Source organism: Melitaea cinxia, chromosome 8 (assembly GCF_905220565.1).
Source record: "Melitaea cinxia chromosome 8, ilMelCinx1.1, whole genome shotgun sequence".
NCBI classification, from domain to species: domain Eukaryota; kingdom Metazoa; phylum Arthropoda; class Insecta; order Lepidoptera; family Nymphalidae; genus Melitaea; species Melitaea cinxia.
The window spans coordinates 17,231,326-17,292,273 of record NC_059401.1 but is presented as its reverse complement, the minus strand read 5'-3'; the positions used below and the strand labels follow the sequence as shown (position 1 = coordinate 17,292,273).

At 34.8% G+C, this 60,948-nt stretch overlaps 1 protein-coding gene and 1 long non-coding RNA gene across 2 annotated transcripts; one reads left to right on the top strand and one right to left on the bottom strand.

Annotated features, from left to right (window-relative positions):
* Nucleotides 1-16,332: 16,332 nt before the first annotated feature.
* Nucleotides 16,333-16,543, bottom strand: LOC123655774. The gene is made up of 2 exons (XR_006743455.1): nt 16,508-16,543; nt 16,333-16,475 (listed from the first exon to the last, which is right to left on the bottom strand). It is a non-coding gene; the product is annotated as an uncharacterized LOC123655774 (long non-coding RNA).
* A 28,992-nt stretch (nt 16,544-45,535) lies between these two features.
* On the top strand, nt 45,536-46,390 carry LOC123656086. The gene has a single exon (XM_045591809.1). The coding sequence runs from the start codon at nt 45,536-45,538 to the stop codon at nt 46,388-46,390; it is 855 nt and encodes a 284-aa protein (XP_045447765.1).
* The last annotated feature ends 14,558 nt before the right edge of the window (nt 46,391-60,948 follow it).

Genomic DNA, 60,948 nt, shown 5'->3' with positions numbered 1-60,948 from the left:
TTCGTTCTCTCGCAGATAGTCTCATTTCTAATCCTATCTTTGAGGGAAACCCCAAGCATAGCCCGTTCCATTGCACGTTGAGCGACTTTGAACTTGTGGACCAGTCCCTTCGTCAGTGTCTACGTCTCGACTCCGTATGCTAACACAGGCAGAACGCATTGCTCGAAGACTTTTGTCTTCATGCATTGCGGAATCTTCGAAGTGAAGACTCGATGAAGTCTGCCAAACGCCGCCCATCCCAACCGATTCCTCCTATCGGCCTCCTTCTCGAAGTTGTTGCGGCCTAGTTGAATAGTATGGCCTAGGTAAATATAATCCTGAACAACTTCGAGAAGGGTACCATCGATCGATACCGGTATCGGTATGACTTGGTTGTTAAACATAACTTTCGTCTTATCCAAGTTCATACAAAGAGCGACACGTCGGGAGAACTTGTTTAGGCTGGCCAGAGTTTGGCCTAACTCATCCAGCGTCTCCGCAAAGATGACAATATCGTCGGCGAAACGAAGGTGAGATATGAATTCACCGTTGACATTGATGCCTCGTTCCCCCCAACCCAAGTTCTTAAAACATCCTCTAGCGCAGTGGTAAAAAGTTTCGGTGATATTACACCCCCCTGTCTTACTCCACGTCGGAGGGAAATAGGTCTTGTTCTTTGGTCATTGACATGAACGGACATCATCGCCGCGTCGTACATAGATTTCAGTACCTCGATATATCGCCAGTCGATATGACACCTCTGCAGAGAGTCCGGGACAGCCCAGGTCTCGATAGAGTCGAAGGCTTTCTCGTAGTCCACAAATGCCATACACAGCGGTTTTTTTCTTCCGTCCACATTCTTCCGTGTTTTGAATAATCTACCGAACAATATGGATTTCGAAATGGCACACCGTAGCCATTTCGAAACCCAGCCTGCTCCGGTGGTTGGAATTCGTCGAATCTTCTGGCGAGATGGGTTTGTAATTGTTCAACAGAGACTTATCGCCTCTCTTAAAGAACAGCACCACCACACTCCTGTATCACGCCTCCGTCGTGGTATCTCGGTGGATGACGGCGTTAAACAGTCTTGCCAAGGCTTTCAGGACAGGTCGCCCTGCGGCTTTAAGGAGTTTAGTGGTAACTCCGTCATCCCCCGGGGCCCTTCCGTTTTTAAGCTGCCCGAGCGCTGCACCAATCTCATCCTCTAAGGATGAGATTAATATAATTATATGATTCAAATTATTGCTCGCGTGGACAAAAAGGTTCTACATAACACTGATTATACTATCAATCAAACACTAACAAAACTTTAAGTAAATGACTATTCATTGAATTTATTTGGGTTATTAATTTGTTCTCGCCTGCAATAATTTGAAGTATATAATTATATAACTTCTTTAGTATGATACCCCACTTGTTATATTTAGTAAAAAAAATTTTTCTATTTTTGATTTTTTTATGTATCTTGTGTCACTAGGGCCATCGAGACAAATCTAACGACGTTACATTAAAATCCTTCAAGCCGTTTATGCTGTAGTGGAAAAGATAGAAGTCTACACAAATACCCCTCCACCTGCAGTCAGATAAAAGTATGTCTTTCAAAAGAGTCACTAGGTGAATTTGAGACTTGGTTAAATGAAAACAAAATAACTACCTAATAATTCGTTAGTAGCTCAATTACAACACGGTAGAAACACTGTTATTCGAGATGCTTTGTCTCGACACTCATAAACAATACGGGACCGAGGCGCGCCAACTTCGATAATTCAGTTAGAGAATAACGGTGTTCGGAAAATCGAGTTAAAGTGTATAATAAGATATTTCAGTAGCAAGCCGAATAAAGGATACGGACTAAAAGCTGGATAACAACGGCTCGAATAGTCGCATTAACTTTGTAACTCGATATTCGTTTTATCTCTCGAATGATGAATTGTGCGAAGCGGATGTTGCACAAGATTTAAAGCGCGACTTACGATGAGAAATTAGTCAATTTACTGGACATCATAATGTTTCATTGTTTTTTTTTTAATCTATAAAGTTATGTCCACAGGCTTATAGTGCCCGTGCTTTTGTTATTCCGATTTTTAGTTTTATTACTGATCGTTTACTTGTTACACTACTGCAGCTTACATTAAGAGAACTAATTATTCTATCTTAGTATCCCTAATGCAGACGTGAGTCCACTGACCAAAATTATGCTAAACTTAATTGATATCTTACATGCAAAAAGACATAGAATCATATTGCGCCCTACTTTAATTATCGTTGTACTTATTATCATTATTATCTATGTTTATATATACCACTTACTTGACTTTATGTTTCACTGTTAAAATTTAAAAAAAAAAAACGGTTTTTTTTATTTACTAGCTGAAGCGGTTAAATTCGTTACCCTGTATTTTTTATCGATCTTTTTATCTATTTCTGTTATACAAACTTTGTTCAGACAATAACAAACACTAAAAAAAAAAGAAATATCCAATTTGTTCCAGTCTTCGGAAGTCATGCATATGCATATAAATAAAAAATATTTCGACAATTTATTTTTATCTATATAGTTTGGATTACCAACTTCTGTTGGTAGTTCTACAAATTTATTTAAGTACTAGATGAACATCTTATCACATATACTTGTGAAAAATATGGACAAAACACTTTCTGAACGCACCTCTAAATATTTGACAAGCAAGTGACATTTTTTTTTTTGACAAAAGACATCAGATGTTACAAATCTAGGAACATTTTGCATTCGTACTTGCTTCGGCAGTACATATAACTACTATAACTACATTTTATACTTATACTACATTTTGTACATATAACTAAATTTTGTATTGGAAGATTGTAAATTGTAAAGAAGAAGATTGTAATTATTTTGAAGATTGTAATTGTAATTGTATTTGTAAATTGTCATTTTCGGTATTTTCCGTTACTTATTATTTATGTTTTTCGCCGTGAAACCTTCTCTGAAATTCAACGAATATTTCAAGATCAAAATTAGCCAAATCAGTTTAGCCACTCTGAAGTTTTAGCGTGACAAACGAACAGCAATTGATTTTTATATGTATATAATATATATTATTATATTAACTATTTCTATTATTACTAGGCAATCACAGCATCTCTGACAATATGCATAAAAATATAATATATATATTTTCTATCTTAATTTTTGCGCCGCGTTGGCGTAACGATCAAAGCTATGGATTGTGCCTGTTGTGCTGGCGGTTGCGGGTTCGATATCCGCACATGACAAACATTTGTATTGACCATACAGGTGTTTGCCGTGGTCTGGGTGTTTGTGCAGTCCTTGTGGGTGTCTCCTCACCGTGCCTCGGAGAGCACGTTAAGGGGTCGGTCCCGGTTATTATCATGTACACCTGATAGCAATCTTTACTCATAGTAGGAAATATATCCGCCAACCCGCATTGGAGCAGCGTGGTGGATTAAGTTCTGATCCTTCTCCTACATGGGGAAAGAGGCCTATGCCCAGTAGTGGGATGTTACAGGCTGAAGCGTCTATCTTAATTTACTTGATAAAATTTAATTTGTGATAGATTTATTTTCATTTTCTTGTCTTATTATTATTGTAAAGCTTAAAGATTTTATTATTATTTCACGTCAGAGTTCGAAGTGTAATAATTTTTTTCCTTTAAATATATTGAAATGAAATGAGAAAACATCCCATTACAATAAGTAGCAGTTTTGACTTCTCCTTCATTTAATCGTTTAGAACCTTACGGTTCTGTGAATTGTTTTTTTAGAGAGTGTCACGACACTGATTGTAATTGAGTTAAATGAAACTTGGTTAAATGGTATTTCATATTTTAATCACCTTATAAATACTGCAAAAATAATGATAAATATAATTATGCTTTGATGTATTGGTGCGAGTAGGCGAGTAGTCACTTAAAACACCGACAATTCGCGGGTTCGATTTCCACTCGGGATGAATATTTGTAAAAATATTTCTTTACGATTTCGATGTCTGGTCGTCTTGTGGGCCTCCCTATTGTGTCTCATAGAATAAGTTAAGCCGTCGGTCCCGGTTGTTATCACATACTTCGTATCGTTGCTCGTAGTATGGAATATACATACATGGGGAAAGAGGCCTATGCCCAGCAGTGGAATGTTACAGGCTGAATGCAAATGATAAATATATACTGTTTCAAACTTAGATATGGAAAAAATATATGCAATAATTTGTCATAAGTAAAATTATTATTATTATATTAGTTCTAAAGTAAGAAAAATTACAAAATTTTCATTTTCCCCAGAAGACTTGAAAAGAGCTCGATAGACTCTTAATTCAAAGAAAACACAATCACATTTAGGGGAAGTCCCCTATCATCTCAACCCTGCACAATCATTTTAAGCATAAGAGCTGACATCACTCATCACCCAACAGAAAACGAAAGTTGATATTGCATAACGTCTGTGCAATATTTCAAACCACATCATACCGATCTCCTTTAATTACATCATCAGCCCTGTACTTAATGTAGCCTACTTATTGTAACTGAGGTAAGGCACATCAGAAAATATCTTGCTCAAAATCTGGTGCAGTCAGTCTGGGGAAGTGACTAGACAGAAGATGGCAGATAAATAATACTGATTTTAAGCGGTGTTGTATTCCTGTAGTAAGTAATGTGACTAAAGCCTCTGGGGGATTGGGGGTAGAATCGGCAACGCGCTTACGTTATTAGTAGTGTTGTAGACGTCTATAGGCTTCAGAAATCGCTTACCATCAGGTGAGTCGTACGCTTGTCTGCCGACCTAGTTTAAATTAAAAATCCTTAGATGTAGAATAAGCTTCAGCTAAGTAGCAAATTCTATTTCTAGACGAGTAATATGTCAATGAAAATAAATAAAGTTATCCCTTACATCTCGACCTTATTGTATTTCTTTCCCGTATTCTTATTTCTCACCAGTCGTCAAATATCAACATAATTTTGTTACTAATTTTACTATTATTACAAGCTTGCAGTATATAATTCGCTTGATAACATTCACTGAAATGGCTTTTATTCACTACATTCTACACCATATAATGTACCATGACAAAATTGACGTTCAGCGCTTGTATGAGTGCGAATCGAACGTTATTTAAAACAAAATGTAGGAATTAATATTCGTTTAATTTTGGAAATTTTTCACATTTTTTTAGCACTTGCAAAAATAAATTAACAAATTACAACCACTTTGTTCTTTTTTTTGTTATGACGATACATATAGTCATAAAAGTGAGGTCAAGTCGTAACATTTAATGGAACGCTAATTATAACTGTCGACATTACAAAAACACGTATTAAAGAAACACAAGTGAAACCACAAGAACCGTCTAGTTTCAGAATAAATATATACCATGTGATCAAACAGCGGCGCTCGCAATTTCCACGCAATATTCAGAATGTGAAAAAAATGAGGCGAGTTTAGAAGCCGATCACAAATCGCTTTTATTATAAAATAAAATTTTTCATCCGTTATTGTTCTGCGTGAAGCAATAAATTTTAAAACGAATTTGTATGATAAATTGAAAACAGATCCTAGATTTAGTCACGTAGGAAATTGTCTATTTGAAACATATAATGTTTATTGAAATAGGACACTGCAGGAAATATCTTAAATACAATCTTTTTATTTACGTGCTCTCGAAGGTATTGTGGGGTAGACAAGAAACAAATATTTATACAAATACAAATAGGCCTGAGTTTCAATCCACCAGCATTCGCTTAAAGCCACAACACCCAAACTACACCAGACACATTGTTGTCGATAACTGTAACAGAAAAGAAATAAAGAATTATAAAATGACAAAAACACTAACAAAAATTACATTAAGCTATAATACTTTCAGTATATCTCGTAAAATAAAACAAAGTAAACCGCTGCTCTCTGAACCATACTCCCCTACACTAATTCATAATTTAATTTCACACGGCACACGAGAATGAATTATTAAATTAACGCTCAGAATAGAAATGCTTTGAAATAAATTATAACGACATAGCAACATTTGTAAATCTGCAGGGAACATCTAGCGGTTTCCGTGTTTACAATATGTTCTCAGCCTAAATATATAAAATATATATGTTTATAAATACAACACTGATTTTATAAGTCGTATTAGTTTAACGGTGAGTTTAAAAATACCACAACTAAACTGAAATCATGACAGCATGATAGAATGATGAACAGCTCATTGTTCATACCTTGCTCTTAGTTACAAAGTTAACTGAAGTAGGACACAGCAGGAAATATCCTGCTCAAAATCTGGAGCAACCCGACTGGGGAAGTACCTCGACCTTACAGAAGATCACAGCTAAATAATACTGTTTTCAAGCAGTGTTGTGTTCCTGTGGCGAGTAAGGTGACCAGAGCTCATGGGGGGGGATTGAGAGTATGTAAGGTCGGCAACGCGCTTGCGAAGCTTCTCGTATTGTAAGCGTCTATAAATGGTAATCGCTTACCAGCAGGTGACCCGTACGCTTCTTTAAAAGAAAGCTTTTGAACTTCTACTCCTGCTTCTAGTCCCGGATTGTGAGTATCATCGGAGATTGAGGTAGTTTGATGAGCATAACCAATATAAGAAAATTTCAATTAAAACGAACGTAAAATATTATGAAACTAAAAAAGGAAGCAACACTAGGCCTAATAATAAATAATCAATGTTGTGCTAGGGTCAGAGCCTCACAATATATTTAATCGGTGTTTATATTTTTATTTCAAACATAACAAGTACAACGAAAATATGCCAATAACACGTTGGATGCTAATTTTTACGTGAAATTCTTAACCTACGCCTGCTCGAAAGTTGAATTTTTGTATTGAAATTTCGAGAACCAAGCGCCTTTAATAGAATTTATATGAAGCGATATTTTGCTCTTATGATTTTTATGCATGACTTCAAGCTGATCATTTCAGTTTTGTTAAAATTTAAAAGCTTAAACAAAGTTACTTTAAGTTCCCTATTAGAAATGGGAGAAAAGTAACAAAAATAGCAAGAATTGAGGCACTATCTATTTTCCTTGTGTCACCAGCTTAGAAGCTATCTGAAAGATGATTAACTTTCTTTCTTCTGTAGTGTATATAATAATTAGTTAAAATGAAACAGGCCCTTGGGGCTATTTTACTCTCTACTGATATAGCCTATCATAAACTTATGCGCAAGATAAGCTTTATCAGCAATGATCCACAAGTGAAGTAAGCCATACGAGATTACCAGACCAGACCAGAACCAGAGAATTACAAGTTCATGACTATGGTAAATATTAATGGAATCGAAATTTATCTTCAAATACAGCCACTTCGTTACGTTCACTGTCATAAGTAATTAAAAAAACTTCAGGAACAGTCAAACTGTTGCAGATGTGAAAGGGATGTCGGATAACCGCATGACCTGATAGAAACGTCCACAAACTCCGAAGTAAAAGTATTAACTGAATTTGCCGATCAAATAATTTGGAAAGTATCGACCTCAAGTACCAATCGACTTGAATAAGCGGTTAATGTTACTAATTGAAAAGAAATTTCTATAATAACACAGTTGATATAGTAATTTTTATGTTAATTGAACACCTTTACTCTCGTTAGTGTAACTTCTTCCAATTTTTTCTTGTCTTGTACAAGCGACATGACCTCCCTATGAGATTATCTGGCTGCCTCTTCAGACAACCGTTCTAATTCCCTACAATTAAATTGGTCAAGGGGGTGGCTAAAGTAAGTGCCAGCGAAAAGTAACTTTTAAACCGACTTTATAAAAGGAGGAAGTTTTGAGGTCAATTCGATTCAATTTTTGTTTAAGTTTACCTCATAATTTTTGTACTGGCTGTATTAATTTTGACGATTCTTTCTTGTTTGAAAACTGGCGCTTGTCATATTGATCGAGATCCGACGAGTGATTTGTTGAGTTATCTATACATATAATAAAATGGTAGGAAAGTCAAAACTGTACATTGAATATTTTTTTAAAAGAATACTTGGGGTGTGATCTACAATCAATACCAAAGCCAAAAATACAATTTTTAGAATGTTTGTCTGTTTGTATGTATGTCCGAGATAAACTCAAAAAGTACTACGTGGATTTACTTGAAATTTGGCACGAATATTATTAAGAAGCCGGGTCAACAAATAGACTACATATTATCACCCTATCACTTACGGGGAACGAGCAGTGAACCTTTATTTCTTCAACGCATTCTGTAACAACGTGTAATCTAACGACGCATATCTGAACGTTGTTATTATGTTAATAACCATGCTATAAGCTAGCTTCACACTATAAATAAAGACATTCTGTAGTATATTTAGTATCAGCATTGCACCCGTGCGAAGCTGGGGCGGGTCGCTAGTATCTAATAATATATTTATATGATATTTGATTCCTTTTTTTGCTTAAGGTCAACGACAATGATTTCTCAACGCGAATTAAATATATCGCTTCACATTATGTTTACTCTTTGAGACTTCTATAACAGTAAAATATTTAGAATTGTATTGAATTCTGAATAGAATTATATTTGTTTCAAACTATTGAGTAATAAATATCAAGACTATGTCCAAGGACGTCGAGGGAACTCCTAAAGGTCGAAGGGAGAAAGGGATACAAGGTCATATTCAGGCTTAGATATTCGGAGCTTTCACTCAAAGCAATACCAACTGTTTTATTAATTTTTATCTTAACAGACGTTTTTGAAATAGCAAAACGGGTATATAAAAAAAAAATGCTTTCTAATACTACAACTTCATTGACTAGCTAGCTTCAGGGTGTCGGTTTTTTGGAACGAAGTTTTGGAACGAAGTTCCTTACGGCAGGCTTGACATTTGGCTGGGCGACCGAACTGAAAAAAATGTGATACTAAAACCGAAAGAAAAATATATAACGGAAGTGACGTAATATCAGTCACACGACTGTATAATATGACGTTTGTAAAACTAAAATATAAATTATTGATGTAATTTTATACCATCGACAAAAATAAATAAAGACATATATGTTTTTTTATTTCACTTAATAGTTTGAATTATTATTATTATTATTTTGTTCGATTTATTTTATTTTACGGTATTTGTTATTTTCTAAAATACTAAATTTCCTAAATACTTGTATGTACTTAATTAAAAACCAATCAAAAAATAATAAAAAAAAAAATAGAAAATATATAAATATTCAATTTTTTTTTTTCAAATTGTGTTGCTTCTATACTATCCGAAGGAACTTCGTTCCTACCTGGTGTCCCATGACACCACATAATTTTTATATTGTTACGCTATGTACGCGCATCGTGAAAGCTTACTCCAATCATTTTTCCCTACCACGCTAAGAGTAGTATAACTTAAAAAAATTATAAGATATGAATTATTTATACTAATATTATAAAGATGAAGATTGTATGTTTGCATTGAATAAGCTCCGAAACTACTGAATGGATTTGAAAAATTCATGACATACCATATATTATATTTTTTTGATTTGTTTTTTTTTGAAAACTTTGTTAAATACCCTTGCGAAGCCGGGATGTGATGCTAGTATTAAAAAAAATTTATTATTTAATCTGTAAATAATTAAATTATTTCTTGTTCATGAAACTTGTTGACAATTTTCTCATACTTAACTGTTTTTTCGCAGTTTAAATCCAGCTTATATAGCAAATATATAGCTTTATATTGAACAAAATTAAAGTCAATGATATATATGTGAGGTTTGAATTTTAATCATATGTTTGTGTTGACATATTAACTTAGTACTCTTCCTAAAGTGAGATGTACTGACTTCAGACTGTAGATAATCTTAAGTTTAAAATTTTCGGCAAGGTTTTAAACAGAAAGTTATTTAGGTACAATGAAAGACGTCTTTTGATACCTTTATTAATAACTAGCTGTGCCCGCGGCTTCGCCCGCGTTGAAATTAGTGTGTCACAAAGTTTTCCCGGCAAACTGTCAGTGAAACTCTCATCAAAATCGACTTAGCCGTTCCGTAGACCTTCCTCTTGCCAATGGTGGAACCCTCTCTCCAATGGTCGCATGAAAATCCGTTCAGTAGATTTTGAGCGAATCGATCACATACACTTTTGGGGACTTTGTTTTATAATACACTAATTGTTGCCCGCGACTACGTCCGCGGGGCTATGAAGATATGCATTACTATTAAGATGTTTAACGCAAATTATTTTTTTATTTCAGTCACTTGAAATGCTTATCAAACTGAGTAACTTTTTAAAAGCCACAATTTAGTATAATTTAATAGTTATTTTTATAAAACCTCTCTCTCTATACACCACATTTTTGGTTTTATTTTCAGGCTGTATATGTTTCATACAAACTATCAACCCTAATTAAACCCCCTTAGCGATGGAAAATCGTAAAAACCGTTCTTAGCGGACGTCTGCTAACTATAATCTACCTCCCTGCCATTTTATCTTTTTCCAACCTAGATGGATAGACCAACCAGCGGTTTTTGAGTTCTCGTGATGAGTGAGTCAGTGACCTTTTTCTTTTATATATATAGATTACGATGCATTATTTGGACACCTCCTCACCATCTATAGAGCATACATTTTACATTTCAAGTCTCTTACTTCAAAAATATAGGACTTTCATACAAACTTCCAAACCCCGTTTTATCCCCTTAAGGGTCGAGTTTCGTAAAATCAGCTCTTAGCGGATGTTTACGCCCTATAAGAAACCTACCTGCCAAATTTCAAGTCTATAGCTGTTATAATTTTGGAGATTTCGTGATGAGGGAGTCAACCTACCATCCCCCGTTTTAACCCCACAAAGGAGTTGATTTCTAAAGATATATTATTTGAACACCTTCTCACCATCTAAAGAGCGTACATTTTAAAATTCCAAGTCTCTTACTCCAAAAACATAGGACTTTCATACAAACTTCCAACCCCCGTTTTACCCCCTTAGGGGTTGAGTTCCGTAAAATCAGTTCTTAGCGGATGTTTACGCTCTATAAGGGACCTACCTGCTAAATTTCAAATTTGTAGCTGTTATAGTTCCGGAGATTTCGTGATGAGTGAGTCAATCTACCATCCCCCGTTTTAACCCCAAAATGGAGTTAATTTCTAAGCATATATTATTTGGACACCTTCTCACCATCTATAGAGCATAAATTTTAAATTTCAAGTCTCGTACTTCAAAAACATAGGACTTTCATACAAACTTGCAACCCCCGTTTCACCCCCTTAGGGGTCGAGTTTCGTAAAATTCGTTCTTAGCGAATGTCTACGTCTTATAAGGAGCCTCCCTGCCAAATTTCAAGTTTGTAGGTGTTATAGTTTTGGAGATTTCGTGATGAGTGAGTGACCTTTCGCTTATATATATATTATAGATTATAGATTATAGATTTTTGACCAATATTAAAACCCTATTAAAAACAAAAATATACTGACCTAAAAAACTACAATTGAAATTGAAAAATCGTGTTCAAATCAGCAAATTTGCTTAAAAGGCTTATTGTATTTGATTTGGACAAGTTAAAATTCGTTTTCTCATAAATATGCGACGGAGCACAGCGTTATATCTAAGAGAGCGGAGGCGGATGGATAGTGGTCCATTTCTCACTTTTTCGCATGTATGCACCGATGTGAAGACAATAATTTATCTAGAGATAGCCGCGTCGGCACATAAATCACGTCGTGTTTTTCACGCGCTCGTACGATAGGATGGATGGGGACTTACGGGTTTGTATTTGTAAATAAACTACAGTTTCGGTCATGCTGTTATCGTTATTTAATATATAAAACTTAAAACATAATTACTAAATATATAACTCTATTTTATATCATATCATATTTCTTGTAGAATCGCATTTTTTAAATATTTTTTCAGAAAGTGAAGAATTTAACGAACAAAAAGCGCATTTTTAAGCGCAGACTTTATTAAAAAAGCTGATATTTTCACGTAAGAATTTAAGATTGAAAATGGGGGTACTTTTTCGATATTGAGGTCAAAATAAGGTAAAAAATATATATTTTCAAATAAAAAAAATAATAGTGTGATTGGGACATAAAAAAGTAAGTTTTCACCCAATTAAAAGATAAAAATAAAAACAAAAAACTTGGTTTTTTTAATTTTTTAGTAAAGTTTAAAAGCTGTAGATCTTTTTAGTACCTACAACTTTGCTATTGTGCTACTGAAAATTTTCCATAGGACTTATAGTTTAGCCAAAAATCAAGATAAACCTTTGTTTACCTTTAAACGCCCTTCCTACCACTTCGCGACCTTGGATCGCCCGTAATTTATTTTTCCTTTCATTTTCATTGTATTTTCTTTATTTTACAATGGGTTTCATCCTACTATAATTTTTTTTTTAACTTTTTACTATTTTCAAAGTTTAAATAGCACTGGTCTATTATAGTTCTAAATGAAAAATAAATACATAAACAAAATAATGTAACGTTTTAAAAATAAACGACACAAGATACGTATCCATATGTTTCCAAACAAACCGAAGACCGACACAGGGATGTATAAAAAAGGCAATGGACATTGGTTTATAACGATTTGTGGATCTCACACACACTCACACACACCTATCACAACTCTAGCATAAAGAGCTTACCGCGTGAAATTCACGAGAGCAATTTTACTTTTTTTTTCTGGGACGTTTGTAAGCAGGAATTCTAAAGTACCTTATTACTGTCGCACTCTGAGCTAAAGGTCCTTGTTGAATTCCGTAAAGGGCTTCCAGTATCTTAGTTTAAGGTAACGTAAACAAGAAATAATGAGGTATAGACTACAAATTTTCTGAGTGTTTTCGAAGTTTTTTCTCTCGAATAAGGACTCAAAGTCTACTTGAAAGCGTGACGGAATTAATTTTGACATTGAAACTAATTTTTGTCTTGTACTTTAATACCTATGTATTTATTTAATAATTGTGGAAAAATCTTCTCGGTAATGTTTTTTTTATACACTTTTATTGTTAAATTTAAAATGTACTGTTGTTTTTATCAAAATAATAAATACAAAAATACAATCATTTAAAGTGTAAACAATTGTTTTCAGTTTATTGGATATTATTATCATTGAAATAATCATATCTTTATTTCTATAAAGAATTATTTGAAACTAGCGCTGCCCGGGTCGGTCTGCGTAGAATTTAATAAAAATTTATTGTTTAGTTCGCAGAGTTATAAAATAAATAAATTTGTAAAATAAAAGGAGCCTATACTCCTTATTACATCAGCTATCTACCAGTGAAAGTCTCATCAAAATCGGCGCAGCTGTTTCAAAGATTAGTCAGAACAAAAAGATAGACAGACAGACAATTTTTTAAAAAAATGTTAATTTGGTACATGTATACATCCATATGCGTTAAGTAAAAAGCGGTTATTTTAATATTACAAACAAACACTCCAATTTTATTTATTTGTATAGATGTTCACCACTATTTTCTTTCAAAATATCGTGGATTGTAGCGATGCTCAGACCGTTTTACATAATATACAAGTAAATACAAATGGGAAAATATTGTTCGTGAGAAAAAAAATAAAGCTTTCTATGGATACAAAATATATCAGACAATGTGTTCTTATTATTGGTAAAAGAAAAATATTAACAGACTTTTTCTAAGTAGAATAGTGCGTTTTTCTGCTAAACCTATACCAGCGGTCATAGCACTGGCTGTTGCACTTGGAGATATGGGTTCAATTCCCGCTCAAGAGAAACATTTTTATTGGTTATATATTTATGTGGTCTGGGTATTTTGCTTATGTCTTGTGTATGTTTCCGGACCTTCGGCACAAGAAAATATCTTGGCAATTGAGTGTGAAGCCTTTATTTATTTATTTTATTCGATATCTCAGTTGGGGTGGCTCTTTTCGTTAAAGGGCACTGGGTTCGATTCCAAACCGAGTCTTGGCGAATAGTCATAAATGTATTTTATAAATTAACTATATCCACCAAAGCGCAGTGGAGCAGCGTGGTGGCTTAAGCTCCGATCCTTCTTTTACGCGCAGAAAGAGGACTATGCCCAGAGGTGAATGTTACAGGTGGAATCGCGAAGTAAGGCTACTTACTTACCATAAACCACAGGACCCTACGGCGGTGCGTGAAAAACATATTTATTTATGAGTTATGAAGTTTTTTCTTTAAACGCGCTAATCTCAGTCATTCATCATCATTCATCATTGGCCTTAGTCCGTCTATTGCAGACGATTTAGACAGTGTCAGACAGACATTGTGTCGCCTAGGACGCTCTTCAGGAAAACGCAGAGTTATATTACGCAGACAACGATAGCCTTTTTCAATAAATGGGCTATCTAACACTAAAATATATTTTTTTAATCGGACCAGTAGTTCCTGAGATTAGCGCATTCAAACAAACAAATAAACTCTTCAGCTTTATAATATGAGTATAGATCCGTCCACTCGAGAATGTAATTAAGGCACCTCAGTTGAAGGTCATCGACCAAATCGAAGACGAATCTTTCAAACGTAATTTATACGATGAAAGTAGACAAGATTCATCGTTGTTAAACACCTGGCTTCCATTAACAGCAGACCAATCGAGAAACGAAGGTCGGAGATGTCAAAGAACCCTCTGACTATCCCTGATCCTGGAATAAATTGTCTGCCAAAACGATAAACCTGAACCTTACGTACATAGACATAAAACCAATATTACAGATATATAGGGATAACCTTTTATCAAAAGTATTAGTGTTATCTTTGAAGTGTTTGCGTTCTTGCGTATTTGGTCACGATTCGATTTTAAATATTTGATAACGGGTTTATTTATTTAGATTCATTGAAGTAGTTAATAATAATAAATAAATAAAATATTTATGTGGTATCGTTAAAGTCTACAAAAACTGATAATTATAGATTATTGGAACCATCCATAAACCATCCTTGTCACAGAAGTTCACATATATAATCCCCTCCCCCAATTTGTGGTCACTTATTTTGCGATTTTAGTATCGAGGTTATTTTTATTCCATTTAACTAACATTAGCTTTCATTTTGTAATATGTAATGTCACAAAATTTTGCACCCCTCCCCACCCCTTGTCACACAATGTCACAATTCGACTTCGTAACTAGTGGATTGTGAAATAGGGACTATACGCATTATCTATTACGGTATACTGTGCGTAATTAAAAATGAGAAATTGATCACTTCCAAACATTGTTGCAAATTTAAATTAAAAACCAAAAAAACAAGAAATAACGAATGCACGAGTACATTAGGCTTTTCAACCAAAAAGTTTTAAGTAAAAAAAGTTTCAACATATAACCCCATTATATGTAACCTCTCAATAATGAATTTTGAGTACGCATGTAGTTTTAAGCCTAATTTTGTTGTAAAACTAAAAAATTTAGTCTATTAAAACTGAACTTGAAACATTCAAACTTCTAGACAATTCCCCTTCCACTATTATTTACGATTATTGCGATTATCGTGACACAAACAATGGTAGTTTAACCATTAAATTCCATTGAAACGTTATGACCTCTGAAACTGTCACCGTCGGGTATTTTGAATGACGACTCTAACACTCTGAAAATATTTTCATTATGAGTGTCCTTTCAAAGTGACGAGTTGGGTCTTAATCCATCATAATGTTAAACTACAGGACTTAGCTAAATCCTTCAAATATGTTTTCTCACAAAATTTCATCACTTAAGCCACGAGAAAAAAAGTTTGTGTGTCAGCTCCGACGCACGACTGGAGTTTACTCCCTCAGATCGACTGTCTAGCCACAAAAAAGGCTTACTGGTCTAAGAAAAAAGATTAATACCCTATCAAGTGGTAAATAAACGAATCAAATAACGCCATCTACTTGTATCGAAGAGCCTTTGACTTTACGCGGTAGATGGCGTTACGAGAAACGTAACGAGGTCACTCGTTCAGTAGATTTTACTACTCATATTTTTTCATACTTCTACTACTCTATTCTTACTCCAAAAAGTAATACAAAAATAAATGCATAAAAGTTACTCTTACAAAAAGGATAGTTAAATTGAAAAATATCAGAATATAGCATAATTACAACAAGAAGTGATTAGACTGTTCATCTCTGTAATATTCTGGTAATATTCAATCAATTTAAAAAATCGGAACATTTCTAAAGTTACACCAGCTTCAGAAAATTGAAATCACTTTCCTGTAAACTGTTTTTACAGTTTCACTGCTAGATATACGTCGGTCCTGTGGATTTTCACTTGAAATTCACATTTTCGTGGATTGGGCCAATAGTCGCAAAGCGCCTCGTTTAAGCGCAGCTTACATTGACACAGCTTTGGTGAATCGAGCTAGTTTTTATACTTGTCTGTGCTATAGTAATTTATTTATACGTCTCTGTGATAACTTTTTATTTCATAAACTTTTTTTCTACTTACATAAAAGTTACATAACTAGGTCGGACAACAAGTGTACGTATCACCTGATGGTAAGCGATTAGCGCTTATAGACGTCTGCAACACCAAAAGCATCGCAAGCGCGTTGCCGATTCTACCTCCAATTCCCCCAAGATTTCTGGTCACCTTATACCAATTCCCCCAAGAGCTCTGGTCACCTTACTCACCAATAGTAATACAACACTGTTTGAAAACAGTATTATTTAGCTGTGATCTTCTGTAAGGTCGAGGTACTTCCCCAGTGGGGCTGCTCCATATTTTGAGCAGAAAATTTCCTGCTGTGCCCTACCTCAGTTTTAAAATACATTTGAAAAATACAACACATGAAGAGAAAACTTGTTCACTGGATGCGACTACGGGATTAGTGATTTCGTTGTTTTGAAATATTAATTATGTATACAAATTAATGTGCTGTGTGGCTACGGCACTAAAGAATTTAGCCACCCCCTCTCTTCCCGTGGGTGTCGTAAGAGGCGACTAAGGGATAACAAGGTTCCACAACCACCTTGGAACTTAAGAAGCCGACCGATGGCGGGATAACCATCCAACTGCTGGCTTTGAAATACACAGGCCGAAGACGGGCAGCAGCGTCTTCGGTGCGACAAAGCCAGTACTGCGGTCACCAACCCGCCTGCCCAGCGTGGTGACTATGGGCAAAACACATGAGTTCACGTTATTTGTGGCGTAAACTTGTGGAGGCCTATGTCCAGCAGTGGACTGTATAGGCTGTAATGAGATACAAATTAATCTGTGTAACTACACATTAGTTATAATTTCTTAAAATAGCTCATTTGCTCAGTTTTATCACACAACAACGGTACGCTAAATAATTCTAACAGTTCATAATACTCCAATTGAAGAAAAAAACCTGTGAAAAGTACCTTGGCTTAAGATTGGATAACCAGTTAAGTTTTAATAACCATATAGATCATATTTAAAAAAAATGTCCTCTTTGATCATACGCCTAAAAAATATCTCTTAATGCATTCCTCAAACATTACGCCATTCTATATACAACTCATTGGTTAAGTCGCATTTGTTATATTTGATTAAAGTATGGGGTAATTCCTCCAAAACAAAATTACAAGAGCTTCAAAGAAAACAAAACAAAATAATAAAAATACAACTAAACATTCTACAACTAAAATTTATAAAGAAACTAAAATCATGAACCTACGACAACTTTATATATATAATTCCTGTATTTTAATAAAAAAAAATATCAGTAAATCTATTCGTTCAAATTTGTCCTTTATAAAACGTATCACGAAGCGCAGCAATCGACGACCCAGCTTATTGGTTCTGCCTAAGACTAGGACGAAATTTGCCAAAAGGGATATCACATTCGAAGGAGCACAGCTTTACAACAAATTACCTTCTACCGTCTAATAAAAGATGTAAACTCAGTTAACGAATTTAAATCTCGGCTTTTGCAATATATTCTCAATAACACTTTATCGTTAGAAGAAACCATTTAAACTATTCGTTAATTGAGCACTGGGATTTAAAAGACGCCGATATCTATGTTTTAATTTTATTGTAGTTAGTGTGTTGTTCTCATGTAAGTGACATTGTCTTTTGGAGAATAAAGCTCTTAACCTTATTTTGGTCTACACCAAATAAAACCTTCCACCGATTCGGAATGTACAAACTGTGGAAAAGAACCGGTAAGATTCTCAAGCGTTAGTCTTAAAAGTAAATATATTCTCGTAATTGAAGGACTATAAAATTGGTACAAAAAATCACGTTTATTTTGTCTACTTTTTTAATAACTAAAATATAATTATGTAAAAAAATTCAGGCTTAGCCAGGTTTGTGTCTGGCTTGAACAGGTATTAGAAATTTAAAATTTCATCTCTAATGAAATTAAATTCAACGTATGAAAATTTCTCTCTAAAGGCAAAAAGTAAATAATGTACGTTTATAACTGAAAGAAAATAAATTACTTTTTAATCAAAAACACCAGAACATTCTCTTAACATTCGTTAAATATTTAGCAGGATTGCTTCGAGTAGTGAGGTGACGTGTGTGTTTTTGGACATCGACTCCCTTTAAATTTTCGTGTAATAAATTAAAAAAAAAAAAAAATAATAATTGTAAACTCGTTTACGTTTAAAATTGTACGAATTATAGTATTTTGTTTCCATCAAATATTCCATTCACTATGATTACAGCTTGTGTATCTCCGGCCCGCTGGACCAACGATCTACGTAAGGTGTAGCCGGTACGCCGGTGTAGGCTGGATGAATATTGCGGAAAACCGTGATGTCTGCCGGTAACTTGGGGAGGCCTATGTCCAGCAGTGGACTGCAATAGGCTGAACTAACTGACTGACTGACAACTTGTGGTATAACAACTAGCTGATAGCAATCGCGAATATGAATAATGCACTTTTTTGCCTTGGTATTTTTCTTTGTAGTCTAGGCATTTGTTTGTGTTGTGTGTGTTCCTTCATCCTCAATTTTGACTCAAATCCCACTTAAGACTCGGCTTAAATATATATTTATTTTAATACCATCGAAGATATGTGGAGATTATCTTTTTTTTTAATTTTTCTGATATCATAAATTAAACCAATTTAATATAAAAAATTATACGTTTTTAAACGGTTTTATTTAGCTCACCCCGTTTGTTTTTTTTATTTTTTATTTATTATTTATTCTTGGGTCAAATTTAGTAATTCAAATTTCACCCTCTTCCTGTCAACCGATTAATCTGAAATTTTGTATACACTTTGGATTTTGGTGACAATAAAATTATGTTTATTCATTATCATTATAAATTCAAGATGGCCGCCGCTACAAAATGGCGGATAATTCATGTTTTATTAATCCCATCAATATGGGTATCAAATGAAAGGGCTCAACAAGCAGAATACAATATACTATAAAAAATTGAAATCCAAGATGGCGGCCGCTACAAAATGGCGGATAACGTAGGTTTTATCAATCCCATCAATATGGGTATCAAATGAAAGGGCTCAACAAGCAGAATACAATATACTATAAAAAATTGAAATACAAGATGGCGGCCGCTACAAAAAGGCGGATAACGTAGGTTTTATCGATCCCATCAATATGGGTATCAAATGAAAGTGCTCAACCAGTATAATCAATGTACTATATAAAATTAAAATCCAAGATGGCGGCCTCTACAAAATGGCGGATAACTTAGGTTTTATCAATCCCATCAACATGGGTATCAAATGAAAGGTCTCAACAAGTAGAATACAATTTACTATGCAAAATTAAAATCTAAGCTGGCCACCGCTACCAAATGTCTGATAACAATTTTTTATCAATCCCACCAATATGGGTATCAAATAAAAGGGCTTGACAAGAAGAATACAGTGCACTATACAACCTCAATATTTAAGATGGGCCTTGCATAATGAAGCACTAAATGAATTAAACAGAATGCGAAATAAAAACTAAAAACTAGAAAATAAAAATAGGTAAAAAAACTTTTTAAGTTAAACGGTTTTATGTTAAACATACATTGCAATGTTTAAGATAAATGTACTAAAAACCAAAAAATAATAAAATAGATACAGTCGTGGGAATTATAAACATATGCATAGACTAGACTAAAATAAAACCGTGGGGCACGTCAATTGTCTACAAATTATCGACTTAATGTGCGATAGAAGAATCGTTTAATTCGTCGTTAAAATAGGCAGTTGGCCCGCAGACGGTGAGGAAATTACTTACTATTTTCTTGCTCATGGAAATTCCAATAGTTATACACTCCATGTAAATAAAAGAGATGTTTCAACTAGTTTATCGTTGGACATTCACACTGCTGGCTGGCGAGGAATCGTTTCACTGCTCGTAGTTTGTCTTTAATCGACAAAACATATGATAAAAGTACTACTCGCTCACCACTATGAAACCCTAAAACTCGCTTATAATCGAGCTTGCTAGCTTGTTTCCACATTCTAGCCCTACTTATCATACGTCCATCGTTGTCGGTTGAACAACTGCCTAATTATAGTGTAACATTACAAAACAAACATTTTAATCAACGATTGTAGACAATTGACGTGCCCCACGGTTTTATTTTAGTCTAGTCTATGCATATGTTTATAATTCCCACGACTGTATCTATTTTATTATTTTTTGGTTTTTAGTACATTTATCTTAAACATTGCAATGTATGTTTAACATAAAACCGTTTAACTTAAAAAGTTTTTTTACCTATTTTTTTAACATTATATTGAATTGATTCACTCGACTCCAAAACAACCCAAATCACTAGACGTAGAGGAAAAAAATATCGTAAAATTCGTACATAGAAAATAAACCTGGAAGATCGACCTTTACAGCCTATAATAAAGTTGTATTTTATAGTTATTGTCGATAGTTCGCTTTCGGATACTAATAGTTCCTTAAACGGCTAACTCGATTTACAAGCCCCCGGGGCCGCATCGCCTCAGTAAATATCTATTAATGGCACGCAACTTGGGGCATGAATTTGTATGATATCTTTGTTTATTTCGAAAAATCTTTTTTATATAAATTGAAAGTATTATTTATTTCGAATTGGGTTCCGCGTTTTTTTTTTTTTTGTATTTGCCATATTTTTTTTATTGGCCATACAGGTGTTTGCCGTGGTCTTGGGGTTTGTGCAGTCCTCGTGGGTCTCCTCACCGTGCCTCGGAGAGCACGTTAAGCCGTCGGTCCCGGCGAACCCGCATTGGAGCACCATGGTGGATTAAGTTCTGATCCTTCGCCTACATGGGGAAAGAGGCCTATGCCCAGTAGTGGGATTACAGGCTGAAGCGTACTATGTCTAAATAACAAGATTTTCAATGTCTAGACTAGATATAGAGCATACTAGTGTCCCACACTGAAACCGCGCACAAGTGTCGTGTGATGTTCTATCGTAATGGTACAGCGCTGTCAAACAGACATTAGCGCTAAAAGTACGGAGCGCCGTAATGCGATAATTTGACGACCTTGCACGTCGCTATTACACGTTGATATCGCACATTGTTTTTTTTTTTATAAAAAAATTAATATTGAATGAAAAATATGTTAACAATATAAAGCTGAAAAATCACATTATAAATGATGTACCAATAGTATAAGTGAGTGTTATATACAACTAGATAGAACTTGTGTTTAGATACTTAACACGTTCATTGCCAGATCAAAAATTTTGGTCTTCAGCTAGTGGCCTTGTAAACTTTTTTCAATAATTTACTGCAATGTACATCAAATATTGTTTTTGGAAATGTTTATGATAGGTCAATCTTTACTCTGAAGGTCCATAAGACACATATTTGCAATAACGCTATGGCCCGCGTAAAAATCTTCATGCAAATTTTTTGGATTGGCCAAATTGAATGTCACCGCGATCACTTGACGTCGCGTGATTGGCAATGAGCGTCTTAACAAGCTATGTAATGTCCTGTTATATATACATATATATTTATAGACCACCTCACATAATGATTAACATATATAAAATAGGTATACTACAGTTATAAGAATTTTATTATAGATCTCAAAAACACTTTTGTATTTAATAATGCATCTTATTAACCAACTTCTATATATTTTAACGCAATATAATAGCAGAGTTGGTCGTTGTACTATAGTGAAATATACTATATTCTAACGTCTCGAATTTTAGAAAATGCTGCCTAATGTCATTTTCAGAGAATTGTCGCATTTCATTCGTTCACTTGGTATATTTATAATATAAAAATAAATAAAAAAGTTTTATTATTTGTAAATCTTATATAATTCTCTGTGGTTGAGACTTCTCAGTGAGTAGTCGTAGACACTCGTTTGGGGAATGGCTCGTTAAAATAATACATACATCACTTTCATTTTATACTAGCTGCCCGGACGGACTTCGTTCTGTCAAAAGTCAATATTAAAAAAATATTTATCTTTTTTTTTTTAATATTAAAACCTTTCTTTGTACAAAAAATAAATTAGACGAATTGGTCGAGCCATTCTCGAGTTATGGCGCTTAGCAATATTCCGTTTTATTAATATATGTAGATACAAAAATACATACAATTTTTTAAAAAAAATTATTAAAATTATTATTATTATTATATATATTTAAAATTATATTTTTACACAAAGGATAATCGAAGCTTACATTAAAATATAAATCACCATGCTTATAGTTGTTTACATTATTTACAACAGTTCTCAAATCTACTCGAGTCTTTTCAGTCATAATTGTATTTGCAGGCAAACAAAAAAAACCGACTTCAGTTATATCGACAAGTAATACAACGTAGGTAAAAAGTAGACTCCAAATGCTGTAATTAGATCTCGATGAAATTTAAATGTGACCACATGATAAACATCGGCTTTCGATTAAATTAAAAATCATAAAAATCGGTACACCCAGTAAAAAGTTATCAGATTTTCGGGAGTTGCCCTCGATTTCTCTGGGATCCCTTCATCAGATCCTGGTTTCCTTATCATGGTACCACACCGGGGATATCTCCTTTCCAACAAAAAAATAATTATGAAAATCGGTTCATAAACGACGAAGTTATCCCCGAACATACATAAATATATATATGGTCGAATTGAGTAACCTCCTCCTTTTTTTGAAGTCGCTTAAAAATAGCCTTTTAGTGTGATTTTACACAGGCATCACGCTCTTAAATAGTACCTTAATTGTCTGAACTAAGTCAAAATCTGGAGCAGTCTGACAGGGAAGAACCTCAAACTTGCAGAAGATCAGAGCCAAATAATAATGATTTCAAGTAGTGTTGTATTTTTAACCGACTTCAAAAAAAGGAGGAGGTTACTCAATTCGACCGTATATATATATATATATTTTTTTTATGTATGTTCGGGGATAACTTCTTCGTTTATGAACCGATTTTGATAATTCTTTTTTTGTTCGAAAGGAGATATCCATAGTTTGGTACCATGATAAGGAAACCAGGATCTGATGATGGGATCCCAGAGAAATCGAGGGAAACTTTCAAAAATCGTAAGGGTGACTAGTAAATTTAATCATGTTTTCATTAAGTACTATAAAGCACTACTTTTTAATAAAGGTCTGGAGTCGATCTGATGATGGAGAAGAAAGATAGTAGAGGGAACTCCTCAACAATTTATAGCAATTACCTGGTTTTTGAACTTAATTCGTTTCTATTGATGAGAACTTTGCACCTGTATGAGTTATAAGTGCCATTACAGTCTGATGATGGAGACAAAAGATAGTCGAGGGAACTCTTTAACGATTTATAGCAATTACCTGCTGTTTGAACTTAATTCGTTTCTATTGATGAGAATTTTGCATATGTATGAGTTATAAGTGCCATTTCAGTCTGATGATGGAGACGAAAGATAGTCGAGGGAACTCTTCAACGACTTATAGCAATTACCTGCTGTTTGAACTTAATTCGTTTCTATTGATGAGAACTTTGCACCTATATGAGTAACAAGTGCCATTACAGTCTGATGATGGAGACGAAAGATAGTCGAGGGAACTTTTCAACGATTTATAGTAATTACCTGCTGTGTGATCATCTGTGTCGCAGGACCAGGTTTGATAATGGAGCCCATAAACACTCGAGGGAATTTCTCAACAATTTACAGCAGTTACCTTTTGCTGTTTGACGACCGCTTTGATATAATGGTGCATGTGCCGTGTCGGCGGCGCCTAAACACCGACGGTCACGGGTTCTATTCCCGCTCGGAGTGGATATTTATGTTTATACAAATATTTATTTTCGGTCTAGTTGTTAATCCTTCTGGTTCTCCCAACCTAGCCTCGGAGAACACGCTAGGCTGTCAGTCCCGGTTGTTATTACGTACACCTGATAGCAAACTTTACTCATAGTATGTCGACGCGTTAGCGCAGCGGTCACAGCACCGGCTGTTGCGCTGGCGTTAGTGGGTTCAATCTCCGCGCACGACAGATATTTGAATTGGCAATATAGATTACCAGAATTCCTGATAGAGAAGATCATGCTCCTTCCCTGCTGGATCTTTTGCTGACCACCCACCCCGAGGGTTATCGATTAACCGTTGGCGCGCCGTTGGGTTCATCCGACCATTGCCTGGTGCACTCCGAGGTACCTGTTGTGCGTACCGGCCACTCCCGACCACCTGGAAGTCGCCGAGTATGGCACTACAAGTCAGCAGATTGGGATGGTTTACGCGAATTTTACGCATCCTACCCATGGGGGCGGCTTTGTTTCTCTTCAGGGGATCCATCGATCAGCGCAGAAGCCGTCACGGATACCATTTTGCAGGGAATGGAATGTTACATTCCCAGCAGAGTTGTTCGTGTCGGTGGGAGGTCGCGGCCCTGGTTTGATGCCTCTTGCAAAAGGGCTTGTCGCTCCAAGCTGGAGAGCTTTCGGACTTGGGCTACAGCAACAGATGCGGGCAATTCGCAGGTTCATAATCTAAAGAGGAGATTCAACGCTGCCTCCAGATCTTGCAGGAGGCAAATCGCTAGGGCAAAGCTTAAACACATTCGCAGAATTGGCGAGAGACTATTGGGCTTTCCAACTGGAACCCGTGCCTTTTGGTCTCTTGCCAAAGCTGTCGAAGGCAACTTTTGTCAGTCTTCACTCCCATCATTGCGCGAACCTGAAGGCACCCTGGCACATTCCGCAAGAGAGAAAGCGAAACTTCTCTGCACTCTTTTCGCGTCGAACTCAACTCTTGACGATGGGGGGATGGCACCACCGAGCATTTCTAGGTGCGAGCACACGATGCGTGATGTACGCTTTAAGCAAAGTGCCGTTCGTCGTGTTCTGCATTCCCTCGACGTCAAGAAGTCCAGTGGTCCTGATGGTATTCCGGCCCTCGTACTTAAGACGTGTGCTCCTGAATTGACTTCGGTTCTAACGCGTTTATTCTCACTTTCTTACTCCACTGGTATAGTACCGTCTTCGTGGAAAGTAGCAATTGTGCACCCTATCCCCAAAAAGGGTGACCGTACAGATCCCTCCAACTACCGGCCAATTGCGATTACCTCGTTGCTGTCTAAGGTGATGGAACGGGTTATAAACAATCAGCTCCTTGGTTACCTGGAAGATTGCCAGCTAATAAGCGATCGACAATACGGATTTCGTCATGGTCGCAGCGCTGGTGACCTTCTAGTGTACCTAACACACCGCTGGGCAACCGCCATTGAGAGCAAGGGGGAAGCTATAGCAGTCAGCCTGGATATCGCGAAGGCCTTTGATCGGGTCTGGCATAAAGCTCTTTTAGCGAAGCAACCATCATACGGTCTCCCCGAGGGATTATGCAATTGGATAACCAGTTTTCTTAATGGGCGTAGCATCAAGGTCGTTGTTGACGGAACATGCTCGGAAACCATGCCCATTAACGCTGGAGTTCCTCAAGGCTCAGTGCTCTCACCCACGCTGTTTATTCTGCATATTAACGATATGTTGCAAACCAGCAATACTCGTTGCTATGCAGATGACAGTACGTGTGATACTTTCTACACTGGCCGAGCTAATATCCCTCGGGCGGAAGTGGAAGAGAGGAGATTACAACTTGTGTCTGAAATCGAGACTTCCTTGGAGCAAGTCTCCGAATGGGGTAGACGCAACCTCGTCCAATTTAACCCCTCGAAGACACAAGTTTGCGCGTTCACCGCTAAGAAGACCCCCTTTTCTGTAGCGCCTAGTTTTCAGAACACATCCCTAAATATCACTAAAAGTATTGGGATCCTTGGGGTTGACATTACGAACGAGGTCCAATTCCGGGGTCATTTGGAGAGCAAAGCTAAATTGGCTGCAAAAAAGCTCGGGGTTCTGAACAAGGCGGGCCGGTACTTCACATCGGGACATCGATTACTGCTCTATAAAGCTCAGGTCCGTCCCCATGTGGAGTATTGCTCGCACCTTTGGGCAGGTGCCCCTCAATACCAACTTCACCCATTTGACTCCATCCAACGCCGGGCAATTCGCATTGTCGACGATCCCAAACTCACGGACGATTTAGAACCTCTAAGCATAAGGAGAGACGTTGGCTCTCTGTGTGTTTTTTATCGTCTGTACAACGGTGAGTGTTCTGACGAACTATTTGATATGGTACCGCCGTCACGATTTTACCATCGTACCCTTCGCCGAAGGACTAAGTTCCATCCACACCATTTGGATGCATGGTTTGCGGCCAATGTGCGAGCTTCACGCGCATTCTTTCCGCGCACCTGCAAACTGTGGAATGACCTTCCTCCTGAGGTTTTCCCTGAGCGCTATAATTTGGGGGTTTTCAAGCGTCGAGTGTATAGGCATCTTTTTCCTAAAGGCCGGCAACGCACCTGCAACTCCTCTTATGTTGCAGATGTCCATGGGCGACGGTAGCTGTTTAACATCAGATGGCTTCGTATGCTCGTTTGCCCCCATTCTCACTATAAAAAAAAAAAAAAAAAAAAAAAAAAAAGATGTTTGTCATTGTCTGGGTGTTTGTGCTTGTGTATTGTGTATGTTTCCGGTCCCCCGGCACAAGAGAAAAAGCATCCTTGATAGGTCTACCCATCACTAAAAATTGTAAAATAAAATAATTTTTAACAAAAAAAAAAACCGACTTCAAACAGGAAACTAAAAAGTGAAAAATAAATTTACTTAGTACAAAGTAATTCGTATTTTGATTTAGTTAATCAGAAATGATTAAAAAAATATTTTATAATTTTGAAGTTGGTGCCAAGTAAATACAATACAAATACAACCTGGCTACAATAACAAATACAAACAACATACACACAACAAACAAGTACAAAAAATATTATTAGATATCTCAAAACAATAACAGAATAATAACAGTATTCAACCTCAATATAGTCAATAATAGTCAATGAAACAAATTATGAAAGAAAACTGAGTACAACTTACGAGTAGATACTAGAGTAGTTATTGTTTTACTTGGCACCGACTTCAAAATTATAAAATATTTATTTAATCATTTCTGATTAACTAAATCAAAATACGAATTACTTTGTACTAAGTAAATTTATTTTTCACTTTTTAGTTTCCTGTTTGAAGTCGGTTTTTTTTTTTTGTTAATTGTAGTGAGTAGACCAGAGCTCCCGAGGAGGGTCAAGTTAGGATCGGCAACACGCTTGCAATACTTCTGGTATTACAGGCGTCTATAACCTACCACTTCAGTCTATCGCAATGCACTGCTGGACATAGGCCTCCACAAGTTTGCGCCAAAAATAGCGTGAACTCGTTTGTGTTGCTCATAGTCACCACATAATCGTGTGAGCTGTACGCTTGTTTGCCGACCTAGTTTCATAAAACAAAAAAAAATGTGTAGAATTGTTATATTTTAACACGAAACTTATAAAGTAAACTTAGTTTTAATAATGAGTAATAATGTACATATTGAGGGGAAAATGAAATTTTTAATAAAGTCTTGGCCGGCTCCGTTTATACAGGTGCTCTGGCCGTTCATCTCGAGTATTGATGCGTTTTTTATAAAACTGGAAACGGTTAATGAAACACGAATAATAGTAAACTTTTTAGCTTGTAATTATGTTTATTGTGACCTCTGTTGTCTATACTAATAAAATAAATCGGGAGTGTTTGTTTGTTTCAATACGGTAATCTTTAGAACTACGGGTTCGAATTTCGAAAAAATCCTATATTTTTTCTTTGGATAGCACATTTACCGAGGAATATTATGGTCGATTTTTTTCTCAAATTAACGCGGGGCAATGCTAGTGTTGAAATATATTGACCGAATTTAATACATTAAACATTTATTTATTTTTTAATTTATAGACCCAACATAAATATATGAATAAATATTCCATTTAGGCTTACATGTGTTTCAATCAGATAATCGTATTAACGATTAAATTTCCAAATCCTAAAATAACAACTCTAAATTTATTTAATAATAACAAACTTGAGATTAGTTCTACAAATACCTACATTAAATATTAAATCAATCGATACGATCAAATAATGAAGCTTAAAGCGCTTACATTTACACAAACTAATTATATATATCGCTTAAATCGCTTGTGTAGCGCTGTGTTTTACTTAAAATGGCTCATGAACGAGTCCTTTACGATTTTCCACTCGTAAAGTAGCTTTCAGTGAGATATCTTCACTTAAGGATCAGACATCATAAAAAAAGGTAAATACGGCCCGCTAAGGTGAATCTCCTTGCTTAAATATAATAACGTATTGAAGTACCGCTCTAAAATAAGGCTTCTATATAATGTGGATATTGCTACTGCAAATGCATGAAATATTTTCATGAAACATTTTACTATGTTCAAGTGACATGGTTATATGTATGTAGCATGGGTTTATTGGAGTCTCGTGATATTAAATTTGGAAGTTATGTTTGAGAGAAACGGAAATATGGTATCTTGTGATTTGTAAAATTCAGTAGAATTAAGTATTGTTAACGTTTGCAGAGTTTTAAGTGAATTTGAATACGTGTTAAAATGCATGTAAGAATAAAAAATAATATTGATATTATTTTATTACCCATTTGAAGATAAGTGAGATTTTTTTATAGAATATAACTAGCTGCCCGGCGAACTTCGTATCGCCTAACACAAACTTTATCGTATGGTATTAAAGTTCAAATTGACTTTTAAGTATTATCACAAATCTTTTGTATGGGAGTATAGAAAAGTGTTGTTTTTAGACTTTTTCAGGAAATTTTAATTTTTATTTTGAATTTTTCTCTCCGTAAGAACCATCCTCGTACTTCAAGGAATATTTAAAAAAAAGAATTAGCGAAATCGGTCCAACTGTTCTCGAGTTTTGCGCTTAGCAACACATTCAGCGACTCATTTTTATATTATAGATATAACTATGGATATATTTATGTACACTACGTTGAGAAAGAGGCCAATGCCAAGTAGTGGGATGTTGAACATACTGAATCAATCAATTAATATGCATATAATATAGGTTTTCACTGAATTTCACTCATTATATTAAAACAACTTTTTCGGATATTATCGCGGCTTATTAACTTTTTTAGTGACCATGGTTGCTGTAAAGTATCGGAATCATCGGGCATCTAAAAAACTTAATAAACCGCGATAAAATCCGAAAAAGTTGTCTTATATATACAAATATTTATTTATATATGTATTATTTATAAAATAATTGTCTTTGCTTGCAAACGAAAAAAACCGACTGCAATCACATTGACCAGGGATAAAACGTAGATAGACAAAACAATTGTCAAATAAATAAAACTAATACACATGACTCAAAAAAAATTCGTGAAATCTCAGTCAAATTTAAATGAGACCTTTTGACAAGCACCACCTTTTGATAAAAAACGACCATCGAAAACGATCTACCCAGTAAAAATTTATGACGTAACATACATAAAAATACAGGCGAATTGAGGCGATTGACTTCAAAAAAGAAGGCAGTGAAAAATAATGAGGCAACTGTTTCCAAAAAAAAAAACGCATTAAACTGCTTATATTAAGAAAAGATGACTGCGATCAACGATAATATTTATAGGAAGAAATTTGTATTTAGATTAAGAAGATAAAACCGAGATACACAACTAGATTCCTAACAAACAGATTGTAATAACTCTACATTCGGCTCAAGATGAACAAACTTTTCAACGTAATTATACCATTAAAAAAATTTTGATCTCCATTAAAGACTACTCGATACGAGAAATAAAATTTAACAGCCACAATAAAATTCTTCCGATATTTAAACGAGGTTTTATTGAAGTGAAATTTTCTGTGTGTCGAAATGGTTGCCAATAAAAGCCGTAAAATATCACCGAACCAATTAGTGGCGCTTGACAGACACGGCTTAAGTTGAACTATGATCTATTCGCGTTAAAGAAATAATGATTCATCGCTGTCAATTTTTTGGTACTAAGATAGCAGACATGCGTACTTCCCACCTGAAAGTTTTTGTGTCTGGAAATGGTTGCCAATAAAAACCGTGAAATATCACCAAACCAAATAACGGCGCTTGACATACGCGGCTTAAGTTTAATTGTGATCTATTCGCGTTAAAGAAATAGTGACCCATCGCTGTCAATTCTTTAGTACTAAGATACGCTACCTAACGATAAACGGATACTAAAGCATGTATGATCAAGAACATAGTAAGCGCTTTACCGATCCTACCCTTAACAATCTTTCGAGAGCCCTGACTACCTTACTTACCAAAATAATACAATATCACTTGAGAACAGGGTTATTTAGGTTTCAAGAATTTATTCTTAAAATTAAAATTCACTTACATGAGAACAACATAATAAATGTAATGATACAAACATCCGCCGTATAAGTAGGTACTTAGTTAACGGAATAGAGTATAATTAAGGCGTTTTATATATTTTAATCACTATAAAAGTGGGTATTCTCTAAAATATATTTTGATAGTTGAGACTTAAATCCATTAACTGAGCTTACATTTTTTATATGGGATGGTAATTTGTTATAAAGTTGACTGCGCTCCATCGAAAGTAATTTTTTTTTTGCATATTTGGTTCTTATTTTTGGGACAACTAGTAAACTTGGTCTACGGGTGCTACGTTTACTGCTTTGTTTTATAAATATCAAATTAGAATGATATGAATAGATTTTTAATATTTTTTTTTTTTACAAAAATACAAGAATTATACACATAAAGTTGTCGTAGGTTCATAACATTTGTTTCTTTATAAAGTGTAGTTGTTGGTGTCAAAAATGGATATCGAAAAAGTATTTTTATTCTTTTATTTTGTTTTCTTTGAAGTTCTTGTAGTTTTTTTTTGCCAGTGTTACCCCATATTTCTATTAAATACAATAAATGCGATTGTACTAAAGAATTGTAGATGTTATATTTTATTTTCTCAGATATACATTTTGAAACGTTTATAAATGACCCATGTGTATTTAGCTGTAGTTTTCTGTAAGATTGAGGTACTCCCCTAGTCGGGACACTACATATTTTGAGCAACATTTATCCTGCTGTGTCGGAACCTCAATAAAAAAATAATGCCATGTAAAAATTGATCACTTGAAGTAAGCCGTTAAACTGAGTAATAGCGATGAGTCACTATTTCCTTAAAGCGAATAGAATATAATTATATGTTGCATAATGAGTTCCTGTTATCAGGAGTCTGTCAATGATCTGTCATATGAGTAAAATCTATTGAACGAATGACCTTGTTACGTTTCTCGTAACGTCTATGATGGCAAAGATGGCGTTATTTGATTCGTTTATTTGACATTTGATATGGTATTAATGTTTTTCTTAGACCTTTTCTTTCTTCTTTTTCTTAGATTAAAAAAAATACAATCGAATTGAGAACCTCTTCCTTTTTTGGATATCGGTTAAAAATAAAGAACTAAATAAAAATACAAGCAGTTACAATTATATATAGTAAAACAAGGTGGTCATATTGCTGAAACACAATTTCTTCTAAACAAAATTCTGGTGAAAGGAATATTGTTTTGCAATAGTGTAGGTAGTATAATAAATATGCTCAGTAAAAACATAACTGATTATCATTCAAATTCTTTATAGCAAAGTCCAAAATTTTTCATTAAGCCTTACCAGTAAAATATGCATTCACGTAGCGATACCCGAAGCACGAAATGGCGCATAAAACCGCGAGCGTACTACGGTAATTTATAAAGCAAACAAAAATTAAAATTCGTTTCTCAAATAAAATGAACATCATCTTGATAAACAAAAACAATACATCCGAAAAGTCGTAGGAAGGTAGGCCGTTGTGAATTTGCTCTATTGACGATGATGACGGTCTCGTGAAAAAGGTCGTAAGCGCCGTGCAAAACGCGTCGCTTTTGAGCGGTAATGTATTCTGTCTCATTCTCTTACATCGAAGTGTTTCTTTTTAACCGACTTCCAAAAAAGGAGGAGGTTCTCAATTCGACTGTATTTTTTTTTTTAATGTATGTTACTTCAGAACTTTTGACTGGGTGGACCGATTGCGACCATTATTTTTTTAATCGAAAGGTGGTATGTGTCATTTGGTCCCATTTAAATTTATTTGAGATCTAACAACTACTTTCTGAGTTATATCTAATAATGCGTTTTTACTTGACGCTTTTTTCGTCGACCTGCGTTGTATTATACCGCATAACTTTTTACTGGATGTACCGATTTTGATAATTCTTTTTTTGTTGGAAAGGAGATATCCCTAGTTTAGTACAATGATAAGGAAACCAGGATTTGATGATGGGATCCCAGACAAATCGAGGGGAAACTCTCGAAAATCCGCATAACTTTTTACTGGGTGGTCGATCTACGTTGTATTACTTGTCGATGTAATTGAAGTTGTTTTTTTTTCGTTTGCGAGCAAACACAATTAGTATTTCTTTATCGCGATACATTTTTCGTTTCAAATTACAAAGAGTCTAAAAAGTTTTACTTCAAAAATGTCAATCAAAGAAATAAATAGAAAACTTTGAATTTAAATACCATAAGTCAAATTGTTTCTAACGAATTCAAACAAGACTCCAAGTATTTTGAATTGAAAATTTCATAACTTCAAAAACAATGAGGCAAGAAACAGACGTCTGAAGCACAATAAGGACGTAGTCTAAGTCCTTGATAAAATTATCTTTTGAAAAATTATTGTTGAATTGTAATGAAGTCGCTTTTGCACTGTAAGTTATATTAAATTTAATTAGACAAGACAATAGTTGTACCTAAACTTTCATATTTTCATCACTATTATATGAATATAGAAAGTTCTTTTTGAGCGATTACAAAAAAGTAGGTTTCTCTTTTCGACCGTATATATATTTATTTATTTTTATGTGTATTCGCGGATAACTTCATCACTTATGAACCGATTTAGCAGATTATTTTTCGATGAAAAGGAGATATCCTATGGGTATGGTATCCATGATAAGGAAACCAGGATCTGATCATAGTATCCCAGAGAAACAGTTTCACACTTTTGTCTAGTATTCAAAACTTCTCTAATGAAGGGTGAACTAGAACGTAGTTACAACTGCTCAGTTTACCTCATATAGAATGGGCTTTTGCGCTTCTGATCTTTGACTTCGTTCATGTCCTGCAGTGAAATGATAAAATCTTACTACTTTTTAGTTAACAATTTTATATGTACAAAATTATATACATAATGTATTTGTCATGGAGACTCACGTATAATGGGTGTGCTTATCCCTATAAGAGATTTCTTCCAGCACACCCAAAAAGGAACAGTTACAGACAGAAATAAAAGTAGGTGGACGTACAATAAGAAAAAATTAAACTATAAAATATATATACATATACACGTAAACACACACACACACACACATATATATATATATATATATATATATATATATATATATATATATATATATATATATATATATATATATATATAAAGACATATACATACATACACACGCGCAAACCTATACATATTGTATATTAATATATACACATACAGAAAAAAATAACGCTGACACACAAAATAATAATATATAATTATAAATATCAATATATTATACCTATATAGTAAGAATTATGATAAGGAAAGATAATGCTTTTTTAATTTTATTTCTACTAAATTACGCCTTATCGGCTACACGGAAATTTGTAAAATGTTTAACGTTACCATAAATTTGGATATGGTTCATCCGTTTACATCAAATACGTGCGTTGAGGATCAACGAAAAAATTGAAATTTTACACCAAAGGCGGTTAATCAGACAGTAATGACAGAAGACATGAAGGTTCAAAATAAAGATAAAAGAAAATTCATGGAGAATTCATGCTTATATTATAGGTAACAGTTGGCGGATATAGGCACATAATTTTTTTAAATACATTTAATACAAAAATGAATACATATATCACACCTTGATTTTGTATTTGTATTTTATTGATTTTGTATTTGTATTTTATTTCTTGTTTTAGATATTTTATTTCTAATTATAAATTTTTTTGCGCTCTGCTTACTGTGTTAGTTGTTAGTGGAAACTTAACTGGTATATGCACTATCTTGTTGATGTTTTTTTTTACTTTGTGTTATATTTTACTGTTTGTTTCCCAAATAAAAATAAATAAATAAATAAAATAAATAGACTCGAGACGGAAATCGTCACTAAAAACTGTGCCATGGGCATATCTATATATCAAATTCTCGTGTCACAATGTTAGTTAAAAAACTCCTCCGAAACGGGTGGATCGATTTTTATGAAATTTTGTGTGCATATCGCGTAGGTCTGAGAATCGGCCAACATCTCATACCCCTAAGTTATAAAGGGTGGGGGGGATTAAGAGGGTTAATAACAATGGCAAAACAATGTTTGCGGGGTCAGCTAGTATAATATATATAAACATTTTAATTTGTAAGTCACTTATCTACTACCGAACATTAAGCACAGGCATTTACTTACCTTAGGAACTGTCGACCATATGTATATGTGTAAATATAATTATGTATACGTATATAAAAAAATCCTCTAGAAAATTCAGGGCAAGTTATTAGTTTACTATCAAACACAAACATCCTGGCTTTCAATCTCAAGCTATCCTCTTAAGGTTTCCTAAATTCTCGGAATAATGTTTTTGCGTGTTGACTTAGGACGTACCCGATGTATCACTCGGGAGCGTTATTAAAATTTTCTTGTAGTACATAATAAAATATTTATAAAGATTTATTGTATGTCACATAATCGACTTGTTTTTTTTAATAATATTTCTTATAAACTAACTTCTTGAAATAGAAGTTTAAATGAACGCTTCCCACTCAACAGCTCACAGTAGTATTTTCTCCTGTGTCGGGGGTCCGGAAACACACACAATACACAAGCACAAACGCCCAGACCACGACAAATATGGCCAATACAAATATCGTGAGCGGGGATCGAACCAGCGACCGTCAACGCAACAGTCAGTACTGTGACCGCTGCGCCAACTCGTCGTCAAATAATTGAGTCAAATAATAAAAATAGTAGAAGAGCTTATTATTGTGTAGCATTTTTTAAGGTTTTTTTTCACGTGTGACAGAGCTTAAAAAGCTTGAATGTAGTAATATCACTGGAATTGTTATTAAAGCTGCTATAAAAGTAATCACATAGAGCTTTCTTGGTGCTGGACTACAACTATTCTTATTTTATTCATAATTTCATTAATTCAACTCATATATATTTTTTAATTTATTCAAGTACTTTCAAAAACGCTTGTGGATATAAATACATAAGTTAGCGAGCTGCGCCACGCGGTTTCACCCACGTCATTATCGATCCCTTGGGAACGTCGGGATAAAAATTAATTATTATTCTAGATCTCCAGCTATGTACGAAGTTTCTTTAAAATAGGTCTAGTATTTTTTGCGCTCACAAACTTTTTCATTTATAATATTAGTAGGATTAGTAGAATCAAGGCTGAAGCTCAGTTATATAAGTCATTAATTCTCATAGAAATAATACTCGTTCAGTTTTAGTGATGCCTCTAATAATTTCTGATCAGCTCAGAATAAGTTGAAATTAAAATGCATGCAGTACTGTGTCATGTCATGTTTTGTACGTTTTGTAGTGAAACTGTTAAATATCTTTAATATTCTAAAATGGTAAGAATAATTGTGGTTGCTCGCAAATGAAAATAACCGACTTCAATTACATCGAAAAGTAATACAAAGTGAGTAGATGAAAAACATTAACAAACGTATTAGTCGTCACTACGATTTTTGAGGGTTTCCCTCGATTTCTCTTGGATTCTATCATCAAATCCTGGTTACCTTATCATGATACCACATTCGGGATATCACCTTTCCAACAAAAAAGAATAATCAAAATCGGTTCATAAACGACGAAGTTATCCCCGAACATACATCTAATATATAAAATTCTCGTGTCGCGGTGTTTGTAGTTAAACTCCTCCGAAACGGCTTGACCGATTCTCATGAAATTTTGTGTGCATATTGAGTAGGTCTGAGAATCGAACAACATCTATTTTTCATCCCCCTTAATTTTAAGGGTAGTCCACCTCTATTTTTTTTTTAATTTTTAGAAAAATACATACAATCGTAAATTTTCACCCTTCTACCACCAACCCCTATTTTTAAATAGCGTTTAGCGGCAAGACAACGTTTGCCGAGTCAGCTAGTAAATATATATATGTATGCGGTCGAATTGGGTAACCTCCTCTTTTTTTAAAAGTTGGTTAAAAAGTTATAATTTTGTTGATTTTAAGTTCGCTTTAGGGTTCACCTTAGAGTCCGTTCTAAATTTAAAATATTAAAAAGAAGCTTGTTTGCAAATTCCTCCACACTTGAAGAAACCCTCTTGATACTGAATTTTTCGTTCTTGAAATAATTTGAAGCGTTCGACTTAAATATGCCTCTCGTTAAAACCAGCTTACGTGAAGCAAGTTGTTGCCCCGAAAATATTGATTCAATATCATTTTAAAGACCATGTGTAAATAATAAGAAAACAATTTAGAATGTCATTATCGATTAAGATTGCCGAAAATGTTCCGTACTATGAGTAACGATCGCTATCAGGTATTTACGATAACAACCGGAACTAACGGCTTAACGTGCTTTCCGAAGCTCGGTGGCATCGAAAAAACCGGCGTTACAATTAACAAAATTACAATAATTACAATTAACAAAATTGAAGTCTGTTTATTCAAAAATAAATTACGAACTGAATATTTATTTACTGATTACTAGTTTTGGCCGAAAATAATTCGTCAGTCAAATCCGATATAAGTCTACGTTTAGTATAGAGCCCAATCTCTCCAAGCGTCGAACTTCGATCGCTTGATGTGGGTCACCGATTAGAAGTTTGATATTCTATTTTAAAAAGAAAGTATTTCGGAAAAGTTTTGATACGGATAATCGTTTTAGCGTATTCCATCGATAATGTCGTTTGATTGTGTAAGTTTAAGAATTATTTTATCTGTAAAATTTCTTCCCAATAAAATATAAAAGATATAAAGATGAAGATACATTTTTGAAAGCCGGTGCAGTAAAAATGTGATGTATGTCACCTTCTCCTTTTTTAGAAGTCGGTTAAAACTAAAAACATCGTCTCCACATAGACTTAGAATAAGAAAAATAACACTACAGATTTAAGCGGGCGATAAGTTTTGCGTACACTTAGCCTCCGCCCGCGATTATCTTAAATTTCCCTAAGTACAGCTTCTTCAGGGCGATTGTTGTGGGACGGCTTTACATAATCAACTTTTTTGCAATTCATATAATCTGCTAAAAGAGTAAACTTTTAAAACTAATATGATTTTGGAAATTTGTGGAATTACTTGATTTTAGTTTACTGTTTCTTAATATAAAGGGTATAACAAGTTTCTTCCTAGCAGGTACTCAAAGCCCAGTTCCAAAGTACAAACATCAACCGTAGCGTCCGGGAGAATGTGCCAGCTAAAATTTTAGTAGTTGCAATAATGGTATAGCCATCGCTCAGTCGATGGTGCTACGTAAATTAGATGCTTATATATTTCTTTTAAACGTATAAATAATTTAATAAAACACTTTTTTCGATACTTTACAGCAACCATGGTCACGGGAGGACTCCTCAGTCCTCCCGTGACCATGGTTGCTGTAAAGTATCCGAAACGTCGGGAATCAAAAGTTAACAATAAACCGCGATAAAATCCGAAAAAAGTGTTTTATTAAATGAGTAAAATTCGTATAAATAATGCCAAAAATTAATATTGAATTATAGAACGCTACTCGTTCGTCACTACGCTACGCCACTATGTTGCGTTGCTAATACGGCCCGCGCTTCTTGCTAAGTTCCCAAATAAGTGCTTCAAAATGATTATTATACATCATAATGTTTTAATCTTAACTTACACAAACGTAATGATACGTTAAACAAGTATTCACTTTCGTTGCAATGATGTATTTCTATATAATATTCAGGTGAAGCACTGTAGCTAGACAACTTAGCTTTACATATTTTAAATATTAATACTACTAATAAATAACGTTATTGCTCACAGTAATATAAAACATAGTAAACATACATACAATTATATAAATAGAACGATTAAAAAAAATTACATAGTATGCATCGGGCGGTCTTATTACTAGATAGTGATCTCTTCCGAATACCCACCAGGAAGAGGCTTGCAATGTAACAGACTTGTGCAACATGATAATATATAATAATATAATATAATCAATCCATATACATACATAAACATAAATATATATAAGTTACATTAAGTCTATTTGTGTATTTTATTTGTCACCTATTTTGACATAAACTTACACCCAAGGAGAAACCCACAGGGCAATTAATATGATGTGGTTGAAAGCCACGTCAAACGCTCATTTAATGTTAGCATCAGGTGCGACGGTGGCGAGAGAGTAGGTGTAATGTAACACAAAGCATGTGTGTACTTTAATCTTTAACTTAATGTTTTGAGTGTTAACTATGTTTACGAAGTTCGGCGTAGCCTTGTGTTGTATGACTATTTAATTATTATCGGGGAGACCCACAATAAAGAAATATTTGTACTCATATAAATATCCATCCCGAGCGGGAATAGATACCGCAAACCATTGATGTTTTAGGCGACTACACACACCGCTGCACCCACAGTGTGAGTAATGGCACGTTAAGCCGTCGGTCCCGGTTGTTATCATAATTACCTGATAGCGATCGTTACTCATATAAGGTAACATATCGTGGTAGCGTGGTGGATTAAGCTCCAATCCTCCTCCTAGATGGAGGAAGAGGCCCAGCAGTGAGATGTTACAGGCTGAATGCGAATGCGGTCTTCCACATCCTCCCAAAAAAACCTTCTAAGTTTAGACACATAAGAAATATAGAGGCGACCTTATTCCTAATGCATTTCCTTCCAGGTAGCTTAAGGTAGAGGAAATTGGCTAAATACTCGTAAAATAAGTTTTATCTTGTAATAAAGATATCTTTTCGTTTGTATATGTTTATACATTGTAGTTTTCTGTTTCTCGTTCAGAATCTATTCAAAGCTGTACATTTACTACGAATCTTCACCTTTCAACGTCACCTAGAGAACAAAGGCTTTCCCTTTTCCCTTTTTTTATCTATTCTATTGACTTGACTTTGTGTGTGGCTTATCTCCAGAACAATACCGCGTTCTTCCCAATGCCAAAAAGTACCCTTTCATATAATCCTTTGAAAAAATTTCTTTAGATTTATTTCATTCGTTATGTTACCCTTTAGGTATTTTTTTTTCGTTTTTAATGATACTGGATTTTCGTTTTGAATTTACGGTAACTTATTTAACAATGCTCGTTAGGATTTTATATATTCATTCTTATATTACGGCTTTTTAAGCGCAGTTTTATTTGAAAAAAAATATATATATATTTTATCGGATGACAGTATTGATTCCACGCGTTATATTTTTATAGCGTACGTCTGTTCGATTGTTGCTATAATGATGTTTAAAGTTCCTCGAAGTCAGTGATCGTAAGTTCGATTGCAGTTCGGACCACTATTCGTACAATAATTTATTCTTGTTTTGGGTGTTTGTCAACGGTAAACTCACAACAGTATCTCGATGAGCATATGATAATTACATTCCAGTCGTTATTATAAATATTTGATTAAATGTTTCCTCGCCGATTTGTTAGAAAATTCTACCAGCTAATCTATTATTTTCATATTCAGTACGTTATGCTATGATGTATTTTTTTATCTTTCGTTTAAAATTTATGAAGTTTTTTGTAGATATATATGTATATAGTGTATATGTATGTATGTATCAGTATATGTTTATATTCCTATTACAAAAAATATTTGCGTTCGATCCCACATTCCCTGTGCTAGTAATCTGCCTAAAGGTTGGCTGGAAGAGATCGCTGTATTAGCGATAGGGCCGCCTGTTGCAACTGATACAATTTTTATTTTCTTATATAATTTGTCATATTTTCAAAACCTTGTATTGATGTGCGAAAGTGTAAATAAACAATAAATAAATATTTAGAAGAACATCAAGTTTCCGAACTCATAAAATTTGTATTTAAATCACAACAATTTAAAAGCGAGGCTAACCTTATTTTTTCTTTGAGCATTGTTCGTTGTAAGGTAGGTCAATACTCAATGTGACAGCTCAGCACAAAGGGAAGTTATCCTGAGTCGCGTACTCGTTTGTTTATTTAAGCGTCCCACCACTTGACTATTTTCCGTTAAAACCGAGGAACTAATGTCTGCACTAGTGATGGGTGCTATATCGATACTTTTAACATATCTATAGAGAGTCGAAATGTCTTGGACAATAATTATCTGTTTGAATGATTATCATCACTCATCACTACAGCTTATTGCAGTCCACTGCTGGACATAGCCCTCCACAAGTTCGCGCCAAAAATGGCGTGAATTTATGTGTGTTGCCCATGGTCACCACGCTGGGCAGGCGGGTTGGTGACCGCAGGGCAATGGTTATAATTATTCAAAATTAATTATGACTTCAAATTAACCTTATCGCCAGAAGTAGGTACGTAAGGTTGTTAATACAATATAAACGGCTCGCTACTCTCTTTCAATTCGAATGAAGGCTAATTGAATAATGAAAATTTTAATCAAACAATTCAAAAATTTCACCTTTGTTATTCAGTGAAGTTGAAAAATCAGTAACTGCATGAACAAGCATATTGTACGTTTGTCTTACTTAACTTATATTATAGATTAAATAGACAGTTATATTCAAAACCATTTAATTAGACAAGAAGTATTACGCCATTACGTTATTTTTTTTTAAATTTGTTCAAGTATCTTAACGTCAACATGATCGTTAATATAGAACGTTTAAAAGTACTCATTTGAATCACTTAAAAATTATCACTAGAAACAGATTAATACTTACAATCTTTCTTTTATTTTCAAGGGCTTTCAGTCAAATTTGATCTAATCGCTACCAGTCAACATAACAAAAGTATTAAGAAATAGGCCTTAAAAAAAAACACGCTAGATGGTTGTAACCATCTTTTTTCCACGTGCATACCAATTTTAATCGCGAACGATACATTGGTGTTTCAAGTTTTTAATATATACATCCGGGTAGCTGGACCGACGATCGATTGAGGAAAACCGGGATGTCGCGACCGCTTGCCAGTGCTGTGACCGCTGCGCCAACGCGTCGTCCATAATTTGTAAAAAAATTCTCATTGAGTGTTAAATTAAGAAAATTGAGTATAAAATTTAAAATTCACCGAAACATTATCGAATACTTCAACACTATTCATTTCACAGTTGTTAGAACGGGTAATGTATATCTTTATTGTATACTGTAACCTTCGAATCACAAGTTTGGATGGAAGCTTTGCTACCGCATCAAGTCTTATGAATTTTGTCCTATGAATTTTGCGTGTCGTACTTTCATTCTTATTACCGTTTCTTTCTGTCATTCATTATCTTTCATTCTCTGGGTGAGTTCCCAGCTAATCCGTAAGAATACATTACAGACAAAAGAAAATACAAGTAAAAGTAACAGGCTATTTATATTTTTAATTTGTACCATCTAGCGACCAACGTGGTAAAAAATAAAAAATAAAATTATTGATTTTTTGCGTTATTTTTTCATTTTAAATTAAAAATATAAACGAAAGCTCGCATCACAATGCATCGTCTCACAGTGACTTCGCGTAAACCGCCCTCGATAGTTTATTTTTTGTGTAGAACTAATAAAATTGACTCTATGCTAAACGTAGCCCATCTCCCCATTCGTACAAATCAAAGGAATAAGATGAAAGCGATGCTGTTATTGTATATTATCATCCGGTAATTATATCGAGAACATGCCAATATACATATTTGTTTGATGTATGTGGTGTGACTCATGTATTCACAAACCTAAATTTATTGATTCCTTGTTTGTATTTTTATTTACTTACCAGCTGTGCCCGCGATTTCTTCCGCGTGGAATTTAACAAAAAAGTTATTGTTCAGTTTACAGAGCTATGAAATAAATAAATTTCTAAAATAAAAGTAGTGCAACTTACTCCTTATTACATCAGCTATCTGCCAGTGGAAGTGCCGTCAAAATCAGTCCAGCTGTTTCAGAGATTAGCCGGAACAAACAGACAGACAGACACCCAAAAATTGTAAAAAAAATTTATTTCGGTAGGTATATGTACCGTGTTGACATCCATATGCATTTAGTAAAAAGCTGTTATTTGAATATTACAAACAGACAATACATCATTTACTTATTATTACGTATAGCATGTTTGTTTTAAGACTTCGTTAACGTGTTTTTATCCGACTGCAGAACGATGCTAATATATTTGATAATTTTTTCAATATATTATAATGTACATACATTTTTGTACGTGATATTTTTCTTCATATATTGATTTCCATAACATTGACTAATTGACAGCTTTGACTGCTTAATTTTGCGAAGACATGCTGACTCCTTGAATCTTCTGTATAATAGAACATATTCTGAGGAAATGTTACATAATTATGGAGTCTCATTCAAATTTTCATTATTGTTGCTTATATTTGTTGGTTCCATTTTAATAATGGACGTGTGAAAAGTTTCTTTCCCCCTCGTACACGTGCAGGACGCGTGACTTCGTGTTCAGGAGTAAACATAATATTAAAATTCAAGTATCAATACTGTTTAAAATTTGAATCTACACCGACGACGGTTCAAGATTCATTACACGCTTGCAGCAAATATATTTCGATTACAAATACCTGCTCATGAGGCGTGCAACTGAGAGCTTGTGAAGAGTCACGGAACGACCGCGGGCTGTTTAATTTCAGTTCAAAAACAAAGACTATACTAATACAGTGTTCTGCAGCAGCTTGAAGTCAAGAAGCAAATATTCCTGTCAAGCTTTTGAACAAAAACGAACTTCTACAAAGTTACAACCATTGAAACTAATTTCAATATCATCTTAATAACAACAACTTCACGACGAGTTCTCCTCTTTAGATACTGAGGAGACATACTTAAGTTTTCAAAGCGCTTATATTATAACTGAAGGAGCGCTTAGAATATACAACAGCGACTTTTAAAGTTAAATTCTTTGTCATAATATACACTTTGAACTTATAATGTATAATGGAAAAAATGAAAAAAAAATGAAAAATAAAGGGCAATTCATTTCGATTCTATTAGTTTATACTTGAAATTGAGTCATGAAACGATTTTAACTCAAAACACTAAAAATATTCATTAAATTATCTCAAGGAAAGACATCACGATAAAAGCAAAAAGAAAGTACAGGCATGATACTGGATCAAATACTCCAAAGACAAAAGGGACAAATCTTTTATATTTAAATTATGGTAACATACCGACCGATGACGGGATAACCATCAAACTGCTGGCTTTGAAATACACAGGCCAAATACGGGCAGCAGCGTTTTCGGTGCGACAAAGCCAGCCCTGCTGTCACCAACCCGCTTGCCCAGCGTGGTAACTATGGGCAAAACACATGAGTTCACGCCATTTTTAGCGTGAACTTGTGGAGGCCTATGTCCAATAGTGGACTGCGAAAAGCTGCTGTGATGACTGTGATGAACATAATTGATCCGTAACGCTACACGAGAAACATAAAATTTATCACATAACTTTCTCCTTCAAAATCTGAAGGCTGTTAATAAAAAAAATTGAGTTAATAATAAAGAAAAAGAAGCTCAAATTGTAAACTTAATTCTTTCTCGAGTTTCCGATTGTGAATGTTCGACTGTTGCAAATGAGGCTCGGAGGGAAGCTCGATCGATACCCGATGTCAGGCACCATCCCTCTTTGATTAACGGCGCCCTAACCCTCCGACCTCCGTGATATCTTAATGTTTTATTCGATTGCTCGAACACGCAAAAGGGGCCCGGACAGATTTATTTTAGTTTTCCAACTGAAACATGGATTAAATATCCGTTCTCAAATCAATATAAGTTTTAAAGCTTTTATGGTCACTGTTGACACTTAAATTTTCAAACAACAGGGCTTACTATTATAATGTATTGAAATTTTCATATTTTTTTTATCTACTAGGGTGACAAACAAGCAAACGGTAAGCAGATACCGTAACGTAAGGATGCCTGTGACAATAGCAGTTTTGCAAATGCGTTGCCAACCCTCCATCCCTAGCTCTGGTTACCTCTCCCACCACGGGAACACAATCTTACTTGAGCACACTATTTTTTTACTACAATCTTCTTTAAGACAAGTTCTCAAATCCGGCTGCTTCGACTTTTAACGAAGCTAAGTAACAGCGGCTGTCCCTCACTAAAACTGTAATCATAAAATAATAATCGTCTATTTAAAGTAATAAATACCGTTAAAATGAAAGTGTTAATATAATTAAATTCTGTATAATATTATAACTTGCCAATTTTGTCTATCACGTGTTTTATTTCACAATTACGTTTTACCTTAATTAATGACGTATAGCAAAATTCACGGGTAAAATTACAGTTTAATAAAATTTTACGTCATTTATAATTCAAGCCGTTTATTTTAATATACGTCTACATTTTACTTCACAAGTCGTCATCCTCGCAGAAAAAGCCGCAGCTAAATTGCAATATGTATCTATTATTATACGATATAAAAGGGCAAAACACATGAGTTCACGCATTTTTGGCGCGAACTTGTGGAGGCTTATGTCCAGCAGTGAACTGCAATAGGCTGGAATGATGATGATGATGATGATGATGATAAAAGAAAATGTTATACATAAAAAGAGTGAGAATTGAAAAAAAAATCAGATAAATTGGTTTAATTTTGAAATGATTTCTTGCTTTAGAATGTCGTTCTAGCTATGACAAAAACTCTGTAGGCATCCTCCTACACATTACATTATTAAATATTATAAATATATATATGCATATATATAATTATATAGTATATACATTTACAACTTTTTTTGTACTTATATCGATATCCTATCGATCTATCGATGAATTGGGTATCGACAGCCTTCACGCTCTGCACTACTTTAAAAACCGGTTTGGCCGGCCCGAGTATTGCGTATGCGCCGGCCGCCCGCGCCCACCAGTCACGATCCTTCGCTGACGCGAGACGCTTATGCTTTTGCCTATGTAAAAATCTTTTGCTTTCGTTTATCTTATATTTTGTTGGCTTACTAGTTATAATAAAATTGCTAACCTTATCTGTGTGTGGTACTTTCGTCCGTGCACCTTCTGTGTTCGTATATTTGTAGTGATGTGTTACCCAATGAACTAAATTTAAATTGTGCTAAATTATCCGGTGAGTGCATTTAAGAACTATATATTATAATTATCCTACTACACTGGTGACCCCTAATACGAACATGAAGGACGAATTCAGTGACGCAAGCGAGTCGACACCCGGCCGTAGTGATGGGCAAGCATCGAAAACACCTATCGATGTTTTTAAAGTAGGAGTACGAGTGCCACCATTCTGGGCTGAAGAGCCGGAGATCTGGTTTGCTCAGGTCGAAGGTCAATTTGCCATTTCCGGTATAACAAATGATCTGACCAAATTTAATTACGTTATTGGCCACCTCGACAACCAATATTCGAGGGAGGTGAAAGATATCATTATCAAGCCACCGGCGACAGATAAATACGAAAAGCTAAAGTGCGAACTTATAAAGAGACTGTGCGCATCCAACGAAAAAAAGATGAAGCAGCTCCTAATGCATGAAGAGCTCGGGGACCGTAAGCCGTCACAGTTCCTGCAACACCTGCGTGACCTAGCAGGCCCTAACGTCCCAGACGACCTACTTCAGACTATTTGGATAAGTCGCCTGCCTCACGGCGTTCAAACAGTTCTCGCAGGTCAACCAGCTAGAACGTCACTGGAAGATTTGTCAGACTTAGCTGACCGTGTGAACGAGCTTGCTTCGTCAGTTCCGAGGGTTGCAGCCGTTGCAGAGGGCATTCCTAGTTCTGTTATTACTGACCTTACTAGAGAAGTCGCAGAACTTAGGAAGCAGTTCCAGCAGATGACATCAGAGAGAAGTAGGAAGCCGCAGCGTAACAGTAGGGGCTCCAGGCGAAACCGTAGCCGTTCTAGACAGCGATCAGACTCCAACTACAGGAAGCACCCATTTTGTTGGTACCACAGTAAATTTGGTGAAAAGGCCCATGACTGCATTCGACCATGCGACTACAAGCCGGGAAACCCCAAGGGCAGTCGATAATGGCGGCTGACGATTGCCCTTCCACGTCTTCAACTGGCCGCCTATTCGTCACCGACCGCGCCTCCAAGATGCAGTTTCTGGTCGACACCGGTAGCGACCTCTGTGTCTACCCGCGGTCGACGCTTCGAGAGCGCCGTGCCCGGACATCTTATACCTTGTGTGCAGCAAATGGCTCTAATATTGCTACATATGGCTACATAACTTTAAATTTAGACCTAAGCTTACGTAGAAATTTTTCTTGGCGTTTTGTAGTAGCTGATGTTACAAAGCCAATTATTGGCGTTGATTTTTTAAACTTCTATGGTCTTATTGTAGATTGTCGCAATAAGCGACTTATAGATAATTTGACATCTGTTTCAGCTATAGCCACTATTGCTAAATGTAAAGATGTATCGTCAGTGAAGGTCGTGACTGGTGAGACTCGTTATCATAAGATACTTGACGAATTCCCAGAGATAACGCGACCAGCTGGTAAGCATCATATTACACCACACAACACAATACACCACATCCGCACCACACCAGGGCCGCCAGTTGCTACACCCCCCCGTCGCTTAGCCCCAGACAAATTAAAAATCGCCAAAAGAGAGTTCGATGCCATGCTAGCTAGTGGTATAGCTAGGCCCTCGGAGAGTCCTTGGTCATCACCCCTTCATTTGGCGCCGAAGAAAAATAACGGCTGGAGACCATGCGGTGATTATCGCAAATTGAATGCCCGTACCATACCTGACCGGTATCCGATTAGGCACATTCATGACTTTACCCACAATGTTGCAGGCTGTAAAGTTTTTAGTACCTTGGATTTGGAGAAGGCATACAACCAGATACCGGTCAGTCCGGATGACATTCCGAAGACCGCTATTACAACCCCATTCGGGTTGTATGAATTTCCATATATGACGTTCGGTCTTCGCAATGCAGGACAGACATTTCAGCGTTTTGTTGATGAAGTTACTAGGGGCCTCGACTTCGTCTATTCATATTTAGACGATTTCCTCATTTATTCGCGCAGCCAGGGTGAGCACGAGGAGCATTTACGTGCCGTCTTTACACGGCTCAAGGAATACGGTATGTTAGTGAATACTTCAAAGTGTGTTTTCGGCGAAGAGGAGGTAACATTTTTAGGTTATCGTATTTCTGCGAGTGGATGCAAGCCACTGGACTCTAAGGTGCAGGCAGTAAGAGACTTTCCTCTACCCACGAACATCCGGCAGCTTCGAAGATTCCTGGGTATGTTAAATTTTTATAGGAGGTTCCTGCCACGAGCCGCTCAGATCCAGGCTCCACTTCATGCTCTGCTCACGGGTTCAGCTAAGGGTTCTCAGCCAGTTACACTTGCTGGTGACAGTTTGGCAGCTTTCAAAGCTTGTAAAGAGAGCTTATCTAATGCAGCGCTTCTAGCCCATCCCGAATGTTCATCTAAACTCGCGGTAGTAAGTGACGCATCCGATAAAGCTATCGGAGCGGTACTACAGCAATTTAGAGATGGTGCTTGGGAACCTCTGGCATTCTTTTCGCGAAAACTTACGCCTTCGCAGACGAAATATTCGCCGTATGACAGAGAGTTGCTGGCCGTATATGAAGCCGTCAAATACTTCCGGCATATGCTTGAAGCTAGGCATTTTATTATCTATACAGACCACAAGCCGATCAGTTTCGCATTTCACGAACGAAAGGCAAACTGTTCGCCAAGGCAATATAGATACCTGGATTTTATCTCCCAGTTCACTACGGACATTCGACATATATCTGGGAAAGATAATGTTGTCGCTGACACCTTGTCACGTATTGATGAACTGGCAGCGCCACCGAGCTTCGAGTCATTAGCCGAAAGCCAAACCTCCGATACTGAGTTGCAAACCCTCTTACAAGGGGGCTCTTCGCTGCAGCTGCAAAAATTGCAGGTACCTGGTAGTCCGGTATCCCTGTACTACGACGTCAGTACACCGATTACCAGGCCGTACGTGCCAAAGATTCACCGGAGATCGGTTTTTACCAGTCTACATTCCCTGAGCCACCCTGGTGCCAGCGCTTCAGCCAAGTTGGTTTCTGAGCGTTTTGTTTGGCCAGGAATCCGTAAAGACTGCAGGGAGTGGACACGAGCATGTACACAGTGCCAGCGAGCCAAAGTCACCCGTCACGTGACTGCCCCGCTGGGCACTTTTAACTTACCCCGCGCTCGTTTTAAGCATATCCACATCGATTTGGTGGGACCACTACCTTCTTCGTGTGGATATCGCTACTGCCTGACAGCTGTCGATAGGTTTACGCGATGGCCTGAAGTGACACCGATTGCCGATATCACAGCTGAAACGGTTGCAAAGGCATTGCTGTCCACCTGGATAGCTCGGTTTGGTTGTCCGGTGGACATCGTTACAGACCGAGGCACTCAATTCGAATCAGCTCTGTTTAAATGTCTGGCACAACTGACCGGATTTGAGCATAAAAGGACGACAGCTTACCATCCCGCCTGCAATGGCTTAGTCGAGCGCTTCCATAGGCAGCTCAAAGCAGCCATAGTGTGCCACGCAAACGACAGATGGACAGAGTCCCTGCCTTGGGTCTTGCTAGGCGTACGATCTGCATTCAAGCAGGATCTGCAGGCCTCCTCAGCGGAGTTAGTTTATGGGGAACCCCTCAGACTCCCAGGCGAGTTTTTCGTGCCAACTTCTGTTGGTACCACGGACATAGCAGATTTTTCTGCACGGCTCAGAAATTTTGTGCGGAATTTAAGACCCGTTCCGAGAATGTGAATATTAAGCATTTGTGGCGTATTCACACGTATACAAGTAAATAAAATTGGAGTATCTGTTTCTAATATTAAAATAACCGGTTTTACTAAATGTATATATGTACACGTACACGGTAGTAATGTGTATACACGGTACATATACCACAATAACACTTTTTGTCTGTCTGTCTGATTGTTCCAGCTAATCTCTGAAACGGCTGGACAGATTTTGATGGGACTTTCACTGGCAGACAGCCGATGTAGTAAGCAGTAAAGTTAGTTAAAAGTTAAGGCTACTTTTATTTTAGAAATTTGTTTATTTTAGTTATATAACTCTGAGAATTGAACAATAAGTTTTTTGTTAAATTCCACCTTCCAGTAAAAAATAAAATTCATAATATTTAACCCTTCATTGTACATAATACAGTCATAACAAGAAATTGTGAGAGCATGTTAACCTGTCACCTTATATACCAGTCAACCATTTAGTCATACAAAAGCAGAAAAGGGCCAAGCATTACTTTTTCAAATGCGTTGAGTACACAATTCTAATATTACTGACAAGGGCCGCTTAATTTATTTTTACTATGGTCCATTTGATTGATAAACTATTTCCGTTTTCCCTTACGAAGTTTGATCCATGATCCAAAATGGATTTCCTTTTACTATATTATAATACTTATATTGATTATACCAGTAGAAATTATTATAAAAATACGAGTACAACTCGAATCACATCGGTCACCAATCATCGTGCCCAGCGTGTTGGTAAAACTCAGGAGTACGCGCCAAATTTTTCGGAGCTCAGTTTCCGGCAGCCACTTTACGTAACCACACACGTCTATGTTTGATAGTGGAGGATGGATGACGATTGTGGATAACAGTAATCTTTGGTGCAAACTTGGAGAGACCTATGTTGTATTTGTCGTTGCATATAAGAATAAAACCAACTCTTATGTTAAAAACTCCAAAACCATTTTTAAATATTTTAAAATATTCATTTGAATAATATTAAACTTGTCGTTTGCCAAGAGCTCAGTCGAGAAATATTTTGAAAAAACAGTCCAAAAAAAACTAAATACGAATGCTCAAATTTTTGTTAAGTATCTATTTGCGCACTACATAAGAATTATATATATGAATATCATTAACTGTTTTAGGTTTTTCAGTTAATCAATAATTTAATTATATTTTCTCGCCAATTTAAGCGAATGAGCTATTTAACGAAGAATTATTGATAGAATATTCGATATCCTCACCGACTTTATTTATTTATTTATTCTTAGTGTAACCGAAATACTGACACATATAAAAAAAGATACAATACAAGATAAAAAGCGATCTTATCGCTTTTATTAAAAACAAACTTTTTGTTAAAGAATAAAGCAATGTTCATGCAGCAAAATATATAATAGAATTCATAAATTGTAAAATATAAATTATGAAGAATAATTCAAAATACAAATTCTTCACAACTATCAAAAAATATTTTTATAAAAAATATAAAAACATGAAATTAGGTTTGATTCTTATGCTGATGTAAAAAGTTTGTTTATGTGTGGATACGCCACAAATGCTTAATATTCACAGCAAGATATGAGCTCCAGATTATGCGATCATTTAATAATAATAATAAAATACTTAGATGTTAAGAACAATTATGTAAGGAACATTGAAACAGCTTAAATTATTAATTAATCTAAAAAAGAATATAGAACAATATAACTTATCCATTAATACATTAGTGCATACTTATACGATAAAAATTTTTTGTAAAACTCACTTCAAAAGTTTCGCTCTTCAGAGCTCTTTCTTCGAACTTTTGTAGTAAGTTAAGAAAAATATCTCTAAAAACCTCAACTTTCAAAGTTAGTTTATTCATAGACTTAAAAGTTATTGTATAAAAAATTTAAAGTGTAGTATATAAAGAATCTGTTATCAATATGAATACAGGGGAAACCTTTAGGGTGTTCAATATTATATGTAAGAAATATGACAGTAGGAAAGATACGAGGGGCGTGTTATCATTCTCTTTCGTGTATACTCCATTCTACGTGACATCGGCGAAATAATTTGTGCTCGTTTGGCGCTGTTAAAAGCCTGAAGAAGGAAAAGCAATTTAGGAAGTCTTATCTTGTTATTAAAGTTTTTCTCACTAAATAGTCACTGAAACTACAGTCTACTTATTATTCTAGTCTGGATCAGACAAATTGGTAATTTTTGCGTAAAGCGATTACCATCCGTGATACATACAAATGTACTACTGAGACGGCTTGTGCCTTATATAGCTCTAGTTCACAACAACAATAAGTTAATTCATGTTAGTATAAACAAATGGTCATAAAAATGTTCAATAAAAAAAATCTACAATTGTAATCCACAAAAAAAATGTTGTGTAAAATGAAAAAAATATATGTATGTGTCATCTTTGAATTTTGACGCACTTGTTATTTGATAGGACATTCAGTTTTGATTTTTGGACAAAGCTCTGACTCAAATGTTACCATGGAATAATAATTTTTTAATTTTTAAAGACTTACGGAAACTTTCTTAACAATAATTAGGAATAAGAAACATTTGAGATTAATAAGAAATTTCCTGATATGTAGAATATATTGGTACTCAGATCCCAGTCATAACACAAACATTTGCCATATTATATTTATCTTTCAACAAATTAAAATATCATCAAACCAACCGCTACGTTTATATCATCTTAATAAGTAACAAAATGTATACGGTTTTTGTATTAAATATTAAAACAAACATTTCAAATATCCCCCCGGCGATATCACGCTGAAATAAATTAAAATATTTCTTTCATCTTCTTGAGAGTTCGCACTATTATCTTTTGGTAGATACGAGTAATATCATCCGACATTTGAAAGATCAAACGACAGTTCTGTTTCACTTACCTTAATTAGGTTTCAATAAAATATCGCTAAATCTCATCGTATATGAAATTCTCGTGTCATAATGTTAGTTAATATAACGAAACGGGTGGACAGATTTTTATGAAATTTTGTGTACATATCGGGTAGGTCTGAGAATCGGCCAACATCTATTTTTAGTACCCCTAAGTTATAAGGGGGGGGGGGGGAGGATAAAGGGAGTTAATAAAATATATGGCAATTGCGGGGTCAGCTAGTATATCCCTATATTTGTAATTAACTAGACTCAGCATGTTTTCACTGACTGAAAATTTCAGAGAGATTAATATAGACAATCATATAATATGTCTTGGTCACTTTTTATGAGTCTTGCGCTGTATTATAATAGCATATATATTTATTATATATAGATTATATATATATATATTTTTTTTTATGTAAAAACAAATATTTGACTGAGTCCTATAGTTACCGAAAATGTTTTTACCCAACATCTTGTTGGTCTCTTGCAGAAGTCAATAACAAATTAAATAGGTTTTCTATCATAAAAATAAGCTTACTTACATATAAAATATAGTTTTAGTAAGCACCATTACTTGGCATAGCTGGATAGTTTCAAATATTCAAAACAGCAAAAGATTGTTTAGCAACTATAAGCTATGCCTTGTTTTGCTGTGATTGGCTTAACTGACTTTCTCGAGCTATGTTTACTCTATGAGAAACTTTAAGCTGCGTGAAGTGAGCTGTTGTTAAGGTCATCACAAGCTTATAAACTTACGTGCTTCTTAATTTATCGAGATTTAAGAAAAATATAATATGAAAAAGACAAAAAGTTGTAAGATATACATACATATATATATATATATATATATTATACGGAAATAGTAATATACCTTGTACTTAATTCACAGATGAAACTGTTGGAAAAAAAGAAAGCTGCTGTGACTCTTGTAAGAAATAATACACATTACGAGAACAAAATTAATGAAATACAATAGATAAAAAAAAAAAAACAATAAGAAGAACATATTTTCCTATCCTATCTTTACTATGTTATGGCAAGTGTCAAAAAGATATATTAAAGCCATTACTTATATGGACAACATATTTCACCATTAGGTGCACTCTAAGCTTAAAATATAAAACAAACCGATTTCCATCAGACCCTATTCTAAAACATTGACTCATCCTATTTCCAATCTAAGCTCACCTCCTGTAATGCAATGTAAAGCCTTCATTCCATCTGCCCAAGTCAAAAGACCTTTATGAAAGAACACCTCGCCGCACATTCAATGAATTTTTTCATAGTTAATTTGGTGCAAATCGAGACTTTATTTTGTTTTAGATTTTGCAAACCATTTAACTGAGTCGCGTTTCTCTACGGCAATTATATAATGCCAGATGTAATCGATCTGTGAGATTACGGGACGGCAAGTAAAATTGGATCAAGATTTTTTTTTACTACCTCGGCAAACAAAGCGTGCGACTTAGCAGTAAGCGATTGCCTTAGCTTATACACGCGTGCAACACCAGAATTATCGTAAACATGCGTTGCCGACTCTACCCCCTCCCCCCCCAGGAGCTCTGGTCGCCTTAGTCACTACAGGAACACAACTAATAAACTGCTTGAAACCAGCTTTATTTAGCTGCGATCTTCTGTAAGGTCCAGGTACTTCTCAAGTCGGGCGGACATATTGCTATTTTTTTTTTTCTTGAAAATGTTGAGGAGAAAACTTTGTACATGCAAAGAAAAAAATAGATAGAAGTATTTTCGTCTAAAAGTTATCGGAAAAAGTATTTCTGACAATCTTACAATGTACGTAGAGACCATCTGTCCAAGTGACTTTCCCGAATTTAATTCGAATGGAGGGATATTCTAAATAAGTGGATTAGAAACGATACACCCACACCCTCGTCATGTCCTTGTAGCTAATGCTTGCTTAGCGAAATGCCTCGAACGCGTCCGTATAGACTAATGAAAATAAGATGAATATAAATGGGAATTTCCATAGTGAATAAAAATTACACGATTATAAGTACGCTTTGATCTCTCGGTGTAACCTTTAGGGAATTATTTGCCTAATTTAGTCTTGCCCAACTTAGAATGGCAAAAAAATTTTCATTTTTGTAACCAAAAAAATACAAAACAACAGATATTCTTCTATTTCACATATTTATTATGTTAAGATAAAACACAAATTAATGAAATATTAAGCATATGCTTTGATTTAGTTTGACATTAAGTGAGGGAATTTCTCTTGTTTCGCATATTTTAACTGTACTTTCAATAACAAATTTCAGTAAAAAATTTAATCTATATATCTATACAAATAAATAAAATTGGAGTGTCTGTCTGTATTATCAAAAAAACCGCTTTTAAAATAGATATACACGGTACATATACCAAAATAACATTTTTTTATAATTTTTGTCTGTCTGTCTGTTTGTTTTTGCTAATTTCTAAAAACGGCTGAATCGATTTTGACGAGACTTTCACGGGCAGATAGCCGGTATAGTAAGGAGTAACTTGGGCTACTTTTGTTTTAGAAACTTACTTATTTTATAACTCTGCGAACTCAAAAATAATTTTTTTGTTCAATTCCACGCGGACGAAGTCGCGGGCACCGCTAGTAAATGAATATAAATTAATATAACTTTATACTTTATTAGAATGTAGACATTTGTATGTAAGTTTATTATACATCTACACCACCTACCCAATTTAGATAATAAGTTTCCTTTTTATGTCTGGGTTGTCTGGAAGAAATGGCTAATTAGCCATAAGTCCGCCCATTGTACTTCACTGTCTGTAACTATCTTTATAATTTTTTTGTAATATATTTGTGGTGTACAATAAAGTATAAAATAAATAAAATAAATGTTCAATATATTTAAATAAAAAACACACTACTGTGTGGCTACGGTACTAAAGAATATGGCCACAAATACACAGGCCGAAGAAGGGCAGCAGCGTCTTCGGTGCGACAAAGCCAACCCTGCGGTCACCAACCCGCCTGCCCAGCGTGGTGACTATGGGCAAAACACATGAGATCACGTTATTTTTGGCGTAAACTTGTGGAGGCCTATGTCCAGCAGTGGACTGTATAGGCTGTAATGATGATGATGATGATATTTAAATAAAAAACACATAATAAAGTAATTCTTACTAGTTTGAGTGTATCTAAATTTTATAAAAAAAAATACTCTTCGTAACGCCCCAGTTAGATTAAAAGAAAAAGCGTTCGTTTCTTTTAATAGACATTTTTAAAAGAAAACGTTTAAAACACAGAACATTAGGATACGAAGAGTCGCATAAAAGTCCGCAAAGCCTCATTGAAGGCGTCTAAACGATTCTACTCTTCACAATTTTGGGACCAAATGACACACACCATCTTTCGATTAAAAAAAATTTCGTTGAATCGGCCCACCCAGTCAAAAGTTCTGAAGTAACATACATAAAACAAATACAGTCGATTTGAGAACCTCCTCCTTTTTTGGAAGTCGATTAAAAAGGCTAGTCTTTTGGTAATAGTTAAATTTAAAAAAAAATGTATATACTCGTATATATATATATATAAGTACATTATAAAGACTATTTTCAATATTATTGAGTTATAATCTAAAATTGAAGTTAATGGTCTTAAAGTAGTTTTTTATATTAAAATATTAATTTTTATTAACAAAATAACGAATTAACGAAAACCTCATTGTCTTTGTCAAGGTAAATTCCCCTTTTTTAAAGTCGAAGACTACTTCATCCAATACGGTGATTTTTTCAAATAAGCGAAAGATTTTTTTTTTGTTTTTTTGTTTTCCGATAAAATATAATAGATTATTACATTTTATTTATATATTTGTAATTTGAATCAATTTTATTAATATTTTTTATTAGTGGAAGTCACTTCCGTAAATACGGAACGAATGTAAAATGATTTTTATTTTTATTTTGTTTTTATTTTATTTTTATTTTATTTTTATTCCAGTCAAATCATACTTGAATTGAAAACGACGGCATTAGCTTTATATTCAGAATTACACAAATAAAATTAAAAATGTGTCTCTGTGTCTTTTCTAGTATATACGACATTAGCAAAATCATCTATAGTACTTATAAAACTGAAAACGACTCAGCGCCTTAGATCATCATTGTCGACACACACTGCTCAAACATTTGACTTCGAATACTAAGGTATACTGGACGAAAATATACTTTATAATTCACCGTACTAACTACATTACCCCTGCGTTGAATATATTAACGCCATTAGACAGAAAAATATAGCAGTGTGTTAAATGATTGAGTACATAATAAACAAGTATATAAAGAGCTGGCAGCCGTCGACATTAAGTCATAAACCACGTTCATGTAACGGCAGCCTTACGAACAATATTGTTTATACTTGATAATAAAAACGCGACTGAAATATACAGAAACGTGTGATATTGTTGACGTGATATATTCGTACGGGTGAAAAAATTGGTCAAGTGCGAGACGGCTTTTTAGTATTCGTCCTAAAAAAAAATCTCAATCTGACTGTATTTTTGAAGGAAAACTTTTATGCACGCTTGACTTGGGGAATAAGCTGGTGAATGCGTGACGAGAGTGTTACGAAAAGTGTGACCGGGTGAGGCGAACGGAAGTTGAGGCGAAGGTAAGTCAGTGAAGATAGAAAGAGAGAAAGTTACATTTCGTAAGTTTTACTTCAGTCGTGTGGTCTAAAGTACACTCGTTTTTTGTATGTGTTACTTTTTACTGTGTGTATAAATTTGGATGATAATTTTTTAAAGTTAAGATATTTTTTTAAGATTTAGTTCCAACGTCGTAAAATATATTTCTCCTATAGATATCTTGTCTTCTAATTTAAAAACTACTTTAAAACGATAGTTTGTGTCTTGACAGAGTCGAGCACCCAGCACACAGCTTAGAAACATCTGAGGAAAATTCCTATTTCACTGTACCAATTATAAAATTAATTGAACGTTTCAACTCTAATCGTTACTAAACGAGATGCCTGATTTGATATTAGACTCGCTATAAATATTATATTCAACACTGAGATCTTAAAGTAGCTTCATTAATACATTAACAACATAATGATTTTGTTCACAAAACATAAAAATAAAAACTCAATAATAATAATCAAAATAATAAAATTCTTGAAATTATAAAACAAAATACTGTAAACAATGTCAAAACAAGATGCGAACATCTCCGAATAACAGTGAACATCAAAGTGAATCAGTATAATCCCGTATTCGAGTCGAGCGGCACTTCGCTGAATTATGACCACGTTAGCACCAGATTATAAAATTTAGACCTATCTTGTTCCGTTTTTAACCTTATTATATATTTAACCTTTACGTAACTTCAACGAATGTTTTGTTTACGTTGTTCTGATGATTTATTCGAACGAATTTATGTTATTTATTGTTTTAAATGTATTTGCTTGTTCATTGTATACTAAGATGTAAATAATTTATTTTAGATGTTTTTTATTTGGCGTTAATATTTTTTGAAGCTGAATAGGGATGGACTTATTCAACGTGTATACGCTGAATTGATAATAAGCGTGAGTAAGTACTAAAACAGCATTTCCAGGAGCTCAACCTTCTGCTACTAACCAAAATACATTTGAAGTCCTGCTGTTACAGATTTTGATCAAAGGCTATATAACCCTAAATTAGTCACACCTTTCCGTAAAACGTGAATGATTGCATGGAGATCATTTTGTTATCCGTATATCCGCCAACCCGCATTGGAGCAGCGTGGTGGGTTAAGCTCTGATCCTTCTCCTACATGGGGAAAGAGGCCTATGCCCAGTAGTGGGATATTACAGGCTGAAGCGTATATAAAATGATCTTTATTTATAACCCGTGCGACAAAATCAGCCCTGCCTGCGGTCACCAAAACGTCTGCCCAGCGTGGTGACTATGGGCAACACACATGAGTTCACGCCATTTTTGGCGCGAACTTATGGAGGCCTATGTCGAACAGTGGACTGCAATAGGCTGAAATGATAATGATGATGATGAGTGATATATATAACAGTTAAGTAGATATAGAGTAACTTTTAAACGAAATAAATCATTTTAGGGTTAATTTTCTTGCAGTTCCTTACCTTACCAAACTACCATACTACAAGCAATTACTCTTACATACAACTTATAATCAGATAACAATCGATTCCAACGTACTCGTACAGACATTAGCATACTTACGTATCGATACATATGTCAGGAAAGAAACGTCATTTTAATAGGCTTAATACACATCATGCACATACATCTTACATAAAAAATTCTCGTGTCATAATGTTAGTTACAATACTCCTCCGAAACGGCTGGACTGATTTTTATGAAATTTTGTGTGCTAAATTATTGGGTAAGTCTGAGAATCGGTCAACATCTATTTTTCATACCCCTAAGTTATAAGGGAGTGATTAAGGGGGTTAATAATAAATATGGCAAAACAACGTTTGCGTGATCAGCTAGTTTTATTACAAAATAATTAAATAATTCAAACTAGCAAAACCAAATGTCAATATAAATATTTATATAAACTATATTTTGCTATTTACTAGATTCGATCGTCCAAAATTATTTAAAACGAGAGTAAAAAGTCATTACCGAATTTGTCGTCCATTTTCTTCTCCTCCCTTGACCTTATTCAGATATAAAGACTCCTTACTCAACCTTGATTATCTTAACTTATTCTAAAAACCAAGATGAAATCGTGACCTCATAACACATTCGGTTTCCCGCCTCGTAATACCTAATGTTCACGCCGCAAATCCTGAATATTTGAACGCGGCAGTTGTAGAACATTCGAGAAAACGAAATCTATTTGTCTCACTTAAAGACTAAGTTCCCGCTTTTATTTATTTACACGACGCTTTTTATCTTAATTGAAATTGAATGATATACAATAGCACACATCTTTCTATTGTTCTATTGTTCATTTCTTTTTTTAAGTAAACGCAGACTGGTCAAGATGTTACGTTACTTGTCGTTGTAGAAAAGTTTGTCAAACCGGCCGCTGGATCAGAATACTGTTCAGTTGAAAAGGACTGTATAGGAACTTAACAGTTGCTATTTTGAAAACGCAAACTATACAATAGTTTATAGATTTTGTTATTTAATATTGTTTTTCAGATGTTAAGCGAATTCATTCATGATAAGCAATTAATTTATATTGTATCTAAAATATGACAAATTCCACAGAAGAAAAGAGAAGCCAGGAGATTGCTACGGTCTACTCCAATCTAGTGATTTCAATATGACCTTAATCTACGCCGCTAAAGCTATGTATAATATACTATATATATTATAATATTAATTTCAAATTATTCTCATCAAAGTTTCTTTCTCATGGCACATGGTTTGACCAATATTTAAAATCAATATAATCAACTCATTCTTCCAATCGAAATCTAATATTAATTACCTGATAATTAATTTTAAACTAATTTTTGTTCTTGGGTGCGATGAGTTGCTCTATGAATGTTTGAATCGTGTGACCTTGAATTAAAAATTAAGAACACACACAAACACATCCACACATATACATACTCGTACACATTGATACACACACTATCTATTTCTGTGTCGTAGCTTGTATGTCTCTCTTTACTTGGAAGGCGTGCCGAAATAATATATTGTAAAGAGTAAAGCAAGATTCAATCAGATAGAGTACCAAACAAATCTAAAGTACTTTTGGATATATAAAAAGTTGTTTTTTTAGGTACAAGATTTGGAGGAACTAGATTAAAGAGAGACTGCTATAATGCTATAATACTTGTAGAAAACATTTTAACTTTTATTTGAGATGAAGGATCTCGTAAGCCGAGAAAGGGACTTGAGATTTCATAACGAAAAATTTTATACATAATATCCTACATGGCGACGCCACGTTGGCGCAACGGTCACATCCATGGATTGTGCCCGTTACGTTTGCAGTTGCTGGTTCGATCCCCGCACATGACAAACATTTTTATTGGCCATATAGGTGTTTGTTGTGGTTTGGGTATTTGTGCAGACCTTGTTGGTCGTTACTCATAGTAAGGAACATATATATCCGCCAACCCGCATTGGAGCAGCGTGGTGAATTAAGCTCTGATCCTTCTCCTACATGGAGGAAAGACGCCTATGCCCAGTAGTGGGATATTACAGGCTAAAGCGTGAAGCGTGATCCTATATATATCCGTCAAAGAAATTCTAAAATAATATAACAAGAAATTCCCAAAAAATTAGAGCAGTTTCTTATGTTTTATTTCAACTTTTCCGGTAAAAAAAATTGCCAAAATTAAATACAAGTTCTTCCAAAATCTTTTATTGCTGCAATTTTAAAGGCTTCTACTATTTTTATTTTTCATAAAATAATAATTTTACAGTTGAATCGTATGAAAACAATAAATGACGGATTTCTTCACATCAAACATACGTCAATATCTAAATAAATATTAACAATGAATTTACGAACACGGATTATTTTACTTTTATATATAAAAATCACATTAATGTTTTTTGTTGTGCCGATAGAGAATTATAAGAAATAAATATGTTTGGATCAACCAGCGTCTAGACACTTTAACACCAAAATACTTCTCTTGGGATCGACCAAATTTGCATAACAATAGCGTTCTTCAAACTCAATCCTGCCAACTGATGCTGCTTTAGACGTGAATGCACCCTCTCGCCAGATATTATTATAGAAATATTATTCGAAGCTACAAACTATTAGGGTTCGGCTGTAAGCATATCGAGATCAATAAATAAGATGATTGGAATCATCTATTTTGAGGAAAAGGCATTAAAAGTTTGTTGTTCATTAATTAATTCTGTCATCCAAATTGAGTTTAATTGTTTTTGTCTATTATAAGTAAAACTTCCATTAATTAATGGTAACATAGGCTATGAATGACAAAGTGGTGACTATG

Coding starts and splice junctions, on each gene's coding strand:
- LOC123656086 (XM_045591809.1), top strand. CDS start 45,536: ATGAAGGACGAATTCAGTGACGCAAGCGAGTCGACACCCGGCCGTAGT.